Source organism: Ambystoma mexicanum, chromosome 6p, assembly GCF_040938575.1.
Source record: "Ambystoma mexicanum isolate Mex_15411 chromosome 6p, UKY_AmexF1_1, whole genome shotgun sequence".
NCBI classification, from domain to species: Eukaryota; Metazoa; Chordata; class Amphibia; order Caudata; family Ambystomatidae; genus Ambystoma; species Ambystoma mexicanum.
Genome location: NC_090935.1, coordinates 100,573,618 through 100,645,706, shown reverse-complemented (window position 1 = coordinate 100,645,706; position 72,089 = coordinate 100,573,618). Strand labels below are relative to the sequence as shown.

Sequence of the window (72,089 nt, the reverse complement as noted above, 5' to 3'; positions counted from 1 at the left end):
CTAACCTTGAGGGCTTTTCTGCCATCTGTGCGAGGGAAGAATGTCCTGATTATGATGGACAATACAGTGGCCATGCACTACCTCAACAAAAAGGGGGGGTGGGCAGGGTCACTCCCACTGTGCAGAGAGGCGATGCAGCTCTGGTTCTGGGCCATCCAGCAGGAAATTTCGATCTCGGCAGTTCTTCTGGCCGGAGACGAAAACGCGGCAGCGGAAACTCTGAGCAGGCAGAGCATGGTCTCTCACAAGTGGAAGCTGGCTCAGGAAATTCTTTTGGAGATCTTCACGCTTTGGGGAACCCCACAAGTGGAACTCTTCGCCACCAGTGTTAACCAGAAGTGCGAGAGATTCTGCTGGCGGGAATTTCCTCCAAGAGGAGCCTTAGGGGGACATGTTCGTAGTGGAGTGGTCCTTCCCACTGCTGTACGCATTCCCTCCAGCCCCCGTCATTCCGCAGGTGTTGTGGAGGTTCGGTTCCCGGGTGATCCTCATTGCTCCGGCATGGGCCAGGAGAGCGTGGTACCCAGACCTTCTAGACATATCCATCTGCCCTCCACGTAGTCTTCCCTACCGAGACGATCTGCTCTCACGGGAGGGCGGTCGAGTTCTCCATACAGAGGTCAGGTCTCTCGGCCTTCATGCTTGGTATCTTAAATGCTGAGATATAAGGATTGGGACCTCCCTGAAGAAGTGATGGAGGTGTTGCTTTCAGCCAGAAGGCCCGCAACGAAATCCCTGTACCGTTGCCATTGGAGGAAGTTCTGCGACTGGTGCAGGGGATAAAATGTGGATCTTTTTCAATGTTCCATTCCTTTGGTTTTGTCTTTTTTGCTTTCTTTAGCCCATGAGGGCCTGAATGTGGGTACCATTAAGGGTTACCTTGCGGCGCTGTCCATATTTAAGCGCTCGTCTGAGGAATGTTCTTATTTTAAAATTCCTTTGATTTCTTCTCAGCTTTCTAAAAGGGCTAACTCATGTATTTCCACCGTCGCCTTTCCAGGTGCCGGGATGGGATTTGAATTTGGTTTTAAAGTTCCTGATGGGAGCTCCGTGTGAGCCCTTACGTTCTTGTCCATTGAGACTGTTGTCCTTTAAAACTGTATTTTTAGTTGCGGTTACTTCCGCATGCAGAGTGAGTGAGTTGCAGGCACTTTCCGCCAAACCACCCTTCACTGTGTTCCATAAGGACAGGGCTGTCCTTAGGGTACGGCCTTCTTTCTTCCGAAGGTTGTGTCGGAATTCGATCTGAGCCAGAAGGTAATTCTTCCGGCATTCTATCCTCCTCCATATCCTGGTAAGGAGGAGGAGGGGCTCCATAGGTTTGTTCCTAGGAGAGCTTTGAGTTTCTATCTCTCACGGATGTCCCGGGTCAGAGTGGGCGATCAGCTCTTTATTGCTTACGCTGGAAGGCGTTTAGGTCAGGCTGTTTCTAACAGACCTTGTCTAGATGGATCATTTTGACGATCTCTGAATGTTATCGTTTGGCGGGAAGGGCCCTCCTGTAGGTTTATGGGCCCATTCTACAAGGGTTATGGCTGCCTCCACCGAACTACAGAGGGGTCTTCCAATTTGCAATATTTGCAAAGCGGCCACATGGGCCTCTGTCCATACTTTTGTGAAACATTATTCCCTGGACTCTATCCATGGGCAAGATTTGGCCTTTGGCAAGGCAGTCCTCTATTCTGCAATTTGATTGGGCATTCTAAAATTTCTAAATTCTTTTCCCACCTCATTATGTTGGTACTGCTTTGAGAGTCTGTCAAAGATGTGGAATACGTCGGAGGACACAATCCCCTCGAAGAACAAGTTACTTTCTTACCTGGTAACGTTCTTTCGATGGGATGTTCCCCCGACGTATTCCACATCGTACCCACCCTACCTGCCCCGCTACAGAATTTCTTTTGTGATTGCAGCTTCCGTTTCCGCAAGGCTTTCTCTGGTAAGGCTGGCAGAAGATTGGTGCCACACGTTCTGGGGGAAAAAACTACAACTGAGGCTACGGGCATCGTGTGTCCTACATATAGCATCTGGTGACGTCGGCCGTCAGAGCAGGTCCTCGAGGGAGCGTATCGACATCATAGACGTAGGACACCTACGCCGAAAATGTTTTCCGAAGCAGCACAGCTGTGGTAATCAATGTCAAAGATGTGGAATATGTCGGAGGAACATCCCATCGAAAGAGCGTTACCAGGTAAGAAAGTAACTTGTTCTTCTCCGCCGAGATAGTCAAACCTGCTTCTGCTATTCTCCTTAACCTCATTTAATCGCTCATCATGCTCTTCTTCATTCTACCCCCACACTAATATATCATCCTGATAGCAGCATGTGCCTGACAACCCCTTCAAAAACTTGTTCATGACCTTTTGAAATACACTTGAAGCGGACACTAATCCAAACGGCATCCTTTTACATCGATACAGGCCAAAAGGTGTTATAAAAGCAGTTAGGTCTATGGAGTAAGGGTGTAGCTTAACTTTGTGGTGAGATGCCTTCTAGTAAAGAGTTGAACAAATTGCAGCCTCTCCAATTCTTACCAGAAAGTCATCCATTTTAGGAAGTGGAAATCTATCTGGCTTCACATTTTTATTAAGCCCCCTAAGGTCAATACAAAGCCTCAAACTTCCATTAGGCTTGCACATTGCCATAATGGGGCTTATCCATTCTGCTGCATCACCCTCCTCAATTATACTTTCATCATCCGCTGAAGTTCATGTTCCACATTTGCCCGTAAAGAAAGCAGTATGGTACGTGCTCTCGACCTTATTGGTACCGCCCCAGGTCTCAAACTAATCAGATGGACAAATCCTTAACAACATCCCATCTTTTCTGGAAACAGTTCAACCACTCTCGTCTCCCTCATCTAGACAGGATCCACTGAACCCAGAACCCTCTGCAAAACTGCGAGGGATGATCGGGATCAAGTCTTAACCCAAGATCAGCATGTGCTTCCCAGGATAGTAAATTCCTACCCTTGGATGTTACTGCAACCATTCCTTGGGTGCAACGCCGACCATTCCTGAACTGAGCTCAACATTCCCCCAATGTGTTTATAGGAAAGTCCCCATAAGCATGTGCACTCACACTTGCCAACAATTACATTTTCCCCTCCACATTTCCATATTTACAAGGGTATAATCTTCCACGCTATCTATCCGTAATTTCACTGGTACAGTATTAACTGATATCTCTGTGTGGGGTTTGACTCGTTTGGGCATTGCATTGACAGCATTTACCACACACACTTCTTCTCCATTACTCCCTTCATCCTGCCAAAAGGTTGTATTATCTTGTACCTTTTTAACACTACCAGGCTTGTTTCAGTGCCTGCAGCAGCGCACCATATGACACTTTCTTCCACAGTCCTTGCCTATCGCATGATGTGCAAAATACTATTTGTCGCTAGCCAAATGATCAGTGTTTCCACATCAATAACATCTCCTGAAAAGTGGGCTCCCTTCCAGCTTTTGCGTAAAACTCCACCTTTTTGTTTGTTTCCTTGTTTAGTTTCTTCTTTGTTCTCAGGCTTTCGAGATTTATTCTGGTCAACAGTGTTTGCACTGCCGATGGCAGCCTTTGTAGGTTCTGTATCCAAAGCCTTAATACACTTCTCTGTCTGCTCCACTGTTTTTTCGCAATTTCAATTGCTCTCTAATGAAAAATCCACACCACTTTCTCCTTCCTGCCACAAAGTTTCCCTAATCTTCTGATCAGCGCATCGAATCATGCAGATCCCTAATATGTTCATCTCTGCATTGAGCATAGTCACATTTAATTGCTAAACCAACCGAAGGACAGTAACAAATTCTTCAATTTTTTTTTCCAATCATTTGATCCCTTTTGGCGAAGTGTTATCACGCTAGGCATTTGTTTTCCTTGACGATTAAATACTTGTCCAACTCCAACAGGCTCCGATCAAAAAATAGATAGATGCTCTGCTTCTTGGCTCAGCAAGTCTGGAAGTTTTTAAAATATTGTCTTACCCTCTTTTCCCAGACTATGATTTATCAGAGTCCTCTTGCGGTCGGCAGCAGAATTACTCCCATAAACTCCATGCACATACCCCAGGAAGCCATCTTTCAAATCCGACCACTTGACATTAGGCTCACCTGGGTGTACTAGAAATGGTGCAGGCCCAGGTATGGTCATTTGCTTTAATCTCCTTAAGTACCAGTCACTATTCGCACCATGAACATCATCTGAGGGACACCACGCTGATCCACTGGTCAGTACAAACATGTTAATTCACCAAAATCACTGTCCTTGACCAAATTTCTGTTCGATGTCTAAACATTCTGTTTGATGTTTTTACACACACGTAAACTCCACGAAATTGTAAAAATGTGCATCGGTCCACGTGCACTGGTATCGTGCACTGTCTGCAGGATCGCCTGACTTCAAAATGGCAGCCGGGAAGTCATGTGAGACTTTGTTCATATCAGGGACCATTGACATCTGTTCGTGTGCGTTTAGGAAATTGATTAAAGTTTGCAGCCCCCAGCCAACTAGGTTAAGTTACTGGCACATGGAAAACAGGGTCCTTTGACTACCCTGAACCAGGCAGACTTAGGGCCAGTATTTGCATCTATGAGCATTGACATCAGAGCTCATTGGGTAAAACAAGCTGGACAAAAGTGAAAAGGGTTGCTGTATTGGGGTCACAGTTGGACGTTTTTATTCTCTTCCCACCAGGCTTTCCAGGAGTGTAGAATAGCACTGGCATCTCTGTGCTCCCTTCTCCTTATCCATGGTCCTCTCATGCTCATATTTTTATCAAACGTCTGGCTGCACCAAAAGCTGTTGAAGTATACTTAGTAATCCCTTTCCTTGGAGGTCTGACTTCCAAGATGGCTGCCAGCGTTCTTATTTCATTAGTTCTCATCATTATCCTGCATGAGAACTAATAATCTTGCACTCCAATCAAGAAGTTATGTTTGAATGCTATTAGCCAGAATTTCCTTACGGTACTTTGTCAATACGAAACTTTCCCTTTTTAAACTTTACTTTAAATTGTATTCCAGGGGAGAGACGTGACATCTCCCCATTGGCCAATTTCCAGGCTAGCCAGTATAGCTCTGAAAACTTGCATAGCCAGAAATTAACCAATGCGAGGACACCACATAAGTCCTTGGTGTGTGCTGTGGGCAGGGCTTTTGGTGCGGGTGACCCTCTAATTGTGGGAGCCACGCCACAGGCACTACTCCCCACCTCTTCCTACCTGCCGTTGACTGATGCAGTCGGCCGTTCCAAAATCCCTTGCCCATATCCTGCTCTTACTTTAATCCTGGGTCGTTCCTGGCATACACGACCACGGTGCATGGCTCCGTCCCCCAGCCACTGAATGACATTTTCGCTGAGCTGCACCTGGTAGATATGGCCTGGCATTCCCTTTGCCCCTAGGCTGCCACTCTGTTTCTTTGCCGGCACACACCCGGCAGACGCAGCTTTCCCTCTCCCCTCACCGTGTTGCTACAAGCTCCCTGGCAACCAAGTCAGTTCCTTGCAACCAGGCACATTTTCCTCCTCACTCCCTTGTTTTAAAACACAAACATAACTTTTTGGACCAATGAAATTATAGTTTTATAAATCCTGCCCTCTGGCCATACTGGGTGTTATGGGCCTGTTAACCTTTTTAACAGCCCTTGCTGAACTTGGGCCTGTAACTCTGTCCTCATGCACGCTTTAGTCATTGCACAAGCTCACATTCTGAGCTGCCCGACACTATTTCAAACTTCCTGCCCTCAACAGTTTCTTAAAATACACTGAAACTACGTATGTGCCATCTTGTATCCTCTATCTCTTGTTCTCACCTGGCCCTCCCCCTATGTTAGATGCTGTGAGAAACCTGAAGGTGTCTCCCTAGCTAATCCCCGGGGATCTGTCATCCAGGTGGCCAGACACAGCCATTGCTATTGGATCCGGTTCCTGGGGGTGGAACAGTGAGGCAAGATCATCTGGATGAGGGGTCCTCGGGGAGTGGGACACTGACGGGTGAGATGTGGTATCCCCCTCCTTGCAACACCTTTTCCCCATCCTACCACATAGGACATTCGAAACCACTTCCCTGCCTCCCACCTTTTGCATCATGAACACTTTTGTACGACACACCAGTGAACGGACAAAAACCAGAGCATTTTACGTGACATGTCCCAATACAAGGGTCAGGCAAAGTCAGACAATTAATCACACAGACACCGCCGCCCTGCAGTTCAAGAGGAGGAGAAAGGCAGCGAATATCGAGAGGCTGACAAGGAGAGACACGACCTTGCCCTTTTTCGACGCAGACCAGCAAAACCTCTGCAGAGAGAAGAGTAAGACTGAGGACAAAAGCCAAGTGTGCTGCAACAGATGTCAACGGTACACAGAGCGTATTGACGCTGATAAGCAGGAGCAAGGGAAACTACTGCTACCATGGTACCGGCCTTGACTCCAGTTAGGAGGAAAGCCAAGCAATCCATAACAGCTGGTGAGTTGAAGGAAGAGCTGAAAAGAACCGGGGTGTGGTGAATGAAAGACGCAAAATGGCAAGTTGAACCATGTTCAAAGAACTGTTGAGGGGAGAACAGCTACAGAGGCAACTGGCACCACATGGGTGCTAACCCGAGAGACTTGCTCGATCCCCGTCTGAATGAAACTACAGATACCAGAAGGCTGTAATGGAGCTGCCAGGATAGGTCAAAGTGGTCATACAGGAAGTCGAGCAAAATCCCTGTACAGTCGAAAGCCTTTGACCTGAGAGCTGTGAGAAAGCAAGGGAAGTGAATCCCACAAACATTGAAAACTAATGTGAATGTGAAGTTGGCAAGAGTGAACCCAGAAGAGGGATGCTGACGAGAAGGGGGTAAGTCTAAGGTCCCAAGAAACAGTAGGTTGACAAGGGTGTACCCGGTCGAGGGATGTCCACTGGAACTGTTTTAAAAGACATTAAGAATTGTGAAGGAAGGAAAAGCCATAAGTGATCCCTGTGGAGGAAGGCTGAAAGCAAAGAGGGGTCAGCGCCTGGAAGAGCGGGACCCAGGGGTGAAGAATCTTTACCCTAAGTGAAACCAGGAAACAAACTTTCTTTTTGTTGAAGGAACTTTTTGTTGTGTTATTTGCATGTGTCAGGCCCTCGAAAGCAAGAGACTTTCAAGAGAAACGAGACTTGTCCATCAACGTCCTGAGAGCTGCAAGTGAAACTGTCGTCTCGTGTTGAAGAGCTCGAGATTGTGCTGTGCCCCAGATTCCAACCTTTCCCTGTGCTCAAAACATGGGGAAAGGAGTCCCAGGCTACCACATCCTGACATATTATTTGTGAACACTTCTTTCTTTTCTTGAGAACTATCCCACACCCTGTTTGTATTAGGAGTAAATATTTGGCAATATTTTTTTTTTTTTTTTTTTTTTTTAGTATAGGCGTTTTACTTTGGCAAGACGCCACAAGGACTGACTTATTTTTCATTTGATGGTCGTAGCTTGCTCCCATCTTAGATTTAGGTTTAGGTTAGGCGTTTTTCCACCCTGCATTTACAGTTTAATAAATACCCTTGAACTGTGATCACTTGTTTGTCTTTACTGTTGCCAACATGAGCTCCTTACAATGCTAACTCGTTGCTCTATAAAGTGCTAGCCTTGCCAGTTTTCCTGGCGTCCATCTTTTTTTGTAGCTTTTTTAAATTTATTTTTGGAAAACCGATCTGCCCATCCAGTACAAATCCATTTACCCTCATCAAAGTGTGTACTAATGCAATAAACATGCATTGGCAGACCCTCACAGCCTCGATGAGTGCCTCACCAGCAAACTCGGACTGGCTTATAGGGCAATAGGCGCATGACCAAACCAAAAAGGCAAAATGCTAGAGTGTGCCAGTAGGGCCCTTTTTTGTCCAATGTGGGCCAGTTTGATGAGTTACTTCACTACGTGGTTAATTGTTTTGACCACTGTTGCTGAATAAATATTCTTTAAAATGTACAATTTGCATCACGTTTTATCAAACACCTCCCCCATGGGTACTATTAAAACAGTGGCACAAAAGCATTGAATTCCCATTTGCAACAGTGGGCCACTTTTCTGTTGGTTCCCGAGACAATTTTATGCCCCAGTCCCCTGACCCCAGGGCGTGTTTCCATTCATAAATACTATTTCTAAAAAGAAGTATAATTTCCTAACATGGCCTAGACCAATCATTACCTGGACAGACACAAGAGACTGCACAGTTGACTGCTCAGAACCCTCATAAAAGTCCTTTCACTTTGGGGTAGGATGCAGTGCCCTCGAGAATAAGGGGGCCCTGTTATGAATCTACCATCTCATCATAATAGTTTCACTTAGTCCAATAAAAGAGATCAAACCTTGGATTTTGTTTGATGCCAAAAAGAGGAATTCAGGCATTCTTGGTGATCATGAAAGGCTATGCCAGTAAGCAACGCGAGGAAGCTGCTCAGAACGCTGGCATCTTGTATTCATCTGATCCCAGGGGAAACACTGGAATTGAGACCTTTTCAGGAATCGCTCATTGGACAATGGATGCACCCACCAATCACAGACCCAGCACCAGGCTGGGATCTTAAGACAGTGTTACACAGGTGAATGCCATGTCCATTCGAAGCAATTTAGAATGGCTTGCTAAAGCACCTGACTGACTTGGTGACTTTCCTGGTAGCAGTGACCTCCATCAGAAGGTGCACTGAGCAACATGCACGGTCTGTAGATGAACCCTGTGTAGCCACACACACACACTACCGTGCTTCTCACAAAGTTAATTTGACAAATCCTTGTCTATCAGTCTATGGAGTGGCTAACTCTCTTTCCGAGGCCAGAAAATAAAGCGCGGAAAAAGCCTTTGAGCACGCAATGTACGATGAGCGGTGAGGTTCTGTATGATGAAACCACATTGGTTAATCGCCATCAGCCAGGGGGAATGTTCAGTCATCAAATCTAGCACTGCCAGATTGCAGAGCGGACCTTCTTCTGCGCAATGAAACAGATGTACGACATATTTACAAAAGGCACTGCGGGGTAGTTCAAAGGCGAGTGGTCTGTGGTCAGTGTGTGCAGTGGTTTCCTTGAGGATAGCGACTGAGTTATTCAGTGCTTGCCCTGTGAAAGATGCATGCTTGACAACGTCTTCATCTCACACCAAGTCTCACAAGATCCTGTCCACTTAACCAAACCTCTTGAACGTTTCATGCAGATTCATGGCCAAGACCCAACATTTACCAGGAAAGAGATGTGGTCATTTTCAGTGGGGAAACCAATGTAACATGAACTATAACACCACAAAATCCATGCCATCATTATATGAACACCTCTGGGGAGGTAACTGGGTGGAGCCGGCCCACTTATCAGGCAATATTATGTGCAGTGATAGTTGTGCTGGCTGGCCTGGTTTTCACTATTGTATTTCACTCAGACGTTAAATAAGGGGCGGGGGTGAACCTATACATACATATGTACTTACTTTCATCCCATTTTACATACATAAGCACTCTCTGTCTGTACTTATTACGACAGGGCCTGTTATTTCCCCTTGAACAAAATGGATCCCAGATGCAGGGCACTGGGTAGTTATAACAATGGTTGATGTTGGCATTACTGAAGTGGCACCAAGCCTTGTTGAAGATACTTATTGTAGGGCAGAGAGAGGCATGGTCCATCAGCATCTAGTTTAATGCCGTGCTTGTGACAGTGACACGAGGCAGCATGGATCGCTGGTGCCACCTTGATTGCACTGTAAGCCTGGAGGGGATTGGGATCTGAATGCAGTGTGGGAATGGTGACACAAGGCCAGAGGGATCGCTTGTGCCGCCTTGATTGTATTGTAAGCCTGGAGGGGATTGGGATCTGAATGCAGTGTGCGAATGGTGACACGAGGCCAGAGGGATTGCTTGTGCCGCCTTGATTGTATTGTAAGCCTGGAGGGGATATGAATGCACTGTGGGAATGGTGACACAAGGCCAGAGGGATCGCTTGTGCCGCCTTGATTGCACTGTAAGCCTGGAGGGGATTGGGATCTGAATGCAGTGTGGGAATGGTGACACGAGGCCAGAAGGATTGCTTGTGCCACCTTGATTTGATTGTAAGCCTGGAGGGGATTGGGATCTGAATGCAGTGTGGGAAGGGTGGCACGAGGCAGGATGGGTTCCGTGTGCACTTGATTTGATAGTAAGCCTGCAGGGTAATGAGATCTGAATGCAGTGTGGGAATGGTAACACGAAGCCAGAGGGATTGCTTGTGCCACCATGATTGCACTGTAAGCCTGGAGGGGATTGGGATCTGAATGCAGTGTGGGAATGGCGACACGTGGCAGCATGGATTGCTGTTGCCACCTTGATTTGATTGTAAGCCTGTAGGGTATTGGGATCTGAATTCAGTGTGGGAAGGGTGACAGGAGGCAAGCGGGATTGCTTGTGCCTCCTTGATATGATTGTAAGCCTGGAGGGGATTGGCATCTCAATGCAGTGTGGGATAGGTGACGCACAGCAAGAGGGATTGCTTGTGCCCCCTTGATTGTACTGTAAGCCTGGAGGGGATTGGGATCTGAATGCAGTGTGGGAATGGCCACACGTGGCAGCATGGATTGCTGTTGCCACCTTGATTTGATTGTAAGCCTGTAGGGTATTTGGATCTGAATTCAGTGTGGGAAGGGTGGCACAAGGCAGGAGGGATCGCTGGTGCCACCTTGATTGTACTGTAAACCTGGAGGGGATTGGGATCTGAAGGCACTGTGGGAATGGTAACACGAGGCCAGAGGGATTGCTTGTGCCCCCTTGATTTGACTGTAAACCTGGAGGGTATTGGGATCTGAATGCAGTGAGGGAATGGTGACACGAGGCCAGAGGGATTGCTTGTGCCACCTTGATTGTATTGTAAGCCTTGAGGGGATTGGGATCTGAATGCAGTGTGGGAATGGTGACACGAGACAAGCTGGATTGCTTGTGCCTCCTTGATATGATTGTAAGCCTGGAGGGGATTGGCATCTGAATGCAGTGTGGGAAGGGTGGCACGAGGGATCACTTGTGCCACCTTGATTGCACTGTAAGCCTGGAGGGATTTAGTATCTGAATGCAGCGTGGGAATGGTGACGCACAGCAAGAGGGATTCCGTGTGCCACTTGACTTGATTGTAAGCCTGCAGGGTATTGAGATCTGAATGCAGTGTGGGAATGGTGACACGAAGCCAGGGGGATTGCTTGTGCCGCCTTGATATGATTGTAAGCCTGGAGGGGATTGGCATCTGAATGCAGTGTGGGAATGGTGACGCACAGCAAGAGGGATTCCGTGTGCCACTTGACTTGATTGTAAGCCTGCAGGGTATTGGGATCTGAATGCAGTGTGGGAATGGTGACACGAGACAAGCTGGATTGCTTGTGCCTCCTTGATATGATTGTAAGCCTGGAGGGGATTGGCATCTGAATGCAGTGTGGGAATGGTGACACACAGCAAGAGGGATTGGTTGTGCCACCTTGATTTCACTGTAAGCCTGGAGGGGATTGGGATCTGAATGCAGTGTGGGAAGGGTGGCACGAGGGATCACTTGTGCCACCTTGATTGCACTGTAAGCCTGGAGGGATTTAGTATCTGAATGCAGTGTGGGAATGGTGACAAGAGGCCAGGGGGATTGGTTGTGCCACCTTGATTTCACTGTAAGCCTGGAGGGATTTAGTATCTGAATGCATTGTGGGAAGGGTGGCACGAGGGATCACTTGTGCCACCTTGATTGCACTGTAAGCCTGGAGGGATTTAATATCTGAATGCAGTGTGGGAATGGTGACACACAGCAAGAGGGATTCCGTGTGCCACTTGACTAGATTGTAAGCCTGCAGGGTATTGAGATCTGAATGCAGTGTGGGAATGGTGACACACAGCAAGAGGGATTCTGTGTGCCACTTGACTAGATTGTAAGCCTGCAGGGTATTGAGATCTGAATGCAGTGTGGGAATGGTGACACACAGCAAGAGGGATTGGTTGTGCCACCTTGATTTCACTGTAAGCCTGGAGGGGATTGGGATCTGAATGCAGTGTGGGAAGGGGGCACGAGGGATCACTTGTGCCACCTTGATTGCACTGTAAGCCTTGAGGGGATTGGGATCTGAATGCAGTGTGGGAATGGTGACACGAGGCCAGAGGGATCACTTGTGCCACTTGACTTGATTGTAAGCCTGCAGGGTATTGAGATCTGAATGCAGTGTGGGAAGGGTGGCACACAGCAAGAGGGATCACTTGTGCCACTTGACTTGATTGTAAGCCTGCAGGGTATTGAGATCTGAATGCAGTGTGGGAATGGTGACACGAAGCCAGAGGGATCACTTGTGCCACCTTGATTGCACTGTAAGCCTGGAGGGATTTAGTATCTGAATGCAGTGTGGGAATGGTGACACACAGCAAGAGGGATTGGTTGTGCCACCTTGATTTCACTGTAAGCCTGGAGGGGATTGGGATCTGAATGCAGTGTGGGAAGGGTGGCACGAGGGATCACTTGTGCCACCTTGATTGCACTGTAAGCCTGGAGGGATTTAGTATCTGAATGCAGTGTGGGAATGGTGACGCACAGCCAGAGGGATTGCTTGTGCCCCCTTGATTTGACTGTAAACCTGGAGGGTATTGGGATCTGAATGCAGTGTGGGAATGGTGACACGAGGCCAGAGGGATCACTTGTGCCACCTTGATTGCACTGTAAGCCTGGAGGGATTTAGTATCTGAATGCAGTGTGGGAATGGTGACACGAGGCCAGGGGGATTGCTTTGTAATTCCATCAATTAAGCCGGTTTCGAGAGAGAAGCAGTAAAACAGACACAAAATGAAGCTGCACTGGGATTCCCCTAGTAGCTGTTATTTTATTGGTGTATGCACAAAGCCCAGGATCAGACTGGACGGGCAACGCGATGGTGGAAGAGCCGCCCACAGGAAAGTGTTGCTCGGATCATTCCCTGCCCTGAAGCCTCTTCAGTTCCGCAGTCATTGCTCTTGGATTCCATCAGCACGTGCGCCTCCCGGGGATCCGCTGGTTATTCATGGCACTAGACGTGGAAGAATACGTCTTGTCCCACCCTGTTGGAAATGGAAAGAGAGAAGCAGGTTTACCCACCACCTTGATGCAAAAAATGGGTGAACTCCCAAAATACCTGTTCAAATTTCCCTCGCTGTGTCATCGCGATCAATTTACAAGACTTCGCTTAAACCTTTACAATACGAACGAGGTTCTAAAGAGGAGAAACGATCTGACAACAAAGTCTGATCATTATTGATTCTGTATGAGTGCAGTGGAATCTTTAGTGATCGAGTGTTCCATAATTGCTGCACAGCGTACCTCACACTTAGGCCAGTTTGCGCCGAAAAATGGCAAAATGAAATATTGGTGGAGCTACCTTATATCTGGAACTAATGTTCAATTAACCTGTGCCACCGTTAATTTTATGGACATGATCTTGACAAATGTATAACCGTACCTGTTTCAGGATTTATTTATTTATTTTTTGGTTTGTTTTTTTTCTTTAGAGTATATTGATTGAAATGGTTGGAATCAAGTAATGTCAACAAAAGAAAATGGTTAGTGCTGGCTCTAGATCAAAGGTAAGGCTTGCTGGGTGGGGAATGTCTCCAAAGGTCTCCCTGACTGGTCCTCTTGGTACTAAGTAGAGACGCCCCAGTCCCAGCTGAGGTCAGGAAGCCAGGGGCGAGGCTTCAGGGAGAACTTATTGGAGGAATTGATTGTTAGATTATAAGTGGGTGGGAACCGCAACAGACAAAGCATTGCTCGTTCGTATTCGTGCATGAATTGCAGGATGTGTTTAGGGAATTGTTATAGGGCTACGTATTTGATTAGGCAGGCTGCAAGCTAGACAGAGAGACGCGTGCTGCCAGCGATAATTGGGCTAACTGGTATTACCCACCCCTGATCTATGCCTCTAAGCGTTGAGACAAACCTCTCTACAGAACCAAGCCAAACTTAAAATGCACTAAGAAAATGAGGTTACCTACTAAAAATGGAGCCACATTAGAAAGGAGGCAATTCCTTTAGTATACGTCAAAGTTACAAGACACACTCCTAAGGGCTAGCAAATACTGTTCCTTTTAGAATACGCTCTCCAGTAAATAGTTCCATGCGCCCCCATAGTCATATGGAGTGAAAGGCCTCATCTGAGGAGGGATGCTGTTGTATATATGGCACGAGAAGTGACCAGCGTCTTCTCTCTATTCAGGATGTATATAGAAGCACATAGAGTAATGCCTGAAACGCAGGAGCTGCATCTCTCCAGCCCTAAAACTCACCACTGGCTCCTGGCTGCTGTGACGATCAGGTTCTAGACCCTCTGCATCATCCACAAGGCTTTCTGGGGCCTTGGACCCCGCTACATCCAACTGTCTCTCCCTTAATACATCCCCACTAGTGCCCTTCGGTCGTCTAGCTCCAACTCTCTGCAGATCAATGCTTTTCCAAGGAGAGAGTGGGGGGGGGCAGATTTCCTCCACAGGTGCTCGCCTCTGGAGTGACCTCCCTGCCCCTCTCAGACTTGAGCCGAGCTCCTTAAATTCTGGAAGCTTCTCAGGACCTTCCTTTTCTCTTCTTCCTTTCCTTTACCCTGCTAATTTCCATGTCTGCCTCTTGAATAACTCCCTGATTCCTTCAGAGTAGTTTGGGGCACCAAGCCCCCCTAATCCAGTCTACCCCTGCACTTGGTCTCCCCTGACCTCACGCCCTCAGCCTGCACTTGCCTTTCCGGCCCCCCCCCCCCCCCCGCCCCTGCTCTAGCCTGGCTGGGCCTGCATCCTTGTAGCCCTTCTAGCCCGTTACCTCGCACTTAGCCTGTGGACCTTCCTTCCCCTGCACTCTCTGCTTTCCCCTGGCTCTGTCCACCTGGCCTCCCCTGGCACTCACCTTCTTGCGGGCCCTTCCGCCCTGACAGGCACCCCCACCCCCTCCCTTGCACTTCTCTTAACTGCACTTGCACAATCCAAATGTCAGAAGTCCTAGTGGGATCGTTTTCTTTTGTCCTCCCTGTTCCCACACCCTCTTGCCTTGTAGTGCCTTGAAACACATCGTGTATCCGCGCATTATAAATACCCATTAAATAAATAAAAATGCCCCCCCGCCTCAATTCTTAGATAAGACTTAAATGAATGGCACCCAATGTCTACCTCTCTTGCCCTTCCTCCCTCTACCGTGATCTTTTGCACCTACCCACAATATTACTGGTTAGTCTCATCACCTCTGTACCGGTTCCTGCCTTGGTCTTCTGGCTCCACCTTCGCTGGTACTGATTGGACAGACCTGGTTACTTATTATCCCCCACTTGCCCTTTGCCCCGCCTGCACCTGTCTCTGGAGATTTAGTACTGTTCATGTATCTTCTTGCTCTATGTCCACAAGCGTCCATGCAGACAAGTGTCTAGCCTTTCCTGCCCACCTGAAGTGGAGTAGTGCTCCCCAACCTCCAACTTAATGCTCAGAAGTGTCTATCCTTTGGCCTTGAGATGTGCCAGTCTACCCAAAGTGGACTAGTGCCATGCTTCGAAGTGCCTTTGCTATCTCCTCTGCCATGTGAAGATTCACCTAGGGCGAGCGACTTCTCGGTGCCCCACTGTTACTACTTATATATTGTTGCATGCCCCCACATATGTGGACGCGTATAGAGCTGTGACTGCATGTGTTTGCTTGACCTCTTCTGCATAGTTCATAGTGCCTGTTGATTGCAGTATTTCATTGTGCGGTTTGTTGATCAAGGACTTGGTGGTGCCTAGATCAGCAACAGAGTCCATGCTGCATTCCTGTCCACAGGTGCTCTACAGTAGAGGAGGTATGGCGGGCCAGGGTATGGGAGTGAGGCATTCAGCTGAGTGGACGCGAGATGTAGCGCAGAGTGAGGGGGACAGAGAAATGGGTATAGCTCGGGAGCAGGGGGGTGAGATGTGGTGAGGAGTGGAATGTGGGGTTAGCAAGGTGGTGGGGGGAAGTGAGCAGTGCTGCATAAAGAACCGCCCCACATGGAGGTGGCGGGAGAGGAGACTGGGAGGTGCAGTCATTCTTTTTTATCGAGTGGGGAAAGAGACCCAGAAGAATATTTTTCAATAAGGCTCAGGGCCAGAGTGGAAATGAGGGTTGTGTTGGATTGGTTAGTGAGATGGGGCACATATTGGTAACGTTTAGCCCAGCCTGTGCAGCAGGTGAATGAAGTGAATGGCTGGAGTTCACTTCACTGCACAGAGAGCCTCCATGCATGGGGATAGTGTTAGTGGGGATAGGGGGCCAGTGGGAGCAGGAAGGGACATGAATTCAGCATAGGAGGTGGTGAGCACTTGGAATCTAGAGGTCATTGGCACAAGGAGATGAGTGCATCAAGAGAGGTGTACAGAGTAAATAGTAGTGGGCCTAGAACAGCGCCGCTGTGGGACGCGCGCTGGGAGGGGGTGGATTTCAGGTGCTGGAGATCTGAGAATGGGATTAGAATGGTCTGAGGAGGTAAGAGGTCTTCAGGTGACAGAAGCATCCTGGAAGCAGAGTTAGGAGAAGGGTGATGAGCGATCACAAATGATAAGAACTGACAAAGGTTCCGACCGGTGAACGGTGGTGAGAATGGCATGGGGGAGTGTTGTTTCCATGCATTGCCTGGTGGGGAATGAAGGCAAGAACAGCTTTAAGTCTGAGGGTACTTCTAGACTGGCAGGTCGTCTCACCTGGTGCCTTTCCAGGAGTCCTCCGCTTCTTCCCTCAGCAGCCACATAGTGGCCAGGATTTTGCGGCCCTCTGGATCTTGGTAGCACTGACCTGCCCAGGAGGTGGTGGATGCTGGCGAAGAAAAAGAAATACATTGTTAGTGTCTCAGCTGATGGCCCAACAGTGCTGCTAGGGCTGTGCTGAGGGTCCCTTTCATCTGTTGCCAGAACAGCCTGAGGTCACTGTAGACCACTAATGAACCCTTTCCATGTTGACTGCTTGGTGGATATGACACTGATCTGTGCAAGTGTGTTATCAATGTATAAAATACAGGGTTGTTGGTCCGAGAACCCAGAACATCACTGAGCAGGGCTTGTTTTTGGCAGCGCCATCTTGCAGCACAATGTAAGAGGAACTGTACCCTAAGCATCGCCCTGGTCTCAGAAGAATTGAATCTTCCCCTCCCCCACACAGCGTAGGGTAAAAATAACAGTTGCACTCTCTCCCTGGCCTGGAACACCTCAAACAACATTGCATTCTATAGTTGTAAGCCTGCAGGCATATGTTTGTGATATTCATATGGCCAGGGCATGATGTCCAAAGCAACCACCCCCCCACTAGCCCCCACCAAGTTTCTTAAGCTTGCCCCTCTTTATGTCCTCTCACTGCAAGTTCATAAGCGTCTTGGATCTTTGCGGTCTTGTTTTCCAGTGCCTGGTTGGTTGTTGAGGTCTATGGAAAGCATCTAGATGTTATGTAATGAGTATCTTGTACTGTTGAGGAAGCCCACCCTAAGAAGCGGCCTTTGTCTTTACACTAAGAGAAGCCAATACTGATGGAGAGCGCGTGGCTGTCATGCTGATCCTGCAGCACCTAGACCTCCCAATGGCAAGTGGATGGATGCTGGAAAGATTGATGGCCAAGCAAATGGACGCCAGAACCGATCTGCAGTGGATGGCGTCTATTTGATTTCTCCTGCGAACGCCGAAACAACTGCTTCAAGAGTTGTCATTAAATGAATTTTACAATATAGAGCTCGATATTTAAGTTGTCCTAGGTTATTAAGCTCAACATCTATGGAGCCAAGTTGTTGACCATATACCCTTTTGTGAGGTTTTTGTATTTTGATTAGTGTTATTCATGACCACATACACTGTTTGATGTTTTGTACTTTGATTCGTGTTATTCTTTGACTGTATGCATTGTCAGGTGTTTTAGGATTTGGATTGTTGTAATTTATTGTTCCATTTTTTTTGGGTCATTTGGTAAACACAAAAACCATTGCCTGTACATGTAACTTGTGCTTAGATGGCTGTTACAAATGATGTGCTTTCCTGAACTGCCACAATGCACATATGCACTGCGAGTATAGTTCTATGTCTCACTGTGAGGATAGTTCTTTTTCTCATTGTTTTTTGTACTTGTATATTTTATTCTTACATGAAGTGTATGAATTCATAATGATGTATGAAATGTGTAAGTCTTTTTTTAATGAAATGGGTTGGTTTTAAATGTTCTACATGAATTGTAAGAAGATATGTTTAGAAGTTGTGTAAATAATTTATATTTGTTCAGGTTGTGTCAGATTAGGCCCCAGGCTCTCTTCCCTTGACTATAACCCGCAGATGGACAGAAGCATCGAAACATTGTAGGTGAATGTCACTATGCACAGAATGCCAGAGGGATGAAAGCATGCAGAGATGGACACATTGAGAGTCTGTCTGGTTACAGGACACATGGAGAGATTGGCCAGTGACTGGCAGCATCGATTGATTGGCAGGTGAATGGAAGCAAGGAGGGGTAGAGGGTGGCTGGCTTCCTTTACAGTTAGCCAGGTGGTTGGAAACGGGTAAATGAACACTTGGATTGACGATCTGAGAGCGGGATAGGTGGCTGCAAGCATGGAAACGTGGACTTCTGGAAAAAGCATGGCCAGGTGTGAAGCAATGGAGCACTGCATACAGATGATGTGCCCAGGGTGGTACAAGCAAAGGTGTGGAGATAGCAGAGAAGCTTGAATGGATGGAGCTATTGCAGGTTCATAGCCCCATTGAGAGGTGGCCAGTTAGATAAAAGAACAGGCAGATGGCTGTAAACATGAGGAGATGGATGGACGGATGGATCTTAAGAAGAAGAGATGGAAAGTTGGATGGAAGCAGGACTGGATGGCTAGCCATGGGGAAATGTGGAGTGGTCATTACTATGTGGGTGGAATGGCCTGAGGCCGGAAGCATAGGACCTTTTGGGCAGAAGGCATCTCGTGCAGATTACCAGGTAGATCATAGCCCAGAGATATACCCAGGTGGCTGGAAGAAAACATTAATGGCTCGCTGGACAGAACCACCGAGAGATGGGCAGGAGACTGGTTGCATGGAAGAATGCCAATGGGGGAGCATAAAAAAGGAATGAGCGTGTTGATTGCAATGACACTGAAGTGGTCATGTGGATGGCAGCACTGGGTGATGGATGGAGAACATGCAATTGTGGAAAGATGGGCACTGGAAGGCCGCGCAGTTGGCTTCATTGTCTGGAAGATTTAGGCGATGGCTAGCTGGGTGAAGTATGGAGAGAGGGGCAGAGAATGTTTAGGGAGATGGCTAAATGGAAGTATGGAGTGATTTCTAGTAGGCGGGTCGGCATGCATGGATAGTGGCATAGCCCAGAAGATGATAGCATGCAGAGGTGGGAAAGGAGACGGCCACCTGGACGGCTAGTAAAGGCTGTGGCTCTTTCCAGAGAGAGGTAAAAGGTTGGAGAGCTTGGAAAGGGCCCTGAAACCTATAGAACCAGAAGCACCGAATTTGCTTTACTAAGAAACTACAAACTAAGTCGGCCGCCACATGCATAGAAGTAGAGTTCCATTTGTATGTCGATTACTGGGAAGGTGAGGGGCGCAGTGAGGGCCTAGACTAGCAGTTAAGTGTGGGCATGGGAGCCGGGCAGGTGGGGTCTGATGGGTCCCAGGGCAGGTGATGGGCTGGAGCTGTAGCAGCGGGTGACCTGGTTGAGCGGCACGAGTGTTCTGCATGGAATGTGGGCTTTCCATACAGTGAATCCTGCATTTCTGGCTGCCTGATTGGCCGGTGACTTTACCATGAGTGTGAAGAAGGGAATGTCACCTTATATAGTGTATACCTGCAACCAGGAATGTCCAGCAGTGTGAAATCCAAGGTGGAGGCAGAGGGGGCAGGGTGGGGGTAAGGTAATGGAGGAGTGGAAACAGCTGTCCACGGATCTGCAGCCTTCCGTCCATGTGTTCAGCCCTGTTTTGGGTAGAGCACCGTGGAGGAAAAGGTAGTTTTATGCAATACAAGTTTCAAGGAATGTTGCTGGAAGTGCCTTGAATTCAAAAGTAAAAAGAGAAGCGTTTAGCGATGTAGAGGAACTAGGCCTTAAATTCAATGCGCCAGCCTAGTGTAGCATTGTGCATTGTACATGCTTGCTGGGAGGTGTCCCCTCCAAAGCTTCACATGATAAATGTCATGTTGGACTGGGCTGATGGGAAATGGCTTCGGCTGCATGCACTGAACACTGGGTCTGGAAGATGCTGTATTTGGCTGCATCGCCATAACAAATGTTGTGTGAAAGGAGGTGCCCAGCCACATTTCATGCTATGCCATGCTATGCCAGGTGGCACGTGATTTGGGGTACAGTTTGATTGGAGGGTTGGGGTGCTTCTGAAACTTTTTTTTTTAAAATCCTCCTGCTACATCCCCGTCCCCACCTCCTACATCCCCGACCCCACCTGCTACATCCCCGACCCCACCTGCTACATTCCCGACCCCACCTGCTACATCCCCGACCCCACCTGCTACATCCCCGGCCCCACCTGCTACATCCCCGGCCCCACCTGCTACATCCCCGACCCCACCTGCTACATCCCCGCCTACATCGCCGACCCCACCTGCTACATCCCCGCCCCCACCTGCTACATCCCCGTCCCCACCTCCTACATCCCCGACCCCACCTGCTACATCCCCGACCCCACCTGCTACATCCCCGACCCCACGTGCTACATCCCCGACCCCACCTGCTACATCCTCGGCCCCACCTGCTACATCCCCGGCCCCACCTGCTACATCCCCGCCTACATCACCGACCCCACCTGCTACATCCCTGCCCCCACCTGCTACATCCCCGACCCCACCTGCTACATCCCCGGCCCCACCTGCTACATCCCTGACCCCACCTGCTACATCCCTGACCCCACCTGCTACATCCCCGCCCCCACCTTCTACATCCCCGCCCCCACCTCCTACATCCCCGACCCCACCTGCTACATCCCTGGCCCCACCTGCTACATCCCCGACCCCACCTGCTACATCCCCGGCCCCACCTGCTACATCCCTGACCCCACCTGCTACATCCCTGACCCCACCTGCTACATCCCTGACCCCACCTTCTACATCCCCGTCCCCACCTCCTACATCCCCGTCCCCACCTCCTACATCCCCGACCCCACCTGCTACATCCCCGGCCCCACCTGCTACATCCCCGACCCCACCTGCGACATCCCCGGCCCCACCTGCTACATCCCTGTCCCCACCTGCTACATCCCCGACCCCACCTCCTACATCCCCGACCCCACCTGCTACATCCCCGCCCCCACCTGCTACATCCCCGCCCCCACCTGCTACATCCCCGCCCCCACCTGCTACATCCCCGCCCCCACCTGCTACATCCCCGACCCCACCTGCTACATCCCCGGCCCCACCTGCTACATCCCCGGCCCCACCTGCTACATCCCCGGCCCCACCTGCTACATCCCCGCCCCCACCTGCTACATCCCCGCCCCCACCTCCTACATCCCCGACCCCACCTGCTACATCCCCGTCCCCACCTCCTACATCCTCGACCCCACCTGCTACATCCTCGACCCCACCTGCTACATCCCCGACCCCACCTCCTACATCCCCGACCCCACCTCCCCGACCCCACCTCCTACATCCCCGACCCCACCTCCTACATCCCCGACCCCACCTCCTACATCCCCGACCCCACCTCCTACATCCCCGACCCCACCTGCTTCATCCCCGACCCCACCTGCTATATCCCCGACCCCACCTGCTACATCCCCGACCCCACCTGCTACATCCCCGACCCCACCTGCTACATCCCCGACCCCACCTGCTACATCCCCGACCCCATATGTTTCATCCCCGCCCCCACCTCCTACATCCCTGACCCCACCTGCTACATGCCCGACCCCACCTGCTATTTCCCCGACCCCACCTGCTACATCCCCGGCCCCACCTGCTTCATCCCCAACCCCACCTGCTACATCCTCGACCCCACCTGCTTCATCCCCGACCCCACCTGCTTCATCCCCGACCCCACCTGCTTCATCCCCGACCCCACCTGCTTCATCCCCGACCCCACCTCCTACATCCCCGACCCCACCTCATACATCCCCGACCCCACCTCATACATCCCCGACCCCACCTGCTACATCCCCGACCCCACCTGCTACATCCCCGACCCCACCTGCTACATCCCCGACCCCACCTGCTACATCCCTGACCCCACCTGCTACATCCCTGACCCCACCTGCTACATCCCTGACCCCACCTGCTACATCCCTGACCCCACCTCCTACATCCCTGGCCCCACCTGCTACATGCCCGGCCCCACCTGCTACATGCCCGGCCCCACCTGCTACATCCCCGACCCCACCTGCTACATCCCCGACCCCACCTGCTACATCCCCGGCCCCACCTGCTACATCCCCGGCCCCACCTGCTACATCCCCGGCCCCACCTGCTACATCCCCGACCCCACCTCCTACATCCCCGACCCCACCTCCTACATCCCCGACCCCACCTCCTGCATTCCCGACCCCACCTGCTGCATCCCCGACCCCACCTGCTGCATCCCCGACCCCACCTCCTGCATCCCCGACCCCACCTCCTACATTCCCGACCCCACCTGCTACATCCCCGGCCCCACCTGCTACATCCCCGGCCCCACCTGCTACATCCCCGACCCCACCTCCTACATCCCCGACCCCACCACCTACATTCCCGGCCCCACCTGCTACGTCCCCGGCCCCACCTGCTACGTCCCCGTCCCCACCTGCTACGTCCCCGTCCCCACCTGCTACGTCCTCGACCCCACCTGCTTCATCCTCGACCCCACCTGCTTCATCCTCGACCCCACCTGCTTCATCCTCGACCCCACCTGCTTCATCCTCGACCCCATCTGCTTCATCCTCGACCCCATCTGCTTCATCCTCGACCCCATCTGCTTCATCCCTGGCCCCACCTGCTACATCCCTGGGCCCACCTGCTACATCCCCGACCCCACCTGCTACATCCCCGAACCCCACCTGCTACATCCCTGAACCCCACCTGCTACATCCCTGAACCCCACCTGCTACATCCCTGAACCCCACCTGCTACCTCCCTGACCCCACCTGCTGCATCCCTGACCCCACCTGCTACCTCTTTGCCTGCTTTTCTGCCCTCTTACTGTACCATTTTCCCCAGCATGGGCACAATATGCTGTTTTATGGCCGAGGCAGAGGACTATCCAGAATTACAAGAGTGTGGGTGCGAGCCACGAAAACAGTCCTGCTACTCCCCCCCTCCCCAAATACAGTGCGTGCGATTCCATATAGTATCATTTGCACCCGCTCTAATCAACTGCTTTGGTTATATTGGTGGCAGATGGCGGTTTTACACACACAACAAAAAAACTAAAACTGCAGGACCATTACAAATGCAGGAAACTCATCTATTGGAGCCCTGTGGGGCAAAATATATGCAAACCTCCTAATTTGCATATTAACTGCACCAACAAAATTGACTTAGCAGAAAAGGACATCGCACAGAGCATCATCAGTCTTTGATACTTGGAGGTGCCATGGAAGTGACTTTAGAATAAGTGGCCATAAGTAAGCCAAGTGGCAAATAACTTTGTGGTGCAAAATACTTAAATTGCACTAGTATTATATATGGAGCAACTCTATAGTCAGTCAGCTTTTGTTCTTATAATAGCACGATAGATTAACATAAGCTATGAAATGAATTACTAACAGAGCTGCAGATAAGACAGTGCCATTAGATGATTTGCCCAGGATCACACACTTTATTTAAATGGTGAAACCAGGATGTGGACAAACGAAAGCAACTGAACACATCCTCCCATGTTTAGTTTACATACATAGTACTTAAGGTTGTACTTTGCATTTCATGTGCTTAAATAATGCTTTATTTATAGCAATGCCTTGGAAGCAAACCACTTACATAATAAACTAGCCTTTCATAATAAACTAACTATACACATCGTCATAGAAATATGTTGAGCAATAAGAGTATGGATTTTAGTTGTATTCTCCCCATCCCGCATTCCAATTCACAATAGCATCATGTAGTTTGTGAGCCTAACAAATCCCCCTTGTGTTTTTAAGCCATAGTGACTATTTAATGAAGCATGCAACATTATGCACACTTCTGATCACCCATTCACATTTCTTAAGGGTTAAATGTCCCTGCTAATAGTCCCTCCTCCCCCTCCTTCCCATCAGTGTCTAATGGCTCCCATTGTAATGCTCTCTTCATACAGAGCAACGTGTCGGGTCCTTGGGAAAGCCGCGCGGCTGCGGAGCTCGAACCTACACATGAAGGTGTGAGCCCTGGAAAGGCCGAAACAACAGGGAGGGCCATTCGCGCCAAGGACAGGCACTTTGAAACTGATAGGGTGGTGTTTACTGTAATAGAAAAACTATATAGCATAACCTAGGCAAGCCATACTGTAGCCTTGTGAAGCAGCCCTTTACCTGGTCCAAGGATAACAAGCAAGCAGGGGTCTCAGAGTGAGCTGCCGTGATGGCTTTGCCTCAGAAGCTGCCCTCTTGAGGCCGAGCAGGGTACAGGCAAGGAATGGCCTTCGTGGGGGTTCTGTCAGGGAGATGGTGGAAAGTGGTCCTCACAGGAGGATGAGAACATGACGAGATGGGCAAGTAGGCGGCCATATGCAGAGGGGGGCCTCCCAGAGGGCATAACAGGGAGGTGGGATTTCTCTGCTGCATAATGAGCAAATGGGAGGTGTTCCGGAGAAGAGCATGTGTGTGGCAGCACAGGGCGATGGCCAAGTGGAGAACAGAATGGCAGCCTCGGCTCTGGGGTCAAAAACATGGACGGTTGGCCTTTCTGGATGACACAGTATTGTATCCTGTTCGTCATTTATATAGCGCCCTTTCGCCATTTGTATGGTCTCAATGCACTTTGTGGTTGGAACGCCCATGGTGTAGGAGGTTCTAAGAGTTTAAATAAAAAATGCATGTGTGCATTTTGCCCTGTTAGGAATTAGGTGGGCTGGCTAGGCTCCAGTAAGCAGCCCAGAAGTCAGGCATGTGGGTGGGTGGGTGCTGTTGGTGGTTTAGGTAGAGTCCCAGTGCCCAAGAGTCGACGTGTGCGCAGCTAGACTGGTTGTCGCTGTATACTAATGGCAGAGGTGTTGCGGTACATCAGGGGTTTCAGTGTGGACGGCTAGGTGAGCTCTCGACGGTATATGTCACCAGTGGATAGCTACCCATCTCTAATTCTACTAGACCATCTGGACGTGCTTTGCGGCAGCACAATGGCATGGAGAGACGGCCTTTGTGCATGTCATGGCAGGCAAGCGGAGGAGTTGCTAGGCGGTCAAATACTCTAGGTGAGATCAATTAACTACTGTGTGTAAATAGATCCGTTTTGTTAGTAAGCCAGAGTAGTGACCCTCAGAGATGAGCACTTACCTGAAAAGGCCCAGCTGACTGTGAAACCAAGAGTGGGACTATCCGACTTCTGCACGTGCCCGGTCAGAGGGGACGGCACAATAGTATTATTGGTTGCCGACACAGCCGTAGTATAGACACCGGAAAAGATTCCCACGCTGTTGACACTTGAAATGGTCATGTTGGATCCGAGCTCGTTGGTCCATGTTCCCATCAGATTGCACTGGAAGAAATAAACAGTGTGTGAATTGTCCCCACAACTGACCCCCATATACAGGCAACTGCCAGACAGAGGTCATGCTACGCTCAACGCATCACCGACAAGGGCCCGCATCACAGACATGTTAATACAAGCAGTCATCACCAAGAGGTCACGCTATACACACGTTACCGCAGGCAACAAGCATCAGGCCCCATTAAAGACGACTTAAACAGGCACCTCACTGGGGCGTTAATGAGCATTGTGTCACTTTATACTGTATTACATGTCCCCCTTAATCTAACGCTACATCACAGACACCTCACTACAAGCGTCCATCGTCAGTCAGAACCCAGAGTACAGACGCTTCACTACAAGCGTCCATCATCAGTCAGAACCCAGACTACAGACGCCTCACTACAAGCGTCCAGCATCAGTCAGAACCCAGACTGCAGACACCTCACTACAAGCGTCCATCTTCAGTCAGAACCCAGAATGCAGACACCTCACTACAAGCGTCCATCTTCAGTCAGAACCCAGACTGCAGACACCTCACTACAAGCGTCCATCATCAGTCAGAACCCAGACTACAGACGCCTCACTACAAGCGTCCATCATCAGTCATAAACAAGACTACAGACGCCTCACTACAAGCGTCCAGCATCAGTCAGAACCCAGACTGCAGACACCTCACTACAAGCGTCCATCTTCAGTCAGAACCCAGACTGCAGACACCTCACTACAAGCGTCCATCATCAGTCAGAACCCAGACTACAGACACCTCACTACAAGCGTCCAGCATCAGTCAGAACACAGACTACAGACACCTCACTACAAGTGTCCAGCATCAGTCAGAACCCAGACTGCAGACACCTCACTACAAGCGTCCATCATCAGTCAGAACCAAGACTTCAGACACCTTAATACAAGCGTCCATCATCAGTCAGAACCCAGACTGCAGATACCTCACTACAAGCGTCCATCATCAGTCAGAACCCAGACTGCATACACCTCACTACAAGCGTCCATCATCAGTCAGAACCCAGACTGCATACACCTCACTACAAGCGTCCATCATCGGTCAGAACCCAGACTGCAGACCCCTCACTACAAGCGTCCATCATCAGTCAGAACCCAGACTACAGACACCTCACTACATGCGTCCATGATCAGTCAGAACCCAGACTGCAGACACCTCACTACAAGCGTCCATCATCAGTCAGAACCCAGATTACAGACACCTCATTACAAGCGTCCATCAGACTACAGACACCTCACTACAAGCGTCCATCATCATTCAGAACCCAGACACCTCACTACAAACGTCCATCATCAGTCAGAACCCAGAGTACAGACGCCTCACTACAAGCGTCCATCATCAGTCATAAACAAGACTACAGACGCCTCACTACAAGCGTCCAGCATCAGTCAGAACCCAGACTGCAGACTCCTCACTACAAGCGTCCATCATCAGTCAGAACCAAGACTTCAGACACCTTACTACAAGCGTCCATCATCAGTCAGAAACCAGACTGCAGATACCTCACTACAAGTGTCCAGCATCAGTCAGAACCCAGACTGCAGACACCTCAATACAAGGTTCCATCTTCAGTCAGAACCCAGACTGCAGACACCTCATTCACTACAAGCGTCCATCATCAGTCAGAACCCAGACTACAGACACCTCACTACAAGTGTCCAGCATCAGTCAGAACCCAGACACCTCACTACAAGCGCCCATCATCAGTCAGAACCCAGACTCCAGACACCTCACTACAAGCGTCCATCATCAGTCAGAACCCAGATTACAGACACCTCATTACAAGCGCCCATCAGACTACAGACACCTCACTACAAAAGTCCATCATCATTCAGAACCCAGACACCTCACTACAAACGTCCATAATCAGTTAGAACCCAACCCAGACTACAGACACCTACCTCACTACAAGTGTCCATCATCAGTCAGAACCCAGACTACAGACGCCTCACTACAAGCGTCCAGCATCAGTCCGAACCCAGACTGCAGACGCCTCACTACAAGCGTCCATCATCAGTCAGAACCCAGACTACAAACGCCTCCCTACAAGCGTCCATCATCGGTCCGAACCCAGACTACAGACGCCTCACTACAAGCGTCCAGCATCGGTCATAACCAAGACTACAGACGCCTCACTACAAGCATCCAGCATCGGTCAGAACCCAGACTGCAGACACCTCACTACAAGCGTCCACCATCAGTCAGAACCCAGACTGCAGACCCCTCACTACAAGCGTCCACCATCGGTCAGAACCCAGACTGCAGACCCCTCACTACAAGCGTCCACCATCGGTCAGAACCCAGACTGCAGACCCCTCACTACAAGCGTCCATCATCAGTCAGAACCCAGACTACAGACCCCTCACTACAAGCGTCCATCATCAGTCAGAACCCAGACTACAGACACCTCACTACAAGCGTCCATCATCAGTCAGAACCCAGACTACAGACCCCTCACTACAAGCGTCCATCATCAGTCAGAACCCAGACTACAGACCCCTCACTACAAGCGTCCATCATCAGTCAGAACCCAGACTACAGACACCTCACTACAAGCGTCCATCATCAGTCAGAACCCAGACTACAGACCCCTCACTACAAGCGTCCATCATCAGTCAGAACCCAGACTACAGACCCCTCACTACAAGCTTCCATCATCAGTCAGAACCCAGACTACAGACACCTCACTACAAGCGTCCATCATCAGTCAGAACCCAGACTACAGACACCTCACTACACGCGTCCATCATCAGTCAGAACCCAGACTGCAGACACCTCACTACAAGCAATCATCAGCCAGAACTCAGACTAGTCACCTCACTACACGCGTCGATCATCAGTCAGAACCCAGACTACAGACACCTCACCACAAGCGTCCATCATCAGTCAGAACCCAGACTACAGACACCTCACTACACGCGTCCATCATCAGTCAGAACCCAGACTGCAGACACCTCACTACAAGCGTCCATCATCAGTCAGAACCCAGATTACAGACACCTCACTACAAGCGTCCATCATCAGTCAGAACCCAGACTACAGACCCCTCACTACAAGCGTCCATCATCAGTCAGAACCCAGACTACAGACCCCTCACTACAAGCTTCCATCATCAGTCAGAACCCAGACTACAGACACCTCACTACAAGCGTCCATCATCAGTCAGAACCCAGACTACAGACACCTCACTACACGCGTCCATCATCAGTCAGAACCCAGACTGCAGACACCTCACTACAAGCAATCATCAGCCAGAACTCAGACTAGTCACCTCACTACACGCGTCGATCATCAGTCAGAACCCAGACTACAGACACCTCACTACAAGCTTCCATCATCATTCAGAACCCAGATTACAGACACCTCATTACAAAGCAATCATCAGCCAGAACTCAGACTAGTCACCTCACTACACGCGTCGATCATCAGTCAGAACCCAGACTACAGACACCTCACCACAAGCGTCGATCATCAGTCAGAACCCAGACTACAGACACCTCACCACAAGCGTCCATCATCAGTCAGAACCCAGACTACAGACACCTCACTACAAGCTTCCATCATCAGTCAGAACCCAGATTACAGACACCTCATTACAAAGCAATCATCAGCCAGAACTCAGACTACAGTCACCTCACTACACGCGTCGATCATCAGTCAGAACCCAGACTGCAGACACCTCACTACAAGCGTCCATCATCAGTCAGAACCCAGATTACAGACACCTCATTACAAGCGTCCATCATCAGTCAGAACCCAGACTGCAGACACCTCACTACAAGCAATCATCAGCAACAGTTCATACTACACACACCATGTCTTTCAATACATGTAACTATAATCAATCTCACAGTCACATTACAGACAAGACATCAGTGCAGGTTATGACAAAGTCCTTTCCTTGACGCCAGTGAATGGGGGGGAGAGCGGGCTGGGGGGCAAACTGGCCTGTGACGCCAACCCCCAGGGATGCACAGGAAGGATTCCCCAGAGACTCTGCTCTATTCTGCAACCTGGCCACTGGCATAACCCCAATTCTAAGACATCGTGGCGAGTTTCCGCTGTAAGCGCACTTGCATGATCTGTTGGCAACCACAAAGCCGCTCCAGAGAACAGAGGCATGAGCCCGCGAGCAGTCATGCAGCAGACCCCGAGCACAAACCCAACAGGCAATCATAGATGCACGGAGGTCCACAGAAGCCACACGCACTTGCTAGCAGCAGCAAGCTGAGAGAAAAGTAGCAAGGATGGGGAGAGCCTGGACCAGCTAGCTCCATAGACCAGCAGAGTCACTCCTGAAAGGCCCACAAGAGGAAAGAGCTGTAGGCCACCCGAGAGACCTGTCATGCATCCTGGTGCAACCAGCATGGCCACCAAAGAATGTTCAGCAGATTGGTGCAGAGACCACAGGAGAAGTCAAGAGCCAAGAGGCAGAGCCAAGCGGGGCCTGTAATGACGGCCATCTGCAAGCATAGAGACCACTGCGGGGAGGGTGCCACCCACCAGCAGCTGCCAGAGGAGGCATTGAGGACTGCGATTGACGCTCATAAACTGATCAGGAGGGTTCACCCTTACTATGACCTGTTGATAATAGGACTCTGGAACACAGTCCTTACTTCTGATTACCCACACATCTTTGTTGGTGTGTGGTGTATGACTACTTTGTTGGCCATAGAAGGCCACAAAGTCCATGTCCCAGAAAAGTGACTAGAAGCAACTATGAGCAGGAGGCAATGCGACAGACACCTTCTTACAGGCAACAATCAGCAAGAGGTTACATTACAGACGTCTTACTGCAAGCAACACCAGCAACAGTACACACTACACACACCTTATTGCAGGCAACAATCAGCGAGATGTCATATTACAGACCTCTTACTGCAAGCAACCACCAGCAGCAGTACACACTACACACCTCATTGCAGGCAACAATCAGCGAGAGGTCACATTACAGACCTCTTACTGCAAGCAACAACCAGCAGCAGTACACACTACACACACCTTATTGCAGGCAACAATCAGCGAGATGTCATATTACAGACCTCTTACTGCAAGCAACCACCAGCAGCAGTACACACTACACACCTCATTGCAGGCAACAATCAGCGAGAGGTCACATTACAGACCTCTTACTGCAAGCAACAACCAGCAGCAGTACACACTACACACCTTATTGCAGGCAACAATCAGCGAGAGGTCACACTACAGACCTCTTACTGCAAGCAACCACCAGCAGCAGTACACACTACACACACCGTATTGCAGACAACAATCAGCAAGAGGTCACATTACAGACATATTACTGCAAGCAACCATCAGCAACAGTACACACACTTTATTTCAGGCAACAATCAGCGAGAGGTCACATTACAGACCTCTTACTGCAAGCAACCACCAGCAGCAGTACACACTACACACCTCATTGCAGGCAACAATCAGCGAGAGGTCACATTACAGACCTCTTACTGCAAGCAACAACCAGCAGCAGTACACACTACACACCTTATTGCAGGCAACAATCAGCGAGAGGTCACACTACAGACCTCTTACTGCAAGCAACCACCAGCAGCAGTACACACTACACACACCTTATTGCAGGCAACAATCAGCAAGAGGTCACACTACAGACCTCTTACTGCAAGCAACCACCAGCAGCAGTAAACACTACACACACCTTATTGCAGGCAACAATCAGCGAGAGGTCACATTACAGACCTCTTACTGCAAGCAACAACCAGCAGCAGTACACACTACACACCTTATTGCAGGCAACAATCGGCGAGAGGTCACACTACAGACCTCTTACTGCAAGCAACCACCAGCAGCAGTAAACACTACACACACCTTATTGCAGGCAACAATCAGCGAGAGGTCACATTACAGACCTCTTACTGCAAGCAACCATCAGCAACAGGACACACTACACACACCTTATTGCAGGCAACAATCAGCGAGAGGTCACATTACAGACCTCTTACTGCAAGCAACCATCAGCAACAGTACACACACCTTATTTCAGGCAACAATCAGCGAGAGGTCACATTACAGACCTCTTACTGCAAGCAACCATCAGCAACAGTACACACTACACACCTTATTGCAGGCAACAATCAGCGAGAGGTCACACTACAGACCTCTTACTGCAAGCAACCACCAGCAGCAGTACACACTACACACACCTTATTGCAGGCAACAATCAGCAAGAGGTCACATTACAGACATATTACTGCAAGCAACCATCAGCAACATTACACACACCTTATTTCAGGCAACAATCAGCGAGAGGTCACATTACAGACCTCTTACTGCAAGCAACAACCAGCAGCAGTACACACTACACACCTTATTGCAGGCAACAATCGGCGAGAGGTCACACTACAGACCTCTTACTGCAAGCAACCACCAGCAGCAGTAAACACTACACACACCTTATTGCAGGCAACAATCAGCGAGAGGTCACATTACAGACCTCTTACTGCAAGCAACCATCAGCAACAGGACACACTACACACACCTTATTGCAGGCAACAATCAGCGAGAGGTCACATTACAGACCTCTTACTGCAAGCAACCATCAGCAACAGTACACACACCTTATTTCAGGCAACAATCAGCGAGAGGTCACATTACAGACCTCTTACTGCAAGCAACCATCAGCAACAGTACACACTACACACCTTATTGCAGGCAACAATCAGCAAGAGGTCACATTGCAGACATTTTACTCCAAGTGCACTACACACACACCTTACTGCATTCCACAATCAGCAAGAAGCCACGCTACAGACCACTTCCTGCAGGCAGCAATGAGTACACGGCCATGTTGCAGACACCTTGCAGCAAGCAGCTGTCAGCAAGAGGTCCCGTTACAGGCAACATATTCCTGACAACTACGAGTATAACCACCAGCAAATGTCCCAGGAGAGGCCCTTACCTGCGAGTATGGGGAGGTGCTACTGCAGCTGCAGACCTGAGGAGGGGGCGCGGGGGTGAGACGCCGCGGATATTCGGCAGAGCAGGAAGCTAGCGCAGGTTATGGATTTCCCTGCAGAAGTGGCCATGGGGATGTAGTGGCGACAGAGGAGCCGGGGCATGGCGACTGCAGAGGACGGCTGAGCTGCAGCGCTCACATCAATTGGCCTTCAGCTGCGCGCTCTCATTCAGCCGTCTCCCAGTATACCCCACCTCCTGCTTCCAACAGTGGAAAACCTCTGTGGGGACTGTGGAAACCCCTGTTCTCAGGCTTCTGGGACAGTCCGAGGGCAGCTGACTTGGTCACATGCCTCTCCCCTCTGCACCCCTGAGCGTCCGAGCAGTTCTAGCTGCACGGGAGTTCTCTTCTCTGATGCTCGGAGCAGTTCTACCTGCACGGGAGTTCTCTTCTCTGATGCTCGGAGCAGTTCTACCTGCAAGGGAGTTCTCTTCCCTAATGCTCGGAGCAGTTCCACCTGCAAAGGAGTTCTCTTCCCTGATGCGCGGAGCAGTTCTACCGGCAGGGAAGTTCTCTTCTCTGATGCTCGGAGCAGTTCTAGGTGCAAGGGAGTTCTCTTCTCTGCTGCTCGGAGCAGTTCTACCTGCAAGGAGCAGTTCTACCTGCAAGGGAGCTCTCTTCCCTGATGCTCGTCTCTGATGCTCGGAGCAGTTCTACCTGCAAGGGAGCTCTCTTCTCTGATGCTCAGAGCAGTTCTACCTGCAAGGGAGCTCTCTTCTCTGATGCTCGGAGCAGTTCTACCTGCAAGGGAGCTTTCTTCTCTGATGCTTGGAGCAGTTCTACCTGAAAGGGAGTTCTCTTCTCTGATGCTCGTAGCAGTTCTAGCTGCAAGGGAGGTCTCTTCTCTGATGCTCGTAGCAGTTCTAGCTGCTAGGGAGTTCTCTTCTCTGATGCTCGGAGCAGTTCTACCTGCAAGGGAGTTCTCTTCCCCAATACTCGGGCAGTTCCACCTGCAAAGGAGTTCTCTTCCCTGATGCGCGGAGCAGTTCTACCGGCAAGGGAGGTCTCTTCTCCGATGCTCAGAGCAGTTCTACCTGCAAGGAAGTTCTCTTCTCTGATGCTCGGAGCAGTTCTAGGTGCAAGGGAGTTCTCTTCTCTGCTGCTCGGAGCAGTTCTACCTGCAAGGAGCAGTTCTACCTGCAAGGGAGCTCTCTTCCCTGATGCTCGTCTCTGATGCTCGGAGCAGTTCTACCTGCAAGGGAGCTCTCTTCTCTGATGCTCAGAGCAGTTCTACCTGCAAGGGAGATTTCTTCTCTGATGCTCGGAGCAGTTCTACCTGAAAGGGAGATTTCTTCTCTGATGCTTGGAGCAGTTCTACCTGAAAGGGAGTTCTCTTCTCTGATGCTCGTATCAGTTCTACCTGCAAGGGAGCTCTCTTTTCTGATGCTCAGAGCAGTTCTACCTGCAAGGGAGTTCTCTTCTCTGATGCTCAGAGCACTTCTAGGTGCAAGAGAGCTCTCGTCTCTGATGCTCGGAGCAGTTCTACCTGCAGGGAGTTCTCTTCCCTGATGCTCGGAGCAGTTCTACCTGCAAGGGAGTTCTCTTCCCTGATGCGCGGAGCAGTTCTACCTGCAAGGGAGGTCTCTTCTCCGATGCTCAGAACAGTTCTACCTGCAAGGGAGTTCTCTTCTCTGATGCTCGGAGCAGTTCTAGGTGCAAGGGAGTTCTCTTCTCTGCTACTCGGAGCAGTTCTACCTGCAAGGAGCAGTTCTACCTGCAAAGGAGCTCTCTTCCCTGATGCTCGTCTCTGATGCTCGGAGCAGTTCTACCTGCAATGGAGCTCTCTTCTCTGATGCTTGGAGCAGTTCTACCTGCAAGGGAGCTCTCTTCCCTGATGCTCGTCTCTGATGCTCGGAGCAGTTCTACTTGGAAGGGAGCTCTCTTCTCTGATGCTCAGAGCAGTTCTACTTGCAAGGGAGCTCTCTTCTCTGATGCTCGGAGCAGTTCTACCTGCAAGGGAGCTCTCTTCTCTGATGCTTGGAGCAGTTCTACCTGCAAGGGAGTTCTCTTCTCTGATGCTCGTATCAGTTCTACCTTCAAGGGAGCTCTCTTCTCTGATGCTCAGAGCAGTTCTACCTGCAAGGGAGTTCTCTTCTCTGATGCTCAGAGCACTTCTAGGTGCAAGAGAGCTCTCTTCTCTGATGCTCGGAGCAGTTCTACCTGCAAGGGAGTTCTCTTCTCTGATGCTCAGAGCAGTTCTACCTGCAAGGGAGCTCTCTTCTCTGATGCTTGGAGCAGTTCTACCTGCAAGGGAGTTCTCTTCTCTGATGCTCGTATCAGTTCTACCTTCAAGGGAGCTCTCTTCTCTGATGCTCAGAGCAGTTCTACCTGCAAGGGAGTTCTCTTCTCTGATGCTCAGAGCACTTCTAGGTGCAAGAGAGCTCTCTTCTCTGATGCTCAGAGCAGTTCTACTTGGAAGGGAGCTCTCTTCTCTGATGCTCAGAGCAGTTCTACTTGCAAGGGAGTTCTCTTCCCTGATGTGGGGAGCAGTTCTACCTGGCTGCAAGGGAGCTCTCTTTTCTGATGCTCAGAGCAGTTCTACTTGGAAGGGAGTTCTCTTCTCTGATGCTCAGAGCAGTTCTACTTGGAAGGGAGTTCTCTTCTCTGATGCCCAGAACAGTTCTACCTGCAAGGGAGTTCTCTTCCCTGATGCTCAGAGCAGTTCTACCTGGCTGCAAGGGAGTTCTCTTCTCTGATGCTCGTATCGGTTCTACCTTCAAGGGAGCTCTCTTCTCTGATGCTCATAGCAGTTCTACCTGCAAGGGAGCTCTCTTCTCTGCTGCTCAGAGCAGTTCTACTTGGAAGGGAGCTCTCTTCTCTGCTGCTCGGAGCAGTTCTACTTGGAAGGGAGCTCTCTTCTCTGATGCTCGGAGCAGTTCTACCTGTAAGGGAGCTCTCTTCTCTGCTGCTCAGAGCAGTTCTACTTGACAGGGAGTTCTCTTCTCTGCTGCTCGGAGCAGTTCTACTTGGAAGGGAGTTCTCTTCTCTGATGCGCGGAGCAGTTCTACCTGGCTGTAAGGGAGCTCTCTTCTCTGATGCTCAGAGCAGTTCTACTTGGAAGGGAGTTCTCTTCTCTGATGCTCAGAGCAGTTCTACTTGGAAGGGAGTTCTCTTCTCTGATGCTCGTAGCAGTTCTACCTGCAAGGGAGCGCCCTTCTCTGCTGCTCAGAGCAGTTCTACTTGGAAGGGAGTTCTCTTCTCTGCTGCTCGGAGCAGTTCTACTTGGAAGGGAGTTCTCTTCTCTGATGCGCGGAGTAGTTCTACCTGGCTGCAAGGGAGCTCTCTTCTCTGATGCTCAGAGCAGTTCTACTTGGAAGGGAGTTCTCTTCTCTGATGCGCGGAGCAGTTCTACCTGGCTTCAAGGTAGTTCTCTTCCCTGATGCGCGGAGCAGTTCTACCTAGCTGCAAGGGAGTTCTCTTCTCTGATGCTCAGAGCAGTTCTACCTGCAAGGGAGCTCTCTTCTCTGATGCTCAGAGCAGTTCTACCTGCAAGGGAGTTCTCTTCTCTGCTGCTCGGCTCCAGCTTCCGCGTCATTACCATGTTTAGTGCAGCTCAGCTCTGGCTACATGGGGGAGGCGGGACGGGGGCTTTGATATGTTTTGGACATCGAGGGTGTCTGTCTCCCATCCCAAAACGAGATCCGTGCATATATACGCTCAGACCTATGGATGGGTAGCCCACAAAGGTAAGCCTGGCCCTTACTGGTGATCACCCTCTTGCTGTTTTTGTTTAATGAATAAAGGCCCCGGCCTCGCCTGTGCTGACCCTCGCCTGAAGCGCTTTCACAGCACAGAGCTTCTCGGGAAAGGCACAGCGGCGAAGAATTGTGCAGGTTTATAGTACTATTGACTTCAGTCGTGCTAATGGTACTGTCGGGGCGGGCAGCCTGTGCCTTAGCCCATGGCGGGGGAAGGGGTGGGGGAGGGCACGAGGTCACCATAGCGACCAGCTGCCAGTACTATGCGTATTGCAGAGCGGCTGCGCCGCTTTCAGGCACACGCCTCTGTTTTAGTTTGGGCTGTTAGGTGGCGCCACCTATAAGACTAAACTATTGCATCGGAGGAGGGACAGACAGCGTGTAGGTGCGGTTTGGTTATTTGCCCACCCATGGAGTATCTGAGTTGTGAAATGTTCCCAAATCCCGGCTACCATTTAACCAAAGGGTGAGATCTTGGTAAAAGTTTTTTTTATAATCTCATGGTGCCTTATCTGCGAAAATGAGAAGTCCCTAGAACTGAGGCAGCTCCCACTGTGCGCTACTTGCAAACAAGCCTCGCTGGTGATGCTGTTGCCACATATGTAGTAACAGTGACTATGTACCGGACATCACAACGTGTGTCTCTTGGCTTACCTTAAGCTTCCCGTGAACCACATGACTCTTAAAGACTCATTATGTGAACTCATTTTCTGTGATGTCACTACATATGTAAATTAGGGGCCCCCAGAAATATTTTGCGGTGCTTGTTGCACGGTCACAGGCTCCTCAAATTCTTAAGTCGGGTGTGGGACAGTAAATAGCATATTTGCAATAATTAAGGCTCACAGTTTTAAGGTATTTATTTTTTCCACATTTACGTCTGTATTTACCCTTATTTATTTTAGTAATTGTATCTATAGTTACCCACAATTATAGTAACTCTGTACAAATATTTTTCAATTAGTTTCCTGCATTTTTTAAATTAAAAATGTAGCGCTTGGATGCCTGTAATGGAAGCTCCTGGAGCTGGGTTCTTGCACAACAAGCCAAGATCCATTTCCACCTTAAAAAGAAAAAGATGGTCTTTCTGTTGCTGTGATAAACCTCTCTGCAGCACTTCATGCAGGGTCGGATTGGCCCGTGGCCGGCCGAAATCGTCCCTGAGGAGTGGGGGCCGGTTCTGGTGCTGTGCAGAGTTAGCGTCATGCATTGAGCTGCTTGCCTTTCAATGCCCCTGGTCTTGCAGACGCTGGCTGAGAGTGCTGTGCAGAGTTAGTGCCATGCATTGAGCTGCTTGCCTTTCGTGCCCCTGGTCTTGCAGACGCTGGCTGAGAGTGCTGTGCAGAGTTAGTGCCATGCATTGAGCTGCTTGCCTTTCAATGCCCCTGGTCTTGCAGACGCTGGCTGAGAGTGCTGTGCAGAGTTAGTGCCATGCATTGAGCTGCTTGCCTTTCGATGCCCCTGGTCTTGCAGACGCTGGCTGAGAGTGCTGTACAGAGTTAGTGCCATGCATTGAGCTGCTTGCCTTTCGATGCCCCTGGTCTTGCAGACGCTGGCTGAGAGTGCTGTGCAGAGTTAGTGCCATGCATTGAGCTGCTTGCCTTTCAATGCCCCTGGTCTTGCAGGCACAGGCTGAGAGTGCTGTGCAGAGTTAGTGCCATGCATTGAGCTGCTTGTCTTTCGATGCCCCTTTCTTGCAGGTGCTGGCTGAGGGTGCTGTGCATTGAGGTGCTTGCCTTTCGATGCCCCTGGTCTTGCAGACGCGGGCTCAGTGTGCTGTGCAGAGTTAGTGCCATGCATTGAGCTGCTTGCCTTTCATTGCCCCTGTTCTTGCAGGCACAGACTGAGAGTGCTGTGCAGAGTTAGTGCCATGCATTGAGCTGCTTGCCTTTCATTGCCCCTGTTCTTGCAGGCACAGGCTGAGAGTGCTGTGCAGAGTTAGTGCCATGCATTGAGCTGCTTGCCTTTCGATGCCCCTGGTCTCGCATGCTCTGGCTGAGAGTGCTGTGCAGAGTTAGTGCCATGCATTGAGCTCCTTGCCTTTCGAGGCCCTGTTCTTGCAGGCTCCGGCGTTCCCTACCAGAGCAGCAGTGGCGCAGCGGCCATACTTACCTCTGCCTGAGATGGAGACGAGAGAGAGAGCAGCAGGGCCAGGACTGCGAGACAGCACTTCTTCCCCATAATGCCACTGTGCCCAAAAGCCGTCTGCCCACACCCGCACGTGCTCCCAGTATTTATAACGCAGCCCGTCCATCTCGAGGGAAGTGCCATCTTTTCTTTTGTTCCTGGCCGCTCTCTTAATGAGGAACCAAAGGAGGTTTACCAACATTGTTTTTTTTTTTTAATGATCCTTCAGATTTGTTGTTACTTAACCCTGGTAAATCTGAACAGCACATTCTGTACTGGCAGTGATTTCATCACCCATCCGGCTTGCCAATATTCTATTTCTTTATTTATATAGCGCACCCGGCCCAAAGGCATCGGGGCACATATCTTGGGTTACAATAAAAATCATGCATAGTCAGGTACAAGACATTATACGGAAATATACGATAAAGTGCCCAGAGTAGGGGAACTCCCGCCCCCTGCACACTATCACTGGCCAAAGAATGGCACAAATGAGATGCAAAAGGGAAATGAATGGTCTCAATTTAACTTGATAAGTAAGTGTCAGGTTTTACATGTTCAAAGCAATACGTCAAAAGAAAGACGCTGCACATTCCTATGTCAATCATGTGGACATGTTACTCTTACATCTCATTTGAGCCTTTCTTTGGCCAGTGATAGGGTGCAGGGGACGGGGGTTCCCCTACTCTGGGCACTTTATCTTATATTTGTGTATTCTATGATCCATGTGCCAGGATGGCGTCTTCTCCCCGGCACCTCCCGGCACCTCAAGAATATCACTCCTTTCATTGAAGGCCATCCTACATCACCTCTAATATCCATGAACAAGGTGAGCGGTGTACACCCTCTGTTCCAACACATTATATGCACCAGAATGGGTGTCTGCGGTCGGTGGTAACATGGACCCCTCCAGTCTTTCATCATTTCTATTTATTGAGGGGTGCCATTTGGACCGGACTTCTAGGCTAGAGAGGCAGTGCTGGGACGTGATGCCCTAACATCACATTGATGGTGTTTAGGGATGAGTAGGGTGGTTGAGTTGCACAGTTAATGGGACATGGACAAATCTAGCATTAATGCAGGCCTAGGCCAGGGGTCTGTAACCTTTGACTCTCCCGGTGTCTTTGACTCTCCCGGTGTTCTCTGGACTACGACTCCCATGATTCCTCACCATTGACTTTGCTGTCTACCCCTGATGAGATGTGTAGTCCAAATACTCGTATTAACATTTTTACAGCTGACCAGGGAATCTGCAACATATTTATTATCAGCTCTTACTGGCCCTGAACAACCTACTTACTCCATACTCAAAAGTACTCCCTTCCTACATGCTTTATAATACACTTATTTCCGGTGCTTTCAAAAGGGCTGTCATTTCCTGTTGCAGTCGCCTGGAGAAAGACAGGGCAACACTAGTCAGTCCCTAAGGCCTACACCAGCAAGGGGGAGCGGGGTGTTGTGTTATGTTAGTGGAATGTATATAACGCACGTTCACCCTAAGGCATCCGGGCGCTCACCAACGCGAAGAGCCAGAGAACAGTAGATGAGGTGGGGTCTTACCAAATTGCCTCTCAAAGAAATAAACTGGCTCCAGTTTGAAGGGAGTGAGGGGGCTAAATACCTCTTTGCCTTCGTATGCATGACTCCTTGCACTGGGCATGCAAGGCGTGGTGGTCAATCTGGCAAATCAATGCCCAATCTGGCTGGCCACCATGAATCAACAGCCAATCTGGCCTTCCACCATGAATCAATGGTCAATCTGGCTGCCACATGAATCAATGCCCAATCTGGCTGGCCACCATGAACGAATGGCCAATCTGGCTGGTCACCATGAATCAATGGCCAATCTGGCTGGCCACCATGAATCAATGGCCAATCTGGCTGGCCACCATGAACGAATGCCCAATCTGGCTGGCCACCATGAACGAATGGCCAATCTGGCTGGTCACCATGAATCAATGGCCAATCTGGCTGGCCACCATGAATCAATGCCCAATCTTGCTGGCCACCATGTATCAATGGCCAATCTGGCCTTCCACCACGAATCAATGGCCAATCTGGATGGCCACCATGAATCAACAGCCAATCTGGCCTTCGACCATGAATCAATGGTCAATCTGGCTGCCACATGAATCAATGCCCAATCTGGCTGGCCACCATGAACGAATGGCCAATCTGGCTGGTCACCATGAATCAATGGCCAATCTGGCTGGCCACCACGAATCAACGACCAATCTGGCTGGCCACCATGAACGAATGCCCAATCTGGCTGGCCACCATGAACGAATGGCCAATCTGGCTGGTCACCATGAATCAATGGCCAATCTGGCTGGCCACCATGAATCAATGCCCAATCTTGCTGGCCACCATGAATCATTGGCCAAACTGGCTGGTCACCATGAATCAATGGCCAATCTGGATGGCCACCATGAATCATTGGCCAAACTGGCTGGCCACCTTGAATCAATGGCCAATCTGGCTGGTCACCATGAATGAATCAATGGCCTATCTGGCTGGCCAATCTGGCTGGCCACCATAAAGCAATGGCCAATCTGGCTGGTCAACATCATTCAATGGCCAATCTGGCTGGCCACCATGAATCAATGCAGTGAAATGAAGACATGCCATTGTAGAGGGAGGGCAGTGTGCAGGTCTACGAGATGTTAGGAAGGCCTCCTTCCTGTTTCTTTTTGAAGATCTAAATAATTGGAGTTACCCTCCAGCTTGAGTCATCCAAGATTTTCCTTGCAATATGCCCTGGCTTTTCTGAAGGGAGGGTCTTGGTTAGATGATACTGGTGTGCCAACACCCTTTGGTATGGAGCCGTCTGTGACATGACAAGCCTTCGACGAGGTGATCAAGGCGAGAAACCTGATCTATGTTTCAACCTGGCACCAGTGAAGAGGCTTCAACGCCAGCAGGGCTGATGCAGTCTATGTTTCTGGGGTTCCGGCTTCACGTGGGCACTTCCATTTTGCGTGCACGTTGTGGCAGGAGCCCAAGACAGGTTACAGCGCGGCTCAAACTGCTCGATCCCGCGATTGGATGCCAGTGTGTCGCTAGGTGGAACTCTAGGACAAATAGAAAATCTGAGTTGAGCCCCACTTCCAGGTCCTATACTTTGTGGAGAGGTGAGTGGGGAGCTACAATATAAACACTCAGAACCAGTATGTTCAGGCACAAGCAGCTCTGAACATTTGTGACAGATTCAGAGATGCCCAATGAGGCCGAAAAAAGTAATGCTTGTGGTCTCGTGCCGAAGGGGCCTGGCCTAGGAGGCCGGGGCTGGACTGCCCTTTGTAGGGTGGGACTTGGCCAGATTGACATATGCTCTTTCCCCTTCTGTAATGCATACTGAAAAATGAGCATTGGCTGTGGTTTATTGAAGTCCATCCAGACATTGCTCTTTGTGTTACTCAAATGGTGGACATTAATGGTGGCGAGAAGACTTTGCCATGGGCTGTGGCCTTATGGATAGCCCAAAACTCTGTTCACCTCATGTACATACATGGGTCCAGAAAATTTGCATCCCAGCCTAATTGGTCAAACCTACTTGCCACCAAATATAGCCACGCCCCTCAAAAATGACATCCTCAGGCCTGCCAGAAAAGATAATTCAATAAACTGACGAGCTTGGTTTTTCACTAAATGCTGTTCTGAGATATCCTTATTTGTTCAGGTCAGAAAACAGCCCCCAGCCCTGCGATCCTTCTTCCAACATACATCAAACCCTTGGGGAGCTGTGTCACATAAGCTGAAGGAGTCATGGCAGCTCATATTTGAGTTCCGCGCAACTTACGCGGAGGCGTCCTGTTATTTTTCCACATTTGCGTGCAGCGGCCACCGCTGCGTAAATTTCAACTTTTTTGCACGGCGGAGTGCAAAAGGGGTGTGTAAAATGGTGGCGTAGTCGCTTGTACGCTGCCTTTTTGCACACCACCATGCACAATGAGTTAAATGCTGCCTGCCATGTACACATTGCAGGTGGCGTTTACAATGGATTCCTATGGAAACCGCCTGAAAGCAGGCAGCCTCCGCAGGAATGCACAGAATTTGCGCGAGATTGAAAGTCCATGCCGGCGGAAATGCTGGAGTATTTGCATGGCAGAGAGGACGGGCGAGGCAGAATTGGAACTTACTCTTAAGAAAGATTTCATGATTGTATGTAATTTTCCTTCCATGTGGCAACCCCCAAACTTTTTGCTGTTGTTTTACACCCTGATCTAGACTTTGCCGGAGAAGCGCAGCCTTCCGCCGCACTCCTGGGCTTTCGCTCCATTCTTACGGGGAAACTGACATGCCCTTAAGACAGTCCGTACCGGGAGACTTCGTTTCCCTTAGTCCTTTCCTCGTGTTGCAGCTTTTGAGCAACATGAAACAAGAGTGCACCGTAACTTACAATACCGCGCTCCTGGGTCTCTAGTCATTCCAATGGCCCTAGAAACTCTCACTGGACTTATCATGAAATGTGCAAGTGTGTCACGGACGGGACTGGTGGCAGCTATCGTTTCTTTGTGTTTTTAACCCCTTTTTGCCATGTTAACCGCGCTTCACACGTTTGGCCCAAATGGATGGCCTGGCCTCCAAAATGGCCATGCCACGAGGTTCTTTGTCCTGTCCGCTGACCGTCTTGCCCCTTCACCTTCCCCCAGGTCGAGTCGACCCGGGGCAGTCCTTATTTGGTTATGCACTTTCCTGCGAAACACAACACTTTCGCAGGCTTCTGCATGCCTTGTGTGTGCCTCCAGTATGTGGGCTGGGATGTCTGTTCCCAATACACATCCTGGGTGCCAGAGAGTCTAGAGTGTCTTGAATGCCTGGGACTACTCTGGTCCGTGATAGGTCCACGTATGGTGTGAGTGTTTTGTGAGCAGATCTCCCATTGGGTCCTCTCCGTTTTGGCACGAAGGGAACTCTGGGTAAAAGGAGGCTGGAAACACCACTACCATGTCGATCTCCTGAGTTCTCACGAACAAAGGATAAGGAGCCAAGTATCCTGCAACTAAGAAGCGGAGTCGAGGAATCGCTGGTGACCCGCTGAAGGTTTGGCACCCTGCACTGCTGTCGTCCTGTGAGACCCCTGTGCCTCTGATCGAACGAGAAGGCCTGTACTGGCGCTTCGACCCTTTAGAATAGTGTTTGCAAATGAAACAGTCTTTGGCTGATTCCGGTGCTCCTCACTGGAAAGTAAATTGAGTACAGAGCAGCAAACAGAAGATCTATTACCCTTAGACTGTAAAGGGAAACAAAACTGTACTGTTAACTCATTTAGACCTTGGAATAATTCGTGCTCTGTAAAGGAGAAAATGGTTTTCAAAAACATTTCTTCAATCATACGTTGAGCCAAATAGATTGTCTGTTGTCTTAGCCTTTGTTTTTATTCCTTACAGGAAGTAGTTAATTCAATTGAAGATACACACTAGACAAAAACTGTTACGTTACAGTGTTTGACTTTGCCCAAATTTCGTGCTCAATTATGATTCGTACACTTGGTATTCCCAGGTCTGAAGTGAGACGTGTGCTTTGGGACCGGAATACATGCGGTTGCCGAGTTGCCCTGCTGTGGTAACAAACCTGTGCGTGTTCACTGCATTTGGGACACCCTCGACCCTGACTCCTGCTGTTGCGGAATCTACACGGCATAGAGACATCCTACTGATCGTATCTGAACCTGCCAGTACCGAAACGGAACCGGAGAAGTCTGGGTCTGCCTGCATCGGGGACCGCTGAGTAGTCAATACCCTAACTGGTCGCCCTCCTGCAGGAGCCTGTGGCTCTCCACTGCTGTCGTAAATAGCAACCCTTTTCCGCACTCGCGCCCTGCTTCTGCCCACAAGTGGAGGCCGCGCTTGAGTAGCGGGGAACTGTTCATCATCGTTTTGTTCACCTCTCTGAACTGCCTGATCTCCCTGAAGAGACTCTCCTTTGCCCGTTGGCACCCACTTGTGCAGGTACTTTTGAGCACAAGGCTCCACTCTTCGTAGGGCTAGGACTTCCTTCTAGTTAGGTGGCCTCTGATGTCGAATTGGGTCTAACGATTACTTGCACTGCCTGTTTTCCTCCCCATCTAGGTGGTCTGCATATTTCATGCTTCTAACTCTTTAGACCCCTTGGCCTTGTATTTATATTGTATTGCTTGTGATGTGTTGGTTTATTGGAGAGTTACCGTGATTCTTTACTATGGTTGATGTTACAAAAGCCTTATAATAAATGTGTCTATATTTTTAATATAACACCTGTCTGGAGTAATTTGTAAGCGTCCTTGCTTTGTGTGCTCATTGCGGGCTTTCAGTCACCCTCACCCCTCTTGAGACCTAGTCTTAACCGCCGCCATCGCTACCCTGATTGGTCTGGCTTGTCCAGAGGTTACCCTGTTCCAAGAAACTAGGCTGGCCTTCTGAACCTCTGCCCCTCCAGGACAGAGTTCAGAAATCCATCTTAACAAATTGGTGTACAGCGGTGGGACACGACTGAAGGTATCCAGTGTTGCTCACGAGCAAGGGCATTTCAAGTTATTCCTAACAGGACACGTAGTGAATTGTCGTAGTATAACTCTTTAAAGGCCATAGTCCTCTCAAACAGTATGGAAACAGGTACCTTGTTAAGTTTAAATGCTTCTAAATTTGAAACATTAAAAAAGATGTATGCTGAAAGAGGTGTCTCCTCACGAGGCACAAAAATGGAAATGATCCAAAGAATCATAGATTGGCAAGAAGCTCAGCTTGACGCTCTAGCTTCCGAGGACAGTGCAGAAGGAGGTGGGGCTGCTCTCACTGTTAGAACTGACAGTTCTGCCACTGCACTGGTCCACCGCGACCATGAGGACAGGGAGGATGAAATGTCCAATGTTCCCTCTGCCAGTGCTGATGGGGAGGCCATGCTTGAATTCAAGAAGCAAGAGCTGCTGTTTAGGCAGAAGGAGCTTGAGTTCAATAGGGCCAAGCTAAAAATCGAACAGGCAGAAAAACAGAAAGACAGGGATCACCAGTTGGAACTGGCCAAGCTTCAAGTTGACAATGGATCCAAGGGTCCTGGACATGGGTCTGGGGCCTCCTCTCATCCACGGTTTCCAAAAGATCTGCTCAGTGTGTATGAGGAAAAGAATGACATGGACTGACTGAATACATTTGAGTATGCATGTGAAGTTCAACCAGTTGACAATGCTGATAAGATTGCCTGGTTACTCAGCAGACTGCCCCATTCTGGCTGCAGCACCATTTACGAAATGTCGAAGGCTGAGCGAGCAGATTTTGCAATGTTGAAGCAAACTCTCATTTTAAAGTTTGGAAAGACTCCTGCCCAATATTTAAAACAATTCCGAGAGTATAAGAAAAAAGAAGGTGGTACTTGGGTATCTTATGTAACCGAATCCTTAAAAAACTTGACTGGCTGGGTCAAAGGTTATAAGGGTTCTACCTTTGAAGGTATGATAAGTCTTGTCATGCTGGAACATATTTTTGTGTCTTCTTCCCCTGAGCTTAAGCAGCATTTGGCAGATTCTAAGGAGATAGATCCAAATAAGCTTGCCATTGCAGCAGATTTGTGGGTGTCACATCGAGTGTCCCATAAGGACAAGACTCAGCCTGGTAAGCAGGAGGAAGGGAAAAAGTCCAAAGATAAGGAGGGTGGGGAAACTGATAAATCTTCTTACCAAAAGGGCCACAAAAAGAAAAATAAGGGTAAGACACAAGATAACTCACAGGGTAGTGGAGGTCAGCTTCCGAAACAGAACTCTGGTTATAATAAGCCTCCCTATGTAAGCAGACCCAATGGATCTTGTTTTGCTTGTGGAGCAACTGACCACGTGAAGGGGGATCCCCGGTGTAAGGTTAAACCTTTGGGAGTCCACTCTGCTAATCTGGCCTTCTCCTCATACGAATAAGAAGAGATTACAGGAGCATCCTTCTCCTCAGACTCCTTCGCCAGTGGGATAGAAGCTGAGGTAGTTTTAGTTTCCTGGGTTCCTGGGAGCCTAAAGTCGCAGAGGCTTATGCTAGGATTCCAGATAATACCAAGCACTACTTTAAAGACAGTGTGCTGATCAATGGATTAGATACTTCAGCTCTTAGGGATAGTGGGTGCAGTCGGACTGTAGTGGATTCTACCTTGGTAGACTCAGAGGAAGTTGCCAGAGCTACTCTGATGCCCACTAAGTTGGCTGACGGCCCAACTCGCATGTTTCCAGGAATACCTGTAAATCTTACTATCAATGGTACAGAAGTCAGGATTCCAGTGAGCATTCAGAGGAACGTCCCAGGAAAGGTCTTGTTGGGCAACGATCTCCGAGCGTTAGGGCTCGTGGGAGACACTGCTGACAGATCCTGCATAAGGTCTCAAACAAGGGCACACTGACCAAGATCAGTGAGCTGCCCCAGCCAAAGGGGAAACCCAAGGCTAAAGGAGTCAGAAAACCAAAACGAAGGAAAGAAAATATTCCCCCGAACTCACCTACCACTGCGGTGGGGGAAGTTGGTCAATCCCCCGGACCTGACGAGGAGGCGGCGATACCTGAAGTATTTGACCCTAATGACCATCCTGAACTAAACGACTTGTTAGTAGAAGGTGGTCCTGACAGGGAAGAGTTCAGTAAAGGCCAACGTGAGTGCCCATCTCTGTAAGGCCTAAGGAGACGGGCCTGCTCCCAGCTTGAGGGTTAACCTCCTGGGAAGCATCAGATTTATTGGGAAGGTGGACTCCTGTATAGAGAGCCCACAGAGTCTACAGAAGGAGACCATAGGCGGTTGGTGGTTCCCCTTGCTGCAAGACCCTTCCTCCTGCAGTTGGTGCATGAAGTGGCCCTTGCTGGTCACCTTGGTATTAAGAGGACCAAGCAAAGGTTATCCATGCACCTCTACTGGCCCAAGATGGAGGTGCAAGTAGAAAGTCACTGCAGGAGTTGTGGCTCCTGCCAGTTATCTGGTAAGAGTGGCTCAACAATCCAAGTTCCATTGGTACCACTCCCAGTTGTGGGAATACCATTCGAAAGGGTAGGGATCGACATTGTTGGTCCCCTTGATCCACAAACATCCTCAGGCAAAAGGTTTATCCTGGTGCTGGTCGACCATGCTACCAGGTATCCTGAGGCCATCCCATTAAAAACTGTAACTGCCAAGTCAGTTGCAAAAGCGTTACTTGGCATCTTTACTAGGGTTGGCTTCCCTAAAGAAGTTGTGTCTGACCGAGGCAGCAACTTTATGTCGAAGTATATGCAGGCTATGTGCAAAGAATGTGTGGTCACCTACAAGTTCTCTTCCGCATACCACCCCCAGACCAATGGTCTGGTGGAACGGTTCAACAGAACATTAAAGAGTATGATTGGGGCTCTGGAAGAACCCTAAAGAAGAAAATGGGATCTTGTTTTACCATGCTTACTGTTTGCCTACCGAGAGGTACCATAGGAGGGTGTTGGCTTCAGCCCCTTCGAACTTCTGTTTGGTCACCCTGTGCGGAGAGCCTTAGCCATAGTCAAGGAGGGATGGGAGATGCCCACTCCCCCTATTACTACCAATGTAGTAGACTATGTGTTAGGGCTCAGAAAACGGTTGGTACTCCTGATGGGTCTGGTTAGTGACAAGTTGATGGCAGGACAAGCCCTGGTGAAACATTGGTATGACCAGAAAGCTTCCCTCATCAACTTCATACCTGGTCAGCAAGTCCTGATCATGAATCCCATAAGGCCTAGAGCTTTACAGGATAAATGGTCAGGCCCTTGCACAGTGGTGGAGCCCCTAGGTGAGGTCAACTATTTAGTGGACCTTGGAAGGCCTGGACAGGCTCCAAAAGTGTTCCATGTAAATAGGTGTCAGACAAAGGACCGACCTCCCCAACCTCCTCCTCACCAATACTTTCAGAAGAGTTGTCCTTGGAACTGGCGGGGGTCTTCCTGCACAACTGCCGGTCTTCTGAGGACTGTCCCTTCCTTGACTTCCTCTTCTTGTCGTGTAAATAGGGCCTAGCTCCCTCAGAGGCCACCTTGACAGGAAGTGTAACCTATCAAAGGTGAACCCCGAGGAGCTAGACCCCCAAAGTACCAGGGAAAAAGCCTCTCGGGCACCAAAAAACCCTGGGTGAATTGTAAAGATGAATAAATGGCTGACTTCACAAGCCTTGTCCTTTAGTCTTGAGGCAATTCCGGAAAACAGGATAAATGCAAGCAGAGGTTCAAAAGATCAACAGGATACAGGGAATGGCCCAAAGAGCAAAACTAAGCGTGGGTGTAATGACAGGAACGGGGTAGATCTTGAGACAAGGGAGAGAAAGACAGAAACTGAAGATAGGGTGAAAAACCCGGAAATAGTGTCACGGAAGAAAGGTAAGCAATGGATGTTAGAGGAGAAAGGAAACACCCCAAATCCAACAGGGAACAACGGAAACACCTACCGTGAGATGAGACCAAGAGGAAGAAAATAGTAGTTACCGGAGACGCTTACCAAGCGGAACCGGAAACTAAACAGGAGCGTTAGAGCAAGGCTCTCGGACGATAATAGAAGGAGGATGAAAAAAGAAATGAAACTAAGAAATAAAGGAAGAGGAGTACGCGGAGAGCGTCTAGGAATAGAAACTAGGTAAGGGGAAGCAAGTGAACGGCAAGGGTGGTTCGGAGCGGGATCCAGACACATCGGCAGCAGAACACAGCGTTGACGGCGTACAAAGACATGGACAGATACAACATGCCGAAGAGGGGGCGTGGTCTTGTCTTATAGTTGCGGCCGCCATCTTGGGTGAGGACTAGACCGGGGGCCATAACCTCCAGGTCCTCCACAAGCTCCACGGGCGAAGTCTGACAGTATAACCCTTCCCCCGAGGGGGCCCTCCAGGTTTCCCTGGGTGGAGAAGATGGAACTTTCTCAGCAGCCGTGGGGCATGGATGTGGCTCTTCGGTTCCCATGTTCTTTCTTCTGTAGAAAAGCCCTTCCAATGAACCAAGTATTGCACTCTCCCCTTGCGATACCGAGAGTCCACTAAATAGGCCACCTTGTATTCTTCTGGGGTCTGTGTCTTGGGAGGCTTGAGGCTCAAAGGCTTTCTTTGATACGGGTCTAGTGTGTGTACCTTCAATAAAGAGGCATGGAACACATGATGTATCCGTTGTAAACTCTTGGGCAACTGGAGTAATGTGAACCCTGGACTGCTTCCAGGATGTCTCTAATCAAGGGCATCGGATATCTGTCTCGGATAGTCACCTGATTGAGACCTCGATAATCTATGCAGGGTCTTAATTCCAAAGTGTCTTTTTTAGGAATAAAGAAAAATGATGCTCCACAAGGGGATTTGGAGTCTTGAATAAGCCCGTTCTGAAGGTGTGTGTCCAGGTATTCTCTCAAGGCGTTCTTTTCGGGTAAAGATAACGGATACATCCGACCGAACGGAACTTGTGCATCAGGGATCAATTCGATTGAACAATCTTCTGCTCGGTGTGGGGGTAACTGCCTTGGTACTACGTCTTGGAAGACTTCGGCATAACCTTGGTATTGTAACGGAACAGAAGACACGGTTTTGATAGTCTCTTCCTCTTTCAATGGTCCAATAAGAGGAACTGTCATGCAGTGACGTTCGCAGTATGATGAGTCAAAGCTTACCTTGTTCAAGGCCCAATCAATGGAAGGAGTGTGTCTCCTTAACCAGGGTATTCCAATTATCATTGGAAAATGAGCTGCTCGGATAATGTCAAACACCACTTCCTCTTGGTGTTGTCCCAACTGCATTCGTATTGGAGTGGTTTCCTTGATAATTGGCCCGGAAGAAAGAGGAGTTCCGTCTACTCCTTCTACAGGTATGGTTCTTGATTTGAGCCGTTCAGGAATGTGGTTAGCTCTGGCCCACTCCACATCAATGAAATTGCCAGCGGCACCACAATCTAACATGGCCAAAACTTCCAATGGAGTGGAGGCATCCAGCCACAGCAAGACCTTGAAAACCATTAGACGGTTGTCTTCCTCTACTGGGGTTGTGTTGAAGCAAGGATAGCAGAGAGATCCCCCGAAACTTCCCTTGCGTAAGTTCTGGGGCTGGCGTTTTCCTTCCGGCGAGGCGGAACTTCAGGACAGTTCCTGAGTAGGTGTCTGGAGGAACCACAATACATGCATAGTCCTGCATCTCGGCGCCTCTTACGCTCTTCAGGTGTCAAAGGGCCACGGGTGGTTCCAATCTGCATGGGTTCTTCTGCCACTTGAGATTCCCTGGGAGGCGGAGAGGGGGTACTCGGTTGAAAAGATAAACGTGGTCTTCTTCTTTCCTGACGACGTTCCTGCAGAAGAAACTCTATTTGTAGAGCAACAGTCATCAAATCCTGAAAGGTAGCTGGTCGAGCGATGCGAGCCAATTCGTCCTTGATATCCTCGTGTAGACCTCTCCTGAATATGGTGTGTTTGGCTGAATCATGCCAGTCTGCCTTGGATGCCAGTCTCAAGAATCTGGAGATATAGGTCTGCACATCCGTTGTTCCTTGTCTAACATCAAGGATGGCTTCAAGAGATGTAAACAATATTTCAGGACGATCAAACCTTTCTTTGAACTGGGCCACAAAGAGGTCGTAGTCGCTCAAAGAAGGATCATTGTTTGTCACCAGAGGGGTTGCCCACGCCAATGCGTTTACAATCAAATTGGCGATGATGAACCCCACTCGGGATCTGGCTGACTCGTAGGCGTGTGGTCTAAATGTAAAGTAGACCTGGCAGGCATCTAAAAAGTCCTTTAGTCCCCCTGGGTGACCATCATACTTGCCATACGACAAGGCCATAGGCGGTAGATCTCCACGATCCTCTCTCTGTAAGGCCACTTGTTGAAGCAGTGTGGTGTTTTCCCTCTTGAGGGTTTGTAATTCTATCGTGAGATTTTGCATGGCTGCAAACAATTCCTGATATTGTTCCAAGGATGCCATGGTTATCGGTGGGCGTTGTATTCTGTCAGACAAAGGACCGACCTCCCCAACCTCCTCCTCACCAATACTTTCAGAAGAGTTGTCCTTGGAACTGGCGGGGGTCTACCTGCACAACTGCCAGTCTTCTGAGGACTGTCCCTTCCTTGACTTCCTCTTCTTGTCGTGTAAATAGGGCCTAGCTCCCTCAGAGGCCACCTTGACAGGAAGTGTAACCTATCAAAGGTGAACCCCGAGAGCTAGACCCCCAAAGTACCAGGGAAAAAGCCTCTCGGGCACCAAAAAACCCTGGGTGAATTGTAAAGATGAATAAATGGCTGACTTCACAAGCCTTGTCCTTTAGTCTTGAGGCAATTCCTGAAAACAGGATAAATGCAAGCAGAGGTCCAAAAGATCAACAGGATACAGGGAATGGCCCAAAGAGCAAAACTAAGCGTGGGTGTAATGACAGGAACGGGGTAGATCTTGAGAAAAGGGAGAGAAAGACAGAAACTGAAGATAGGGTGAAAAACCCGGAAATAGTGTCACGGAAGAAAGGTAAGCAATGGATGTTAGAGGAGAAAGGAAACACCCCAAATCCAACAGGGAACAACGGAAACACCTACCGTGAGATGAGACCAAGAGGAAGAAAATAGTAGTTACCGGAGACGCTTACCAAGCGGAACCGGAAACTAAACAGGAGCGTTAGAGCAAGGCTCCCGGACGATAATAGAAGGAGGATGAAAAAAGAAATGAAACTAAGAAATAAAGGAAGAGGAGTACGCGGAGAGCGTCTAGGAATAGAAACTAGGTAAGGGGAAGCAAGTGAACGGCAAGGGTGGTTCGGAGCGGGATCCAGACACACCGGCAGCAGAACACAGCGTTGATGGCGTACAAAGACATGGACAGATACAACGCGCCGAAGAGGGGGCGTGGTCTCGTCTTATAGTTGCGGCCGCCATCTTGGGTGAGGACTAGACCGAGGGCCATAACCTCCAGGTCCTCCACAAGCTCCACGGGCGAAGTCTGACAATAGGCTTTAGGCTTTCGTCCCAAGAGTCGAAATCGCAGCACTGCTACTGGCTTCAGATGTTCAGGAAGAGGAGTCGGAACCTCTCCCCGACCTGTTCCAAAGCGGTCCGTCAGATAGCTCCTTTGAGGGTGTCCGAGTGGCCCCTCACCTGACTTCTGATTAGCAGGCTGAGGTGAAAAGTTTGCTTAGGCAATTTTTCCCCCCTGTTTTCACAGTCCCCTGGTTTGACATCTTGGTGCAAACATAACATAGACACAGGAGACAGCGTACCTACCAAAAGTAGAGGATACAGAATGTCAGACAAAGTACGTTCTTACATTAAGACAGAGGTCAACAAAATGTTAGATCTTGGGGTGATTGAACCCTCTAGTATTCCTTGGTCCAGCCCTGTGGTTTTGGTTCCAAAGGCAGGTACTTCTGAATTGGGGTTCTGCGTGGATTACAGGGCTCTGAATGCTGTCACCAAGACAGATACACACCCCTTGCCTCGAACAGACGAGCTGGTGGATACCTTGGGTGCCTCCAAGTATCTCAGCACGTTTGACCTCACTGCAGGCTATTGGCAACTAGCCCTAGCAGAACACGCCAAGGAGAAGACAGCGGTCTCAACTCCAGACGGTCTTTACCAGTTCAGGGTAATGCCGTTTGGGTTGAAGAATGCACCTGCCACTTTTCAGAGGCTTGTGAATCATGTGTTAAACGGGTTGGATGAATTATGTCTTGCATATCTGGATGATATAGCAGTTTTCAGCGCACCCTGGGAAGACCATGTGAAACACCTCGGAATTGTACTACAGGCTCTTCAGAAAGCAAACTTGACCATAAAGGCTAGTAAATGCCAGATTGGACAAGGCTCCATGGTTTACCTTGGACATGAAGTAGGTGGAGGGAGGATACAGCCTCTACCCAGTAAAGTACAAGACTGGCCTACCCCCACTACACAGACCCAAGTGAGAGCCTTCTTAGGACTCACAGGGTATTACCGCAACTTCATGGCAGACTATGGAACCATAGCTGCCCCTCTGACTGCTCTCACCACTCCAAAGAAACCCAGGAAGGTAACTTGGACCGACGAGTGTGAGAAGGCCTTCAACGGCTTAAAAGACTCCTTGTGCCAGGCCCCTGTTCTCAGGGCCCCTGATTACCAAAGACCTTTTAATGTGCAGGCAGATGCCTCTGACACTGGGATAGGAGCTGTACTATCGCAAGTAGATGAGAAGGGTAAGGAACACCCTATTGGTTTCATTAGTCGCCAGCTTAAGGACAGAGAGCTCAGATAGTTCACAGTAGAGAAAGAATGTTTCTCTGTTGTGTGGGCCCTACGGAAGCTGAGGCCCTACCTCTATGGGACCCACTTCACTGTGCAAACTGACATAAGCCCTTAAAGTGGCTAATGAACATGAATGGAGAGAATCCAAAGTTGCTTAGGTGGTCCATAAGTCTGCAAGGCTTTGACTTCACTATTGAGCATAGGCCAGGTGTCCAACATAGCAATGCTGATGGGTTGTCCAGAATGTTTAACCGACCTGAACAAGAAACTCATCCAGGGGTTGATTAGTTCCCCCTGTCCTTAGTCTGGGAGGGGCGAGTGTTAGGAAAGATTTCATGATTGTAGGTAATTTTCCTTCCATGTGGCAACCCCCAAACTTTTTGCTGTTGTTTTACACCCTGATCTAGACTTTGCCGGAGAAGCGCAGCCTTCCGCCGCACTCCTCTATGCTTTCGCTCCATTCTTACGGGGAAACTGACATGCCCTTAAGACAGTCAGTACCGGGAGACTTTGTTTCCCTTAGTCCTTTCCTCATGTTGCAGCTTTTGAGCAACATGAAACAAGAGTGCACCGTAACTTACATTACTGCGCTCTTGGGTCTCTAGTCATTCCAATGGCCCTAGAAACTCTCGCTGGACTTATCATGAAAAGTGCAAGTGTGTCACGGACGGGACTGGTGGCAGCTATTGTTTCTTTGTGTTTTGAACCCCTTTTCGCCATGTTAACCGCGCTTCCCGCGTTTGGCCCAAATGGGTGGCCTGGCCCCCAAAATGGCCATGCCACAAGGTTCTTTGTCCTGTCCGCTGACCATCTTGCCCTTGCACCTTCCCCCAGGTCGAGCCGACCCGGGGCAGTCCTTATTTGGTCATGCACTTTCCCGCGAAACACACCGCTTTTGCGGGCTTCTGCATGCCTTGTGTGTGCCTCCAGGATGTGGGCTGGGATGTCTGTTCCCAATACACATTTTGGGAGCCAGAGAGTCTAGAGTGTCTTGAATGCCTGGGACCACCATGGTCCGTGATAGTCCACGTATGGTGTGAGTGTTTTGTGAGCAGATCTCCCATTGGGTCCTCTCCGTTTTGGCGCGAAGGGAACTCTGGATAAGAGGAGGCTGGAAACACCACTACCATGTCGATCTCCCGAGTTCTCACGAACAAGGGATAAGGAGCCAAGTATCCTGCAAATAAGAAGCGGAGTCGAGGAATCGCTGGTGACCCGCTGAAGGTTTGGCACCCTGCACTGCTGTCGTCCTGTGAGACCACCTGTACAGGCGCTTCGACCCTTTAGAATAGTGGGAACAACTATTCTCAGCATCTTCACCAAATCCTGTACGTAAGCCTTTGGAAGCGTCCCTGGGCCATCCAGTGGACTGACCAGCCTACACAGGAACCTTGCTCTGTCATCGCCGTCTGGTTTACTGCTAATCCCGTGTCCTCGGCACTCTCACACGATTCGTACACTTGACATTCCAAGGTCTGAAGTGAGACATGTGCTTAGGGACTGGAATACATGCGGTTGCTGAGTTGCCTTGCTGTGGTAACAAACCTGTGCATGTTCGCTGCATTTGGGACACCCTCGACCCTGACTCCTGCTGACGCAGAATCTACACGGCGTCGAGACATCCTGCTGATCGCATCTGAACCTGCCAGTACTGAAACGGAACCGGAGAAGCCTGGGTCTGCCTGCATCGGGGACCGGTGAGTAGTCAATACCCTAACTGGTCGCCCTCCCGCAGGAGCCTGTGGCTCTCCACCGCTGTCGTAAACAGCAACACTTTTCTGCACTTGCACCTTGCTTCTGCCGACAAGTGGAGGCCGCGCTTGAGTAGCGGGGAACTGTTCATCATCGTTTTGTTCACCTCTCTGAACTGCCTGATCTCCCTGAAGAGACTCTCCTTTGCCCGTTGGCACCCGCGTGTGCAGGTACTTTGAGCACAAGGCTCCACTCTTCGTAGGGCTCGGACTTCCTTCTAGTTAGGTGGCCTCTGATGTCGAACTGGGTCTAACGATTACTTGCACTGCCTGTTTTCCTCCCCATCTAGGTGGTCTGCATATTACGTGCTTCTAACTCTTTAGAACCCTTGGTCTTGTATATATATTGTATTGCTTGTGATGTGTTGGTTTATTGGAGTTTTACCGTGATTCTTTACTATGGTCGATGTTACAAAGGCCTTGTAATAAATGTGTCTATATTTTTAATATAACACCTGTCTGGAGTAATTTGTATGCGTCCTTGCTTTGTGTGCTCATTGCGGGCTTTCAGTCACCCTCATCCCTCTTGAGACCTAGTCTTGACCGCCGCCATCGCTACCCTGATTGGTCTGGCTTGTCCAGAGGTTACCCTGTACCAAGAAACTAGGCTGGCCTTCTGAACCTCTGCCCCTCCAGGACAGAGTTCAGAAATCCCTTTTAACACTTACGACCCACGCCTCCTCACCACCATACACATAAATGAAAATTGTCTGTGACGTAAATCTAATGTGTAAAAGTCTTACGCAAAATTGAATGCATGCTCTGGGTGTATGTTACGGCCCATTGAACGCGGGGAGTGGGCATCATTCGGAATCACAGAAAGGTTCTGCTCCTAGAGGTGTTATTCAAGCACTGCAAGGGCTCATCTTTTGATCATCCTTAATATGAGTGTAAGGCAGTGACAGTGGGCCTCATTACAAGTATGGGTGTAAGGCAACAACGGCGCCAGTATCGCTACCGGCACCGTTGCTACTGTACCGCCATACTACAAGTTCTGCGCGTAGGTGCCCTTGCAGCCACCAGGTCTGACCTGGTGGCCGTACCGGCACCCGCGACCAGAACATGATGGTAGCACCGGTACCGTTATTAACGTTACCGGTGCTACCACCCTCCCCATTCCCATTGAGCCCTATCGGGCCGAATGGGGATGGGGAGTCCCTTATTACCGGCACCCGGAAATGGGCAATTACTGGGTCCGCCAAACTCAGCATGACCTGGTAATTGCCCATTTGTGATTTTTCCGCAAGTTTGGAGGTAGTCTGCCTGTATTACAGGCATGGCTATCTCCAAACTCGTAATGAGGCCCATTGTGTCATCACTATCCATCCACGGCACTGTCCTTCGTTGTAAAATGCATGCAGTATCTTCAGCACAGACGTCATCGGTGACCGCGAGCTAGTTCACTCCCGCCCGGTTCTTCTTGGCATCCTCATTGCGACCTGCTTCTAATCCTCATTGTTTATTTATATGGCGCTCCAAACCCAGCGGTGTCAGGGTTTTCATTGTTTCTTTTTTCTCCTTGTCATTCCGTCTACCACCGTCTACCCCTCCCTTCCTCTCCCCCGCCTTTCAGGTTTTCCTTCCCTTGCCTTTTCTTCTTCTTTCTTCAAGGCGATAGGTAGTCCGCAAGGAAGGGAAAGGCTTCCCCCGGCTCTTGGCCAGGGGCTCCTCTTCCCACCTCTGGCCCTTGCTTTTCTTGATCTTGTGTAAATGAAGCTGTGCAAAAATAAACCTGTGCAAAATAAAGGCAGTGAAACATGCATGTGTGATATTGTGCCAAATTTGCACCCGCTCTAATTTACAACCAACAAAAAAAGGAAATAGCACTAGCACAAATGGTGTGTGTGGATGCTTGAATGCGATAGGTGCCTCCTTCTGGCTATTGCCCCGGCACCCATGAATTGTGTTGTCTCTGGTTCAGGGTCTTGAATTCCTGGTTTTCTTTCCCACTGGAGGTTGGTCCATGAATTCTATACACTTGGTGATGCCAAGCAGAAAGGCCCAGTCTGCCGGGAACCCCGGGTGTCTGCTGGGAACCCCGGGTGTCTGCCTCTAACCTGGGACCCCTAAGGCTGCCTGAGCAGGGTGTCCCACAGGGAGTGCTGTGCAGAGCGTAGAGGCTGGCAGCTTTGCACACACCAGGCAGGGGCTCACTCTGACATGGCGTGGGAAACACCGCTGCTTTTCACTGTGATGTTTTATAAGCCCATATCTGCATAATATTCCCACAATCTCTACATTAGTCTATGTTTCACGAGCTTGAGACAAATATTTGTTTATTCCAGTCTCATTCGTTTACGTATCTTTCTTTTTAAACATTCTTGAACTAATTTCTATATGGGTCCTAAAAGTGATTTTCACCTTTCTAATATTGTCGTGTTAAAGCTAGTTCCCATTTTACATTTTGCACTTTTTTTTCTCGCAATGTCTGTAACATGTCATTCATATTTTGTTGTCCTTTTTAGGTCCCTATTGACTCTCTTTGCACAAATAGTGTCTCACTCCAATTTCTATTATTCCTACAAGCTCGCCTTTGAGCTAATTTGCATACCCACAATGCATTGCTCAGTGGCCAGACTGAAGGTGAACTTGAAGGAATGGTCATGTGTGGCCCTTGGCTATATGAGCCTTCGATGAAATAACCTACTCTATAAGCATATTTCAGATGTAAAGGTTTTTTGATGCTTTTAAATTCACTATAACATTGTTGGCGTTTGCTACAATTAAGTTGTAATTACTGGTGCACGTGCTGACCATGGAATGGTTGCTGAACGTGGAATGTATGTGGCATCTCAGGTTTCTCTGTTATCAGGCACTGCCCCTTCGTGTTTCGTTACTTCCCATTTCTGCGCGTTCCTGTGTCGTTACCAATGTCTCGGTATTACACATATTCCCATAAGTTGTGAAGCAACTGTTTCCAGGTCATGATTTGTTTCTGTTTGACTGAGATGCAAACTTGCCCAACAGAAACTTCGTGTACTCATAATGGTGTAAGGCTGGCATGTCCGCCATCCTGGAACTAGCATTGCTGGAAGAGCAGCCATCAGTTTATCCGTAGTCGTACACAAAGATGTTTTTGTCTTTGGTTTCTGAACACGACTTTCTTATACCATACTGTCAGCAGCTGGCATCCCCAAGGCCGCCAGCATTTGATCCACAACAAATACAAACTCTGCCTGAACTATTGTGCACATCTACAATGGTCTGTGGCTGTTTTCAGAGTCTTCTCCAATCTATAACCTGTTCAAGGATTTTGCCTTCCACTCCCAATACATTGCGGTCCATGTAGTCTACGTTTCTCAAATCCTGCCTCGATTCTGCTCAATGGATTGAGCTCTGATAAAAGGCAGCTGGGTCATTAGATCCACCTATGACCTTTCTCATCCCATGCTTAGACTTTACCCAGGAGGTTGAGTCCGGATGAACAGCAGCTGGGTCATTAGCTTCACCTATGACCTTTTTCCAACCATGCTTAGACTATACCCAGGAGGTTGAGTCCTGATGAACAGAAGCTGGGTCATTAGATCTCCTATGACCTTTCTCCAACCATGCTTAGACTATACCTAGGAGGTTGAGTCCTGATGAACAGCACCTGGGTCATTGAAGTCTGCTATAACCTTTCTCAACCCATGCTTAGACTATGCCCAGGAGGATGAGTCCTGGTGAACAGCACCCAGGTCATTGAATTCATATTGGCCCTTTCTCAAACCATGCTTAGGCTATGCCCAGGAGATTGAATTCAATAAACAGCACCTGGGTCACTGAAGTAACCTATGACTTTTCTCATCCCATGCTTAGACTATGCCCGGGAGGATGGGTCCTGATGAATAGCAGCACCTGGGTCATCAAATTCACCTATGACCTTTCTTAAACAATGCTTAGGCTATGCCCAGGAGAGTGAGTGCTGATGAACAGCACCCGGGACATTGAATTCAGATAGGACCTTTCTCAAATCATGCTTGGACTATGCCCAGGAGGTTGGGTCCTGATGAGCAGATCCTGGATCATTGAATCCACCTGTGTGTCTCCTGGAAGTTGGCCACTCAACCACATGAGCCTGAAATGCAGTGGTTCACAATATTAGCTTCCTCTGGAAACTTTGTTGTGATGATCCAGGTTGCCAGACATCTTCCTGCTTTGCTGTTTTGCTTCTGAAACCCTAGTTAGCACACCGGCCAAAGAAAGTAACAACCTTCCCAATTTCCCACTTGTTTGGAGATCTCAGAAAATAACAGTCCTAAATCTCCCCCCCTTGATATGCAAGAGATATCAGAGAAACCTCATTCAGCGAACTCACAGCAAGACTGCCTTCAGAACTAGAAGAGGGGGAACCCTCTTCTCCAGAGTTGTCTCCTGAAGTCGTAAAATCAGAAAAGTCAAAGCCCCCTTTGACTAATGAATCTACCATTACCATTTCCCATGTTACCAGAAAGGACTTCTGATCTCTGTTTGGCAGGTGACAGTCAGGAAACCATCCCTAGCACTGATGAAAAGGTCTCATCCCCACCTAAGTTCATAATGGAACGGAAAAAGAAAAAGATACCACTATATCTTTTCCCCATCTACCATAAAATACGACTTAGAACCCTCATGGGAAGAATTTGAATTCCCTCCAAGGTCCTACCCATTAGAGCAGGAGGAGCGAGCAATACCCACCCCAGGAAAGATCAGAGTCACCTGACAGACCTAGGGATAGTGGGTCGGATCCAGACGCTGGATCCGACCCACTATCCAGACGACCCAGGATAGTGGGACGGAACCAGACACTATAATACAAAGTTGTGAAAAGGAAGATATGCCATTTGTTATACCTCTATCCCCTATATTAAAACCACAGTGTTGTTCCTGTGGTGAATGTGGATATTTGACGAAAGGTTGCCCATTACACAGGATAGGTTCCCCAATTATAACACCATTAAAAAAACACCACCAATAAAAAGAATTAGGAAATCCATGGTTGAACCCTCCTATGTTCCTATCCTCTATGGTCAGTCCAGTGAGATAATAACTAGCCGGGAAGAGAACCTGGTGAAATCCAGAGACAAGGGGAAGAAAAATGAAAATGGGAAGAATAAGACCAGATTTCTCTATATTAAAGGTAACACTATATACCAGCTACCTGTCACCATCCAACAAAAACAGGTATGGGCCCAAATGGATAGTGGGAGTAGAAAGTGTGCAATCAGACCTGAGTTATTACCTAAGAACTGGAGAAGGGCCAACACTGAAGACATGTGTTGTATCCATGGACATACAGAGAAGGACCCTTTTGCAAGGTTTCCTATTACTGTTTCTTGAAAGGAAACCTAGGTGACAGTGTCCGTGATCCCACAATTACCAGCCCAGATAGTTATAAGGAGTAACATACCCCAGTTTGACCAATGGGTGTCTCAGGTGGCCCCTACAAGGATAGATATGAGAGCCCAAAAGGGTAGAACTCCCTTTTTGATTAAAACATTCCCTCTGAATTCAAGGGACACCTCATTTTTCTTTATAAAAGGAGAGTCCAAAACAATAAGATGTTGGTCTCTTGACCTTCCATCTTGTTGAGAATGGCATAATGGGGAGGAACCGAGTAAAGTGGATTACCTATATCACTTTCCACTACAGGACAAAGATACCAACAACCTTGGGGGAAGGGTATGTGAGGAATCTAACAACATTGTCACTGATTCCCTGGAGGGAAGCTTCTCCTACATAGCCAGGGAAAGGCAGAAGCTCCCTTATTCTAAACATGGGGGTGGTTATCTGCGGGAGCACCATTCAGGGGATGTCATACTTCAGGGAGACCGAAAAATACTGAATCTGAATAATCCTTCAGCTGCAATTCTTAATGACTCCCATGTGCCTTTGCAACATTTCTGTATGGCTTATTGTGATGTCGATGAAGAATTCCTAGGTTTTCATGGCCAAGAACCTTATTTACTCACAATCTCCACAACCCTGCATAGTACTGAGACGAGGACGAGAGATGGAATAATGAGGATGACTAGAAGCGGTGAGCCAATGCTGCTTTCTGGTCTTTGGAAAACGCTAACCAATGCCAGGACATTTAATACTGACTTGCTGAACAGAAAGAGAGAGACAGAGACTGCTTCGGAATCCAACTTGTTCTGATGCTGGTTGTGACACCAGAGGTGAACAGACTGCAGGACACAGCACAGGTGCTGATGAGAACACAGTGCTGAGTCACCGACCCTTTCTTAACAATGTTCGTATTCATAATAACTAGTCCAGTTCTCAGTTAATGGAGAATGGAAAAGCCATGGCTGGAGAGTGAACCAGGCAAACAGTGAGTCTGGGACACTCATTAGAGGACATACAAAGCCCTGGAAGGAAACTAAAACAGACTGTGTGCGAGTCCGGGATCCACAACCAAGTGTGATACCCTGGCAGGAGAGTACAACAGGAGTAGGAAAAGGATTGAGAAAGGGTAAAAGGGTAGGGGTCAAGACCCTTCCTTGAAATTGTTGAACAGTTACAATCAACAGAGAAGAGAATAACCATACCACTTTAAGGATAACTGAGATCCAGAGAGTGAGAGATTGAAGCATATAAAAGAACTGTGTGCTTAAGGGAGACTCATGGGAGGAGTCGTCTCCCTTGAACCTGTGAAGTAAAACATTGTATGAAAGGAGAAATGCAGGGGAAGAACCGTCCCCCTGCGATGCAGTGGAACATTATTGACTCTTTCCGGGAGTACCGGATAGACAGGGGAAGACCCAAAGAAACCTAGGGAAAGGGGGCACCCCTTTTCCTGCTGGATCTTTACTTCTTTTATTTTATGCACATTAGAACTTTATGTTTGGAACTTTGGAAGAAAGCTATACGTGTATAGCTTACAGAAATCCCAGAGTTGCACATTATATTCAGTTTAGGGTGTAAGGGTCAGTTTAGGGTTTTTGGACACAAGACCGAGGATGCTTTTTGGTTTAACATCCGGACACAGATGGTCCGATGGAAACCCCTCGTAGACTTAGGATTTTCTCCCAACCCTTTCTTTATTTCATCTTAATAAAAGTCCTCTCTCTATCTCTCTTCATCCCTTACAAGTCCTTAGTTACTCACATTCGGAATCTGTTTGTTGGTGAGAGCTAGTCCTATTGTCTCCATCAGTCTTCTCTGAGGCCAGTTCATTCCTTCTCCCTGAATTACCAGTCCTTGCCTTCAATCCATGTTCATAAGGTCTGGTTCATAAATCCAGTCCAATTCTTTCCTTTACTACTTTGCTGTATCTTTTTATTTTATTGGATACTTGCATGGCATCTGTTACGGAGAATTCTCATTTATGGCTAATTTCCCTCACCTAGTGAGTGCCCCAGCAGCTTTTCTGGACTTCTGGAGTTTATTTTTTTGCACCTGGTAAGAGTGAGAGCTTTCCCCCCACTCTTATCTGTGTTTTGCTATGTGTTTCCATCTGTTTTTGTGATTGTGGACTCTGAAGTACACCACTTCAGTAGGCCCCTTCTTTGTGTGTGTCACACAGCACCTTCAGGGTTGTCTTTGAGACTTCCCTCAACTCCATTTCTGAGGCGACTACTGTCCCCCAGAATAGGGTAAAGTTACCATTAACTTTACTTAGTCAATCTACCACAGATCCAGTACACCCCATCTTCCATGGAGTACTGCAAAGGGTTAACTCGTATCCCTTTTTATCTGTACCTCCTAGAGCATTGTTTCGGTCTTTTAACATTTAGAGTTGGCTGGTGGCAGTGATATCTACCCTAACTTTTCTACCGTGATTATATTAGATAAACGTTCTTATTATATTAGCCTCGAACATAAACCCGCTTGACAAAATCATCTTTCTTTTGGCTCCGGTCGGGTTTATTCGCCATTTCTTTTTGTTAAAGTCCTTCTTGTGTTTTACTTTGCGCGGCAAACTAGGTTTGCCTTCTTTGTTCACCGTCTTTTGGCAGGCTTCTGCCCAGAAGCCCTCCTCAAGGCGCTTGGGTGTCTAGGTGGGCTGAATGTGAGGGAGGGGTGTAGTCACCCCCTGCACAGGGTATCCTAGGAAACCCAAGTCGCACTTTGTCATGATTGGCCAGGGTAGTTGTCCTAGCTGGACAACCCCCCTGCTGGGTGATTGATAGCCAGGCTGCGTGAATGGGGGTGTTTTGCATAAAAGGCAGGTCTCTTGGGCTAGAAGTCAGAGGGCCTCATTATGCGGTGGGCGGTAAGGGATTACCGACACCGATAAGGGCACCGGTGCGGGTAATCCCTTACTCCCCTACTACGAGTTCCCTTTGCAGGTTCTCCCTTAACGCCTGGTTTTTGCAGGCGTTAAGGACAGGACCCGCAAAGGGACTCTGGAGCTAATAACGGTACCGCAATTTGCGGTACCATTATTAGTGCCGTCCCCATTCCCATTGAGCCCTATGGGGGCTCAAATGGGAATGGGGAAGGGCCCTGGTGAATGGGGAATTACCGGTCCCGCCAACCTTGGAGTGGACCGGTAATTTGTCCATTCACCAGGGCAGAGTCGGTACGAGTTTGGAGGCAGCCATGGCGCTATTAGCGCCATGGCTACCCCCAACCTCGTAATGAGGCCCACAGAGTCGCCACTGGAACTACAAGGAACCAAAGAGAAGCAGAGAGAACGACGGCTGCTGCAACTACCCCGTCCCGGTGAAGCCCTGCTGCAGTCCCGAGCTATCTGCCCTTCAACGACTCAGAGAAGATCCAGTCTGGAGTCCTCTTCCCTTGAGCTTGGTGGGGAAAACCAGCTCATCTTCTTCAGCCAGAGGATCCTCTTCCGTGGTCGAAATCGCTGCACACTGCTGTAGTAGTCCGGATAGCCACCTGAAGAGCCTCTCCTGCTTTTAAGGAGCACACCTTTTATTCCTCGTCGCTGCTGCCGCTTCATTCCTGTGTGGTGCAGACCCCCTTCAGACGACCTCTTTCACGACGAAGCTCCAGGAATCGTGGGTCTGCGGGAAACCTACAGGAACCAGCTGCACCATTGGAACAAGGTACTGTGTTCTGTTGAGGAAACTGGGTGAATCCCTTTTTTTCTTCATTTCCAAGGCTTGACCTTGTCTTCCCTCCTTCTTATAACTTTTGCTTCCGAACATTGACAATATCGAAGTACTTTTGGCTCCGTTGAATCGTGAACTGTTAGACCGTGTGATCTTCGGGAACTGGCCCTGGTGTCTTTCGACCCTGGCTCCGGCCCTTTGACTTTTGAACTCCTGTCTCTGAGTGTTCTCGATTCTGTCTGCCTAACCAAAATATTGCCTGTGATTTTTGCCTCCAACTCCCTCTGGGTATCTCAGGTGCTAAGTGTGTTTTTGCCCGGTAGCATTTCATGTCACAGATACGCGTTTGTTTAGTAGACCGAACTGTCAAAAAGTGATTGCAATCGTATTCGTGGTTACGTGTTTTGTGCCTAACACCGGTTCATTCAAACACAGGGTACTTACCTTGAGATTTACTGTACAAAGTGAATTGGTTAGTTGTAGTATATTTAATGTGTGGTTTTTATTGAAGATTAATAGATGTGTTGTGTTTATAACAAATGGTTTAAAAATAAATGTACTTATATTTTTCTACCTGAAACCTTGAGTCCGTGTTTGCTTGAGTCACAGTAATTGTGGTCCCTTTGTGTAATCTCTGCTACTGCTCATTTACTCTTTAGATAAGCCTGTCTGCTCCGCCACTGCTACCACACTGACATAGTAGTACAGGCTTGTACCAAAGGTAAAACTTGGATCACCACCTGTAGTCTTAATTGTGTGTAGTGGTCCCTAAGTCCTGCACAGGATTCTGCCTAACAGCGTGTATACACAAGTGTAGGGAATGAGAGTGAGAGGGAGCAATGTGAAGAGGGATATATGTGTGTTGTGAGTAGTCTGAGAGCGTCCTCACTTCTTTCCCCAACATATCGTCCTCCCATGGGGACAGGGAAAGTCCATTGGTATCTGATCCTGACCCTGGGGGTGGATACGTGAGGGAGGATCATCTGATTGGAGGAGAATTCAGGAGTGGGGATGAGGCATCCTTAGGTGAGGCACGGTGTTGTAAAGGCTTTGGTGACATAGGCTGGAATGTGGTTGGTGTCATAGCTGGAATGCTTATGTCCAGGACAACCAAGCCTGGGTTCCAAGGTTGTCAGTTGTGCCTTGGCAGAGGAGGTACTGGTCCAGTAGGCAGGCTTGCTATATTGTAACTAAATAAACCACATTATAACTTACCTGGACATTGTGCTGGCTTCATATTACTGGCCATGAGGTATCAATGCCGGCAGCCCCTCTGTCCATGTTGCCATTCACGACACCACTCCGTGCTGTTCCATGTGGTCCTAAGCGAACACGAGGTGCGGCATAAAGATCCCCAGATGAGGGGTAAAGAGTGTTCCACACGGCCTGTGGGAAATCCGCTCTGCCTTTTCGGAAGCAAGGTGTAAAACGAATTGTTTTATTTCAACAAGCAGCGCGAGCATCAAGAAGCATCTGAGAAAAGAACCCCTGCATGTGCGGCCATCTTGTGGTTGGTCTCCAGCGTGATTGGCACCAGTACATTGCACACCCATATTGGGATTGGCAAAGTGTCACATATAACGGTGCTGACCGTTTCTAAAATTGCAACAGGGCAATATGTTAAAGAAAAGTGGCAACCCACTGAAGTCGTTGTTGATGAGTGTTTGAAAAATAATAAGGGTACCACACTTGAAGTGCCACAGTGCGTGTGATAGGAGTGTGACAAGTTTTTGTTTAATACGCAATTGGAAACAAATTGTGTCACAGTTTAAACTTTGTTGCCAGAACCACTGTAGTCGGAATAAAAAAATATATATATTGTGGAAGTCAAGCTATTACTGGCCATCATGGCCATGCCTGGTGTGCCGGGACCAGTTATGTTTATGATAACCTCTGGATCTCCAAAAATAAAATGGGCCCAGTGAAAGAACTGATTTCTCCATTATTTAAGGGCGTTTAAGGACCTTCTTTCTCCAATGAGAGAAAAATGTCCTTTTTTTATGCACTTTCTGGGGTATGAAGGGCAGAGAATATACGATAAAACACACCAGATATGGGAGAATGAGTCAGCAGCAGTTATGTGACCAATGAACTAGAATTGGCTTTATAGAAATTGTAGGCAGATTCTGGAGCCAAGGTTTTCCTTATGTCTCGAGATGTGTTTGAACGCGATTTGAGTGGAAATGTGGGTGATCTGGAAAGGGCAGATATTTTCCCTGGTGGATATAATCTAGATAACATTGAGCTCCCGGGTTATTTCAATACTGAACTAAATTTTAAAGGAAGGTGTACACAAGGGAAGGTGTATATCACAAAAATGGGAGCCACGCTTTTAAGGTGACAAGCTCAATAAAATCAGAAAATAAAGTTGGATCCCAAGGCAAGAGAGCAAGTGTTGCATGTTGGTGAGTCGAGGTGCCAGAAATGCCAAAAAGTGTTTAAGGAGGGCATAAGGAAAGTGAATGGGATGAAGCATAAGATTTTTATGAGGAAAGGTTGTGAACCTGTTGTCGCAAGGATACATCCTGTTCTGTTGAGCATGAGAGAGGGTGTCAAGTAGATATGATATGATATGGCTTTTATAACGCGCCTATACACAAGTGTTTCAAGGTGTTGCAGAAGCTGCACAAGTTGTTTGAGTCAGGGGTGATAGAGAGAGCGGGTTCTACGCAGTAGATTTCTCCATTAGTTTTGGTGAAAAAGGTGTTAGGGGAGCTGTGTTTGTGTGTGTACTTCATGGAGGTGAATAAGTGTGTTGTGGTAGAGAGACACCACTTACCCAACATGGGTGAAATGTTGGCTTTGATTGGTGACGGCATGGTGCTCTCCAAGCTAGACATGGTGTCTGCATATCACCAGATTGAATTGGATGAGAAGAGCAGAAAGCATACAGTGTTTATTACACATGAGGGGATATTCCAATTCAGGAGGATACCATTTGGGCTGGTGTCGGCATCCTCTGTCTTCCAAAAAAGGATGGACATATTGTTTAAAGGTATGAGTGGCGTGTCTTGCTTTCAGGATGATGTTTTGGTATCAGGGAGATATGAAAGGGAGCATGATATCACTCTCGACAAAGTTTTTAGTATTTTGGGAGAGAGAGGTATCACACTGAGGAAGGAGAAGTGTGCGTTTGGTAAGGACAGTGTGGAAAATCTAGGTCTTGAGATATCTGTTCTGGGAGTTAAACCCAAGAGTGATCTAGGTCTTGAGATATCTGTTCTGGGAGTTAAACCCAAGAGTGATATGATGAATGTTATAAGGAAAGTGTGTAGTCCCAGGTTGAAAGGTGAGGTGAGATCATTTCTGGGAATGGTTGAGTTTTATCAAAAATGTGTGCATGACTTTACGGATGAGGTAAAGGAGATGAGAACGTTTCTCTGCACGGGTGTGGTTTTTGAATAGAATGAGTTGTGTGAAGAGGAGTTTTTGCGGATAAAGGAGGAAATTGATCTGGCAAAGACACTGAGGAGCTTGATATCAGAAAGAGAAGTATCATAATAGTGGATACAAGCGACAATGGAGTTGGTGCTGTTTTGTCACAATGTGATGAAGGAGGAGGTGAGCTGATTGTAGCTCATGCCTGCCGAGTGTTGAGGGGGGCAGAAATAAAGTAACTCTGTTTTGGAGAAGGAAGCTCTGCCTGTCATTGGGCGGTGGAGAAATTTGCCAACTTCATTTGGTGTGCAGAGTTTGTCATTAGGACAGATCATAAGCCGTTGAAGAGCATTTTTGAGTCTAAAGGCTTCAGTAAGGGGTCTTGGTGGGTGGCAGGCTCGGTCACCAGGATGCAAAGTCTTGAGTTCAGGATGGAGCGTATATCTGTCCTGGGGAATGTTCTGGTTGATCATCTGTCAAGATTGGGTGGACAGATAGAAGAAGGTGGAGAAGGGGGTGTCACCAATCTTGTTTTTGTGAATCGGGATGGAATTATTGGGAAGTATGAATGGTTAGAAGCAATGGGTGGTGATGAGGTCCTGAGTCATGTAAAGGGTTTCATGGAGTCGGAGTCGCCCAGCAATAAAGTTTAGCCCAAAATGAGAGATAGTTTTGGGAGGTTCATGATGAGTTGAGACTAGTAGGAGGCATCTTGTATCGATGGGAGTGGGTAGTTGTCCCCAGGTCTTTGCGGAAGAGAATTGTTGATTTGCACATGAGGGCGACCTGGGAGTGTCACGTAACAAGGCGGTGTTAAGAAGCGAGTATTGGTGGCCCGGTTTTGACTGTGAAGTGGAGAGGAGATTGAGTGAGAGAGTGGAGTGTAGTCTGGAAATGGTGAGTGTGCAAAGGAACAGTCGATGGTGAAAGTGGAGATTCCCAAAGATGTATGGGATGCTCTGGCAATAGATGTTCTTGGTCCGGTTGAACTGAGGACTGTTTGCGGCACGTTTGTGATGGTGTTGGTGGACCAGCTATCGAGATGGATGGAGTACAAGGTTGTGAGCTATGCAACGGGTGAGGTGGTTGTTGAGTTTTTGCAGAATACATTCACAAGAGAAGGTTTACTGCACAGTGTGTTGACTTATAATGGGACGCAATCTGTGGCAGGTGTTTGTCAGAAGTACTTTGATTTGTGCAGAATTGTGCATAAAAGGACAGCGTTGTATCATCCGGAAAGTAATGGAAGAGTGGAGAGAGGGAATAGATGCATCATGGAAGCAATACGGATGGCGAAGGGGGAGGAACGACAAGTAAGTGGCGACTCATGAGAGAGTGTATGCGTTACGGATGTCACCTAATGAGTGAGTGATTTCGAGATGATGAGAGGTCACAAAGCAAATACCAAACAGATTCCTCTCTGGTTGGGAAGAGCTAGGGAAACTGATTGTGTAGTCGAGGTGATAAAGAAAAAATTGGATTAGGATAAGAATCTGTGGCTGAAAGAGGTGAATAAGAAGAGGAGTGGGAGGATTGTGAAGGTGCAGTGTGGTGATTGGGTGTGTATTAAGAAGGGTGTTGTGAAGAAGAAGGGTGACCCCATGTACTCAGAGCAGGTGTAGGTGGAGAAGGTACGGTTGGTGCGGTGAGGGTGAGTGGGGGTCAAGTGTGGAATGACAACAGAATTGCGGTTGTAAGGAAGTGGAGGTGCTAAAAGAAAAAGGGAGATGTGTTGTAAAGGCTTTGGTGACATAGGCCGGAATGTGGTTGGTGTCATAGCTGGAATGCTTATGTCAAGGAGAACCAAACCTGGGTTCCATAGTTGTCAGTTGAGCCTTGGCAGAGGAGGTGCTGGTGCTGTAGGGGGGCTTACTATGTTGTAACTAAATAAACCATGTTATAACTTACCTGGACTGTGTGCTGGCCTCATATTACACAGTATCCCCCATTACCTTTTTACAATGAGTCTGAAATCCCCCATGCCTTTGTAGGCTATTACCAGTCTTTTTCCCTACTTTTACAGTAATCAATCTCCCAGTAAACACCAGTCAAATACTGGGACGAGGACGAGAGAAACTAGAGCCATGCATCCGTTTTTTTATTGACTCACACAGACAGATACCAGTTATGCACTGGGGCGAGGAGGGGGCAAGCAAGAGCAATGCCCAACTTCCAAATTGGCAAGGAGCAATCTAGTCCTTTTTGGACCAATCAACCTGGCAGGAAGTTTAAAAGAATGGTGAGAATGGAGTCAGCTGTCGAAACAGGTCGGCAGTCAGCTGTGGAGGCGGGTTTGCGGATTGCTGGACGAGAGCAGTCCTTTCCAGGAAGACGGCGTGGCAGATGGAGTGCTCGAGGGACCTTGAATGATGCAGGCTGTATGCAGCGAGAAACAAGTCTAAAGGAAGCTTGAGGCCTGTGGCGGAATACGGAGAAGGTACCGGCATGACTAGGCGAAGCTGTTGAGAGAGGCCCAAACTGTGAGAGACGCATCGGAGGTGGCAGCAAAGACACGGAGAGTCGCTGTGGAGAAAGAGCGAGGCGCTGTACGAGAGAGACAGAGCTCGTGGCAGCAAGACACCTCACTAGGAAGGGGGACACCGGGACAGCAGGCGAGCGTGTAAGACTTATAAGAAAGCATTTTGAATACTGATTTGAATGAAAGCAAGTACAGTCAAAAACCGTTATGAATGAAAGTAGTTTTGTGGAATCACATGATATGAAGGAAAGGTGCAGCAAACACTGGCAAGTGCCATAAAGGAACTGTGTCATTTGAGAGAACAAACACTGGCAAGAGCCATGAAGGAACTGTGTCATTTGAGAGTACAAACACTGGCAAGAGCCATGAAGGAACTGTGTCATTTGAGAGAACAAACACTGGCAAGAGCCATGAAGGAACTGTGTCATTTGAGAGAACAAACACTGGCAAGAGCCATGAAGGAACTGTGTCATTTGAGAGAACAAACACTGGCAAGAGCCATGAAGGAACTGTGTCAATTGAGAGAACAAACACTGGCAAGAGCCATGAAGGAACTGTGTCATTTGAGAGAACAAACACTGGCAAGAGCCATGAAGGAACTGTGTCATTTGAGAGAACAGACACTGGCAAGAGCCATGAAGGAACTGTGTCATTTGAGAGAACAAACACTGGCAAGAGCCATGAAGGAACTGTGTCATTTGAGAGAACAGACACTGGCAAGAGCCATGAAGGAACTGTGTCATTTGAGAGAACAAACACTGGCAAGAGCCATGAAGGAACTGTGTCATTTGAGAGAACAGACACTGGCAAGAGCCATGAAGGAACTGTGTCATTTGAGAGTACAGACACTGGCAAGAGCCATGAAGGAACTGTGTCATTTGAGAGTACAAACACTGGCAAGAGCCATGAAGGAACTGTGTCATTTGAGAGAACAAACACTGGCAAGAGCCATGAAGGAACTGTGTCATTTGAGAGAACAAACACTGGCAAGAGCCATGAAGGAACTGTGTCATTTGAGAGAACAAACACTGGCAAGAGCCATGAAGGAACTGTGTCATTTGAGAGAACAAACACTGGCAAGAGCCATGAAGGAACTGTGTCATTTGAGAGTACAAACACTGGCAAGAGCCATGAAGGAACTGTGTCATTTGAGAGAACAAACACTGGCAAGAGCCATGAAGGAACTGTGTCATTTGAGAGTACAAACACTGGCAAGAGCCATAAAGGAACTGTGTCATTTGAGAGTACAAACACTGGCAAGAGCCATAAAGGAACTGTGTCATTTGAGAGTACAAACACTGGCAAGAGCCATAAAGGAACTGTGTCATTTGAGAGTACAAACACTGGCAAGAGCCATAAAGGAACTGTGTCATTTGAGAGAACAAACACTGGCAAGAGCCATAAAGGAACTGTGTCATTTGAGAGTACAAACACTGGCAAGAGCCATAAAGGAACTGTGTCATTTGAGAGAACAAACACTGGCAAGAGCCATGAAGGAACTGTGTCATTTGAGAGAACAAACACTGGAAAGAGCCATGAAGGAACTGTGTCATTTGAGAGTACAAACACTGGCAAGAGCCATGAAGGAACTGTGTCATTTGAGAGAACAAACACTGGCAAGAGCCATGAAGGAACTGTGTCATTTGAGAGTACAAACACTGGCAAGAGCCATAAAGGAACTGTGTCATTTGAGAGTACAAACACTGGCAAGAGCCATAAAGGAACTGTGTCATTTGAGAGAACAAACACTGGCAAGAGCCATAAAGGAACTGTGTCCTTTGAGAGAACAAACACTGGCAAGAGCCATAAAGGAACTGTGTCCTTTGAGAGAACAAACACAGGCAAGAGCCATAAAGGAACTGTGTCCTTTGAGAGAACAAACACTGGCAAGAGCCATAAAGGAACTGTGTCATTTGAGAGAACAAACACTGGCAAGAGCCATAA

At 48.8% G+C, this 72,089-nt stretch overlaps 1 protein-coding gene across 3 annotated transcripts; it reads right to left on the bottom strand.

Moving 5' to 3' along the window:
* Nucleotides 1-12,776: 12,776 nt before the first annotated feature.
* On the bottom strand, nt 12,777-38,526 carry LOC138511239 (avidin-like). 3 transcript variants are annotated; one of them, XM_069626782.1, is made up of 4 exons: nt 38,386-38,526; nt 25,367-25,568; nt 16,650-16,761; nt 12,777-13,026 (listed from the first exon to the last, which is right to left on the bottom strand). In XM_069626782.1, the coding sequence occupies exons 1-4, from the start codon at nt 38,452-38,454 to the stop codon at nt 12,996-12,998; spliced, it is 414 nt and encodes a 137-aa protein (XP_069482883.1). In that variant the 5' UTR covers nt 38,455-38,526; the 3' UTR covers nt 12,777-12,995. The 3 variants fall into 3 exon arrangements, with proteins under 3 accessions (XP_069482883.1, XP_069482884.1, XP_069482885.1); XM_069626783.1 differs by lacking the exon at nt 38,386-38,526 and adding an exon at nt 37,337-37,593; XM_069626784.1 differs by lacking the exon at nt 38,386-38,526 and adding an exon at nt 32,519-32,787.
* Nucleotides 38,527-72,089: the final 33,563 nt, after the last annotated feature.

What these genes read in the sequence shown, in the direction of transcription:
- LOC138511239 (XM_069626783.1), bottom strand. Translation starts at nt 37,483, where the DNA reads ATGCATGACGCTAACTCTGCACAGCACCAGAACCGGCCCCCACTCCTC. An exon ending in ACCATCTTTTTCTTTTTAAG is followed by an intron (nt 25,569 to 37,336) that starts GTGGAAATGGAT and finishes TATTTCTTCCAG; the next exon opens with TGCAATCTGATGGGAACATG. An exon ending in AGTCAGCTGGGCCTTTTCAG is followed by an intron (nt 16,762 to 25,366) that starts GTAAGTGCTCAT and finishes TTTCTTCGCCAG; the next exon opens with CATCCACCACCTCCTGGGCA.